We start from the raw sequence: 72089 nt of genomic DNA, 5'->3' as shown, positions 1-72089 counted from the left end.
TTCAGGCAACAGCCAGGCCCAAAGCAGGTTTAATATAGAAAATCTTTGGATCTTTTTAATATGGATCTTTGGATGGCAAGTACTATGACTTAATATTACCACTCTTAGTATCTTTAGCCTCAATGAACTAGTCTTGGAATAGAACACTGATTGCTATTTTTATGATGAAAACCAAAGGTATAGCTACAGCGAATGTATTTGCATACTGCAAATTTCCAGATAAATTTGTCCTCAAGCTAAGTATTTTCAACACTTCCTCCAGAAGCATGTTGAAAATGTCAGGAAGAGAAGCAGACTTTCTTGTTACAAGGCAAGGAACTGTTAATTTTTTTTTTCTCATTCAAGATTCCAGCAATATCACTAAATGATAAAAGCAATATAGTGGCAATGTTATATACATTGCTATGTGTAAGTGACTGTGTGGGAGGATAACTTGTCTGTTAAAGACAGAAGTATCCCATACAAATTCTGTAAATGTATTTATGAAAAAACCCTCCTATTTGCTTTATGGTAGTTAAATAAAACTACAGTATTATTGTATGAAGTTTCTAAAAAAGCATCCATTGTCATGTAACTGAACATGATCAATTTTAATTAATGCAAAATGACTACACAACTTTTCTTTGCCCTACTGAAGTAGGTTAGCATGCCCAAAATTCAACATTAATATTATTTTATTTTAAATGTGATGATGATGATACATCATTTCAGTCTTCTGCTGCTTTTCCAGACAATAGCAAATACTTTTTTTTTTAACTAAAGAGATATTTTCAATTTCAAATCTATTCAAAAAAGAGCTTAAAGAAATTAAAGTGGACAATAAATAATATGGAGATTGCTTTTACTTATATTGTATTTGGTGAGTTGCAAGTAACTGGTGTATAAAGAGACATTACTGAAAAAAATAGCACCAAGGCATCTCAAATATTCTTAGTTAATCTCCCCTTTCCTTTAGATGCAACCTTCTCCCTTACACAAGCAATGTGGAGGAAAGATGGTAGTAGAATTATTTCTTTGCTGCAGAACAACCTCACATTTACAAAACCTTCCTGATGAGACAGCTAGATCTCCTTCACAGGAAGATGTAAGATGGTGAAGTAAAGTAGCATGGCTCTGTCTCTCTATGCCAAGAGCACTGTCTATGGATGAGTGAAAGCAAAGATTTATAAAGAGACCTACAGGGACAAAAGGCTCCCAGTCTGTGAATTATGAAATCATTTGCCAAAGTAGACCCAAACGGGAAAAGCTGTGGTCTTTAAGTCACTGCCAAAGTCTCTGAATTTGTGAGAAAAAATAATGTCTCTTCTGAAAACGTCAAGAATTTGATACCGGGATACAGTGCAACCTATACATTCACATACATACAGTTCTGTATGTATAGTGACATTTCTCCCTCTACTTGTCCAGAAGTTGTTGAAATGGCCATGGGTGCTCATTACTCATTGAAAATACAACTAATTAGGTCAAATGTCAATAGTTAAAGTATTTTTCACTAGGTATTTCATCATACCCTCTACCAGAGGTACATTATAGGAGAAATTTATTTTTACATTTTATGTAAAAATGTATTTTTACATAACAGGAAAAATGTATTTTAACTGTCAACTAAGCCCCACACCGCCACTCACTCACTCCCCCCCCCCAGTGGGATGGGGGAGAGAATCGGAAGAGTAAAAGTGAGAAAACTCGTGGGTTGAGATAAAGACAGTTTAATAGGTAATGCAAAAGCCGTGCACGCAAGCAAAGCAAAGCAAAGCAGATAATTCATTCACTACTACCCATCGGCAAGCAGGTGTTTGGCCATCTCCAGGAAAGCAGGGCTCCATCACGCGTAACAGTTACTTGGGAAGACAAATGCCATCACTCTGAACGTCCCCCCATTCCTTCTTCTTCCCCAGCTTTATATACTAAGCATGATGTCATATGGTGTGGAATAGCCCCTTGGTCAGTTGGAGCTGGCTATCCTGGCTGTGTCCCCTCCCAACTTCTTGTGCACCTGGCAGAGCATGGGAAGCTGAAAAGTCCTTGACTAGTATAAACACTACTTAGCAACAACTAAAACATCAGTGTGTTATCAACATTATTCTCATACTAAATTCAAAACACAGCACTGTATTAGCTACTAACACAGCACTGTATTAGCTACTAGGAAGAAAATTAACTCTGTCTCAGCTGAAACCAGGACAAAGTTACGAAGCAAACTTTTCTCAACTTCTTGGAACAGCTTTATAAGCATCATATCAAGACAGTTTTTCCCCTTTCCTGTGCCACAAATTCTTAAGGAAGGAGGGCTCAGTGAAGACCAGAACTGCAGCAGAATTTCTGGTGAGTTAATCTTGTTTTCAGCCCACAAGACACCAGTGTTTTCAGTCCTGAGGTGGGGATTTGAGAAGGGCAGAATGACTGACAGAACTTAAGCCTAAAGAAAATACTCAGATATCAGCTTTAATTTTATTTCTGGTGTCTTTTGCAACAGTATTGTTTGTCACTACATACCATTTATTTGCATTAAAAAGATGGTATACAGGCTTTATGGGCTGTGGGTTCGGCTCTGGGAGTTCATTTATGTTTAGGCAAGCCTACCCAGTAAAATTCCACTTTCTACTTGACACAGTATCAGGGCTTCCTCAGTTTAATAATCCTCAGCATATTCAATCACCAGTTCTGCTTTTGCGGAGTTGTAAATTATAGTAATGGATGTCCAAACAAGGCACACTTACACATATTCCACTATTAAGATGCACAAAACAACATATGCCATCACAGTGGAGTTTGCTCTTTTGAAAATTGGGCAGTCAATATGTCATCTTTTGACAAGCAAAAACAGTTTTGCAATAGGATAACAATCACGAGCATCACTGGAATTCAGTGCTGTTTTGCTTTTCATTTTGTGATAGCATACTGAGAGGCTGAATGACAACAGATTGTCATGAGAGGGAGTTAATTGCATATTATTGAAAAGTAGATCGCTGATATGAAGAAGAAATGTGTCAAAGAACCCTTGTGACTTATTAGTGATCCAGACTAGGTGGATCCAAGGGAAAAATTGTTTTGTACTGAATAAAATGAGTTCAAACATCGAGTAGAAACACTAAAATAAAAGTAGTTTAGTCCAATTTATTTGCGCTATGAAGAGATTCTGAGCAACATACTGTAGCAGAGTTACAAAAAATAAGAATATTTATACAATATAAAATATCATCAAATGTACAATATTTAAAAAAAAAAAAAAACCAGCATATGTGGTTTCAGCTATGTCAGTGAGCTGCATGTATATACCCTGTAGTTTTCTCCAGGTATCAGCCACCTCACACAAATTTCTCCCTGCACATGCAAGCACGTGCGTCTACTTCACAATAGTTATATCTATACTAATTCTAAAAGCTTCTCAGTGGAGCACATCATTCAATAGCCACAATACCATACCATTGTTCTATGAACTTCTTGTATAATGGTCATCCTCTAATTTATGCAATGAAAAAAGACTGGAACCTAAATAAGTTGACTTAAGTAACTGTGTTATCCAAGTTACTCAAAAAAATCAGAGATGTCCAATGTCCTGAGCTGGGGTATGCCCCTGTCTGCCCCTACATCTTGTGTTGCTCCTTGGCTGGGGGAAGACAGGCCTGGACCACCACTCCAGCAAAATCCCATCCCACCACCTCAAGTGGGACTTTCTGGACTAGAAATTGATCATGGGCTACTAAAAGCAAAAGTTCTTAAACTGCAGCACAGCAGAAAAACATACTAGAGGAAAAAGGTTGCTCATCTTATTCTTCTGGTCTTAAGCATATGCTTCTCCCTACCCCTGGAGAAGTGTATTGGTCTGGAGGGGTCTTTGCTCTAGCACTACATGGACAATCTTACACTCTTAAACACCTCAAGAGCTAAATACAACTCTCTAGACTGCCAGTGTGTCTGGAAACCCAACCTATCAGTTCCAGTAGATATGGAAATCACCCTGTGTGGGAAGATAGTAGTATTCGGCCCTCTTCTCTGAGTTAACACTGTGTTCAGGTATATCGACATTTACCATAGGGTTTGCTGCAAAACTTTAGAATGCAATGCTGGTGTATAAAGGTACTCTGATCCTGGCTAATAAAGTCACTTAATTTCTTTTAACTAAAGTCCTATGCTTGAGGATGGTTTAAAAAGCAAATCAAACAACAACAATCATAAATAATATTTTTAAAATTATTAAATATATTGCTTATTTGTAGATGAATTCTGTTTATGGACAGAAGATAACTCAATATGCTTATCTACACATCAGAGAGGAAAAATTAAAGTAGTTATGCAAGCAGTAAAACAGGGAAATCAAAGAAATGTCTGAAGTTCAACTTTGCAAACAGTAAATCCCTGAAGTAGGCATGAATGAAGGAAGCAAGTGACAAATTCCCTTTCTGCAAAGCTAAGTTCCTTGGGTCAGGGAACTAATTTTATAAATGTCTGTCAAGCACCAGTCATGTCTAAAGTAACACTAAATAAATCCTTTAACCTTAGAGGAGAGAGTAGTATGAATAAGACAATTCCCTTAGCTTTGTCCAAGATCAAACTTCACATTGACAACTGTGCAACAGGAGCACTTCCAATGGGCTGCTGTATTACCTGCAATATTATTTTGCATGAATTGAAAACAAATGCTCTCAGTGAATAAAAAAATAAAAAGATTACATCACCATTAAAAAAAAGTTACACAGTGTAGTAGGGTACCACTAAGTTTGATCATAACAGAAAAAGAAGGGCTTTTAGAAGTTATTTTTCAACATTTTTGGGTAATTTCACAGAAAAGAATTAATAAGATTCAGAGCTCTGTGACTGCTATCATTATATATAAATAGTTTCATTGTAACTCTTTCAGCCATCTCCTAACAACCTCATTCATATTCACAAATTTAGGATATATGAAGTAGAGTAATTTTTTCAGAAATTCCTAAGTGACATTGGATCTCAAATCTCATTTTCAAAAGTTACTTTGTACTTATAAACCTCTTTCTCACTCAAAATCTCCTTGTAGTTGGATGCTAAGTAATCACATCTGTTTCTTCAGCTGGAAGAGATTTTCAGTCGTCCACCATATCCTGCCAGCTCTGACTCGACAAAAACTGAAGTTTTGCCTGTATGCATCTTCTGTCCAGATATGGTCCGAATAATACCTTAGGCAAACCATTTTGAAGCCACTAAGCTTGAATATTGAAGAGGTTACATTGAAGTCCATTTGTTGTTAACTGTGTTATTTATTGTGAATCATTGTAAACCTGTTTCTTTAGGGAGAGAGGAGGTACAAAAAAAGTTTCATGTTTTAAGAGAAGCATCAGAAAACAAAATAAATTGGAAGTATTCAAAAATCAACTAGACAATGCCCTAGCTTGATTCACTGTTGAAGTAAGGTCAGTGTTGAGCAGATGGGTGAGACTGGATGACCTGCTGAGGTCCCTTCCAACCCTAATTATTTTGTGTTTCTGAGACTCAGTTAAAAAAAAAAATACAAGGCTGGCTTGAAGGAAGCAAATACAAAGCAGAATGCTCTGTCTGTATCATTTCACTTGCATGATTTCAGAGAAAGGTCGACTAAAAATAGACCTTTTGAATTCATACTACTTTTTAATTTTGTTACAGTTACAGCTTATTCAAATATTTTTCATGAAGGCTGAAGAACAAGTTTAATTGTTCAATAAAAGCATTTCAGTTGGCCGAGGGTGAAGCATAGGTACTCAGGTACCATAATTTTCTAATAAATTATAATTAACATGAATTCTATATTGGACACATTACAGAGATAGAAAATTAGTAACCAATTATTATCATACTATACAATTTACCTTCAAGAACATTTCTTCTACTACTTTTCTGAACAACCTGCTATTTTGAAGAAGTCATATACAGGTTTTCCAAGCAAAGTGGAGTTCTTAGTATCTATTCTGATATACATGCTTATTTTCTAAAGCAACACATAAATCCCAGACTGTTGAACTACTTGTGAATAGATTCAGGCTGGTCCAATGTAAAGTAGAATAAAATTGGTACTAAAAATGGGGGAAAAAAATATCAGATAAGCAAGTATGTGTTTTAAAAGTTTCCCTTCAAGAACCTCACTGAAATTGATTTATCCAATTAAAAGCAGATAAATCAGCAAAAGACAAAAATTATATTATAACACTATTTCAGTAATGTTCTGAATGCCTTTTTACAGAATGTTTAGTAAACAATGGGCTAACTCTGGAACATACAACCTGTACTATAGAAAGGTACTAAAACAAGTCCTATATTTTGGAGGAATTACATGGCTGAGACAAGGCATTTTTTATTTTGTTTTTTCAATTCTTTCTCCCATTTGAGACTACCAATGGTAGTAAAAGTTTCTGAAAACTCATCTCCTAACAGTAATTAATTCATTCATGCATACCAAAGTATGCTCCCGACACCACTGTTGCACCAACGAACCTGATGGGACCTTTGTCTATGGTCTTGTCATGCACTGTTTCTGGAAAAGTGCTGAAAGTAGGAAAAGTGTAGCAGCTGGCCTCTAGAATGATATAATTCCTTCATTCAGATTAATCCATTTCTAATATATAAGATTATGATCCAAGTGGCAGTTTCCACAAGTACTTTAGAATCAGTGACCATAATATTCTCTTACGGTTTTCACCTCAATATGACAGCAAGTTTTTTAAAAAAAATAATCTGCTGAGGTGTCCTGGTTTCAGCTGGGATAGAGTTAATTTTCTTCCTAGTAGCTGGTATAGTGCTGTGTTTTGGATTTTAGTATGAGAATAATATTGATAACACATTGATGCTTTAGTTGTTGCTAAGTGGCATTTACGCTGGTCAAGAACTTTTCAGCTTCCCCTGCTCTGCCAGGTGCACAAGAAGCTGGGAGGGGACACAGCCAGGACAGCTGACCCAAACTGGCCAAAGGGCTATTCCATACCATATGGCATTATGCTCAGTATAGAAACTGGGGGGAGTTGGCCGGGGGGCAGCGATCGCTGCTTGGGGACTGGCTGGGCATCAGTCGGCGGGTGGCGAGCAGTTGTATCACTTTTTTTTTTTTCCCTTTTGTTTTGTTCCTCTCTCACTCTTTTGTTGTTTTTCTTCTCATTAGAATTTTTTTTGTTGTTCCAATTATTAAACTGTACTTATCTCAACCCACGAGTTTTCTTACTTTTGATCATCCGATTCTCTCCCCCATCCCACGGGGGGTGAGGGTGAGCGAGCAGATGTGTGGTGCTTAATTGCCGACTGGGGCTAAACCAGTCCTTTTTGGCACCCAATGTGGGGCATGAAGGGTTTGAGATAATAACAGATTAACCAGAGCGTATTAAGGAATTTAGATCTGTTAGTAGTTGCAGGTGACGATATTGATTCATCTGTTCTCGATATTGGTTTATCTGATCTGCACCATGCTCATTTTTTTGCTGTATATGTTAAAGATCAGTGTTGGTTTTTGCAGTTTACTGTGCTCCACTTTAAAAGGTAATGTTTTGCCTGTGAGATTTGTTATTAAAACAGTGACCTTGGGTTTATTTTGGTATCTAAGTGCCGTACTGAAACCGTTACTGTATGTTGGGTACAACCTCATGGAGACAATTTGCAATTACACCTCTTCCTCTGAGAGGTTTTTTATGGAGGAAATAGAGAATGGCACCTTCACTACTTTCTTCTACAATGTTTCGTCCTTTGTTACAATAACTTTTCAGTATCATGAACATCCTTGGCTAGTTAAGATACATCTATTGGTATTGCTTGGGAATACTGTTTCTATTTTGTCCAAGATTAGTAAACAATTTAAGAATATCATCTAGAGATCTGCCCCCATAGTTATGAGTGGCAGGGTGTGTGGAATGGCATGGGCAAATGCCTAGGATGGTGGGCACCTCCAGTGTTTTGGAACTTTACCCCTGAAAAAGTGCAGAATCCTGAAAAATTAGTAGAATACTTGGAAAAAGTATGTTGTCACCCTGACAATTCTAAGGAGATACAAATCACTGCAATGTGCTGGGGCCTGGCCCATGCCTACCGAGCCCTGTTCAACACTATTCAGAACCGTCAAGGATCTGGTGACAAAATGGCAGACACCGCTGCTACTCTGGCCCCCCCTGTGAAGGGCACTGCGGCTCTTCCGGACCACTCTGTGACAGGCACTGTGGTCACTCCAGCCCCCCTGCGACAGATAATGTGGTTCAACTAGGGAACCAACCCGTGTCAGTATCAGTCGCCCCTATACACAAGAAGAAATACTGGAAGCGAAAGTCAGCTCGTTTAGAAAGGGAAGATGAAAGAGCAGAGCCCTCACAGGAAGAGGAAGAGGAAGAGGAAGAGGAAGAGGAAGAGGAAGAACTTATGGATGAGACGGAAACTATCTCTATCCCTATCCCTATCCCTATCCCTGAGTGAGCTGCAAGATATGTGAAAAGATTTCAGCCATCATCCAGGCGAGCACATTGTCACCTGGCTGCTCCAATGCTGGGATAATGAGGCCAGTAGCTTGGAATTTGAGGGTAAGGAAGCCAAACAGCTGGGATCCCTTTCTAGGCAAGGGAGCATTGACAAAGTGATTGGAAAAGGGGCACCAGCCCTCAGCCTCTGCAGGCGACTACTGTCAGGTATGAAGGAAAGGTATCTCTTCAAGGAAGATGTTATATATTGCCCCGGGAAATAGACCACCATGGTGTCATGGTTTAGCCCCAGCTGGCAACTAAGCACCACGCAGCCACTCGCTCACTCCCCCCCGGTGGGATGGGGGAGAGAATCAGAAGAGCAAAAGTAAGAAAACTCGTGGGTTGAGATAAGAACAGTTTAATAATTGGAACAAAATAATAATAATAATAATAATAATTAATTATAATGAGAAGGAATACAATGAGAGAGAGAGAGAGAAACAAAACCCAAGGGAGGGGAAGGGAAAAAAAAAAAAAATTTAAAAAAAATTATACAACCGCTCACCACCCACCGACTGATGCCCAGCCAGTTCCCGAGCAGCGATCACTACCCCCCGGCCAACTCCCCCAGTTTATATACTGGGCATGACATCATATGGCATGGAATAGCCCTTTGGTCAGTTTGGATCAACTATCCTGGCTGTGTCCCCTCCCAGCTTCTTGGGCACCTGGCAGAGCATGGGGAGCTGAGGAAAAAAAAAGTCCTTGACCAATGTAAATACCGCTTAGCGACAGCCAAAACATCAACGTGTTAGCAATATTATTCTCATACTAAAATCCAAAGCACCGCACTATACCAGCTACTAGGAAGAAAATTAACTCTATCCCAGCCGAAACCAGGACACATGGAGAAAGGTATCCACTACCTGAGGGAATTAGCCATGCTGGAGGTGATTTATGGTGACCTGAATGACAAGCAGTTACCCAAAGATCCAGATGAAGTCCAGTGCACATGACCCATGTGGCGGAATTTGGTGCGGAACACACCATCATCATGTGCCAACTCATTCGCAATACTGAATGGGAAAGATGGAAAGGGTCCAACAGTGGATGAAGCGGCTAGTCAGCTCTGGGAATATGAAGAAAGTATCTCTTTCTCCCTTGTCTCGGCTGTGGAGAAACTGTCCTGGAAGGTCCAGCGACTAGAAGAAGATAGGTCCTACTTTCCACCTGTATGGACCAGTATCTCAGCTATTAGGAGTCAGTGTTCCTCTGCTCAAGAGAGAGGATATGGAGGGTACTGACCACGGGGCACCCTAGGGTTTTACCTGCATGACCACAGAGAGGTCATGAGGAAGTGGGATGGAAAACCTGCCTCGACCCTAGAGGTGCGGGTATGGGAGTTGCAAGGAAAAACAATCACCAAAGGAAATTTGCTGCTCCTGTTTCCAGTGGACAGTTGCCCAGACAGAGTAAAAGGGCTGATCTTACTCCTGATTTGAATGAAGGAGCTCCTGACTCGTATATACAAGAAATGGGTAATGAATATTATGACCAGGACTAGGGGAGCCCTGCCTCCAGCCAGGTGGAGGAAAGGGACAACTGATTTTACTGGACTGTGTGGATTCGATGGCCTGGCACATCAGACCCACAGGAGTATAAGGTTCTAGTAGACACCAGTGCACAATATACCCTAAAGCCATCAAGCTATATAGGGGCAGAACCCATCTGTATTTGTGGAGTGACAGGGAGATCCCAACAGCTGACTGTATTGGAGACCAAAGTGAGCCTAACTGGGAATAAATGGCAAAAGACCCCATTGTGGCTGGCCCAGAGGCTCCATTTATCCTTGGCATAAACTAGGTCAGGAGAGGTACCCAAAAGGGTACCGGTGGGCTTTTGGTATAGCTGCCTTGGAGACGGAGGAAATTAAACAGCTGTCCACCTTGCCTGGTGTCTCAGAAGATCCTTCTGTTGTGGGGTTGCTGAAGGTTGAAGAACAACAGGTGCCAATTGATACCACAAAGGTGCACCGGTGGCAATATCGTACCAACCAAGACTCCCTGATTCCCATCCATAATCCAGTCAATTCTTTGACTGGAAAGCCAAGGAGTGATCAGTAAGACTCGTTCACCTTTTAACAGTCCTATATGGCCAGTGCAATGTGCTGGTTTTGGCTGGGATAGAGTTAATTTTCTTTATAGTAGCTAGTATGGGGCTATGTTTTGGATTTGTGCTGAAAACAGTGTTGACAGTACAGGGATGTTTTAGTTGTTGCTAAGTAATATTTGCACTAGCCAAGGACTTTTCAGCTTCCCATGCTCTGACAGGTGCACAAGAAATTGGGAGGGGACACAGCCAGGACAGCTGACCCCAGCTGACCAAAGGGTTATTCCATACCATATGATGTCATGCTCAGTATATAAAGCTGGGGAAGAAGGAAGGGGGGGACGTTCAGAGTGATGGTGTTTGTCTTCCCAAGTAACAGTTAGGCGTGATGGAGCCCTGCTTTCCTGGAGATGGCTGAACACCTGCCTGCCCATGGGAAGGAGTGAATGAATTCCTTGTTTTGCTTTGCTTGCGTGCACGGCTTTTGCTTTCCCTATTAAACTGTCTTTATCTCAACCCATGAGTTTTCTCACTTTTACTCTTCTGATTATCTCCCCCATCCCACTGGGTGGGGAGTGAGCGATCGGCTGTGTGGTGCTTAGTTGTCGGCTGGGGTTAAACCATGACATGCAAAAGTCTAATGGAGAGTGGAGACTGACAGTAGACTATCGTGACCTGAATGAAGTCACGACACCACTGAGTGCTGCCGTGCCAGACATGCTGGAACTTCAGTACGAACTGGAGTCAAAAGCAGCCAAATGGTATGCCACAATTGATATCGCTAATGTGTTCTTCTCAATCCCTTTGGCAGCACTCACTCAGACAGGTGTTCAGTACACTTGGAACCGATTGCCCCAGGGGTGGAAACACAGCCCTACCATTTGCCATGGACTGATCCAGACTGCACTGGAACAGGATGAGGCTCCAGAACATCTGCAATACATTGATGACATTATCATGTGGGGCAATACAGCAGAGGAAGTTTTTCAGAAAGGGAAGAAAATAGTCCAAATCCTCCTGCAAGCTGGTTTTGTCATAAAACAAAGTCAGGTCAAGGGACCTGCACAAGAGATCCTGTTTTTAGGAGTAAAATGGCAAGATGGATGTCATCAGATCCCAATGGATGTGATCAACAAAATAACAGCCATGTCTCCACCAACTAGCAATAAGGAAACACAGGCTTTCTTAGGCATTGTGAGATTGGTTTTGGATTTTGCATTTACGCTGGACTTTTCAGCTTCCTGTGCTCTGCCAGGTGTACAAGAAACTGGGAGGGGGCATAGCCAGGATAGTTGATCCAAACTAACCAACTATTCCGTACCATATGACATCATGCTCAGTATATGAACTGGGGGGGAGTTGGCTGGAGGGGAGCGGTCGCTGCTTGGGGACTGGCTGGGCATCGGTCGGTGGGTGGTGAGCATTTGTATCACTGTGGGTTTTTTTTCCCTTGTGTTTTGTTCCTCTCTCGCTCTCTTGCTGTTTTCCTTCTCATTACTATTTATTATTATTATTATTATTGTTGTTGTTGTGGTTGTTGTTGTTATTTTGTTCCAATTATTAAACTGTTCTTATCTCAACCCACAAGTTTTTTTACTTCTGCTCTTCCGATTCTCTCCCCTATCCCACCGGGGGGGAGGGTGAGCGAGCAGCTGTGTGGTACTTAGTTGCTGACTGGGGCTAAACCACAACATGGAGATATAGACACATTAAGAGTAAGTGTTTTTCAGGGTCTACAGGGAGGCAAGGCCTCCTAATTCCCAGGCTTTTACCCTAAGCAGAAGTTCACACATCAGCCCAGCACTTTTTGTCTGCTTGGAATATTCCTCATCCAAATTTCTCTACCACCTAACCTGATTGGTACTGTGTGTAACTAACCCTTACAAAGGATGAAAATATGACATTTTCTTGTTAGAAAACAAGTCACAGAAATGTCCAGTCATCAAATTGTGCCCTCCAAAATTCTTAGATTGTTAATCGTACCAGAGTTGTGTAAAGGTGCTTGGTTATTGATATCCCATATATACCCTGTTTTTAGGATATTTTTCCAATAATAATGATTAAAAAAGACATGAAAAAGTGTACCCAAATCATCTTCATTCAAGAATTATTAAGAATTAAATGATTTATATCAACTTTGAAGAACTTTTTTTTCTGCTTGCGTGTCTCATTCTCTCTGTGACAAACCAAATGGCAGAAGTGTCAGAAAAATTACTGCAATCATTCTGATTTGCTTAATACCCATGTACCTTGAAATGATAAAGGCTGCAACTAATCACAAAATAAATTTTTCTAATGTTAAATATTATAACTTTTCAGAAAAAAAGTCATATTCCTTCTTCCAACAATATTATTTGATTCTTCCATATATAATGCAGAAACTGATTCCAAAACCATGTGATAAATTTTAGCTTTACCTGGGCAAATTATTCTCCATGAATAATTCTACTAATAAGGCACTACCTGAATAATGAACTTCAAAAAAGAAAAAAACCCACAGGCATCTCTTGATTTAAATACTCAAAACAAGCTTGGGGTGTTTATTAGAAGGGTCTCTTGGAACCTTTTGCAAATTTGCAGTGCCAAGTTTGGCCAGCAGCCCCCAGAAAGCTTTCATTAGTTATCAGAACACCAGTGCTGAGCTTGCTCAAGCCACCTCTCATCCCTTTATTGGCAGATTTATTTTTTTAACCACAGGTGAAAAAGAAAGGGACAATGGCATCATACGTATTATTTTTTAACACAGCCCAAAGACATTTATTTGCCAAATTGGTACTCCATTTCGGCCATCTGAGTCCACAGTTCCAATCAGATCGGACCTCTGCATTCTGCATACCTCCATGAATACTACCACAGGGTATAATATTTAGCACCTTTTCAGCTTTGTGTACACAGTTCTTCTGTAAGGGCTCATCTAAATGCTGTCTTTGTATCATACTTAAGCCAGAAGCTTTTAGATTTATTGTTCCTTACATCATTTAAATAATGCATTTAGCTAACCTGTCTCTTTTCTAAGAATTTGATGACTGACCTGAAAATAGTTTGCCTAAAATAACGTGAAAGGCACAATACTCATTTATGGATACAATGTACAGTAATTTCCTCAATAAACTCTGTTGTTTACTCACTAAAGTTAATAGCAGGCATCTGACAGGTCTGATTTACAGACAGCAAGAGTAACTGCAGGTCATATTATATTATTATGAGCTGCCACAGCAGCTGCATAAAGAATCACCACAACCAACAAGGGATTAAAAATCTAGATTCCCCTTTCTGAGCCTCAGTAAAGTTCAGTCTAGAGACAGCAGATCTAGGAGGTCTGTGGAAGTGCAAGATGGGTTTTGTGCGTAGATAAACTGTCATGTGGTACAGTTTACAAGTGAAGGACAAAGGCCATAGGGGCCTCTGAGAAACAAATTCTACAATATTTGTTAGGTTAGGGAGGAGTAACCACACTGATTAGTGATCATCCCTCAACAGACACTTTCTACATCATATCCGTTGCTTCTTATTGTCCCTATATTTAGTTAAGAGAAATGAGGTATTTTAACTTTCTTCTTAGTTCACAGCTTCTTACAAGTTTCCTTGTGCAATTTAATTAGATATGATTTACAGTAATTTCTTAAAAGTCTATTTATATTTATGCAAATCCAATCTATAATGTAACTTTAGTCTTTGCTCTGCTATTTAGTAGTGTGCAATATCACTAAAGAGTGCTATATTTCGCATGTGTTGCAAACAAGAGCAGGGACATTTTACTTCATTCTTCCAGTAGTCTTCTTCCTTGAGTTGCCTTTGACTTTCTAGGACTTTAGAACTTTAAATGATAATTATTAAGGGCATGAGTTACACACAGAAACTTCCAGCAACTTCTGGCAATTACATAGTGGCATTGCAGATGATCTTTTATATGTGTGATATTTAGCATTAAGACGCTCATGTATTAGATGCTGCCCAGAACTGAGTTTGCACTGCACATGAATGTTGAATCAGGACACAGAATGGATTTCAACTCTTGCAATGCTGTTACCAAGTAATATGTCAAAAGTATTTCTTTTTTTTCTTTTTGTTTCTGTGGGAATCATGCACAATCCCACCAGAGTCAGGCCTGAATGGGGGAAAAAGGCTGGCTATTTGCTCTGAAGGGATATGCAGTCTGGTGAGTCAGGGAGCAGCAAGAAAGTCAGTGAATGCAAAGAGCTTCCTACATTTTAACAGTAGTACCTCATGAAATCTCTTCTGACCATATCCAAAATTAATTTAGTTTTAGCTGTGCACTAATTGCCACTTAATGGTCTTAATCATCACCAAGGTTAGATTACTGGAAACTGATGTTGCTCAGCATAGCCTTAATTTTATTTTAATTAACATGTGGTAAGACACTACCCAGAAGGAATTTCATAGATTAAATTGCATTTTGTGTTGTAATCTAAGTCTCACCTTTTAACAATCATTAGAAAATTATTTTAAAATTAAAGATATTTACTTAAATTAGAATAGTTAAGAATAAGGACTAATGGTCTAGGTAAATTTAAAGACAATAGGCTACGTTTGTTTTCATGTGGTGAATATTTTGGTAAGAAATTATGCTGAAATCTACAAGAAAAATAAGCAATATTTGGTGTTTTCATAAATTCTAATGAGTCATGTTTGATGTGATTAAAATTAAAACACTACCTTTTAGTTCAAGCTGGGATTTTTCCATTTTTAACAGAGAAGTAGAGTTCTATTATGTATGAGATGTACAAGGAACAATTCAATAGTTTTTCTGTAAGTTCCTGATTCTGCAGTGATTTGCAACTTTAGTCAACTACAAATTGCCAAAGTGACTGAAAAATATACCCAAGAATATTAGTAGGTGACAACCAGCTCTGTGTTCAAAGTAAAACTATCTCCTTTCTGGGAAGAAAAAAGCTTATTACATCTCAAAATAGAAGTTTACATTTGTTAGCACTTAGAAACATGCTTCAATTACTTATACAAATGTAAGCATCTACTTTTCCTATTTAGATCCTTACATGTACTATATTAAAATAATTTATTCTGTGACTTTCTTTATATAACAACGATCTAACACATCAGCAACATGTAACTGAGTTGCGAAATCAGTAATTGCGCTAGCTGTTAACAACCACAGTAGGTACAGTACAGGAACTAACAAGAACTCATTTCTCCATCTCTGTCTCCATGTTTCCTGTAATTTTGTTGTTGTTGTTGCTGTTATGTAGTTACATAAATAGTTTGCAAAAGAGGTAAAATGAGAACATTTTAAATACTTCTGAGCTATGTCTCATTAACCTGTCCATTAAGGAACAATGAGAAGAGAGAAAACAAGCATTTTAAAAGTTACCAGTTTAACCCCGATATTCACATCTTTTGCACTTCAAGCCATAATAGAGGAGTAACACCTTAAGGACAACTATTCTTAAACTCTTGTCCAGGAAATCCTGAATCAAGCAAAAGGAAAGACAAGACTTTGGAGCTCTAGCAGCCCAAGCTCTTAGTAACACCACTGTCATTGATGTGTGAGAAAAAAGTGACTCACTGATGCTTAGCTCCTTTGACAGGATTTACAGCTTTTGACATTTATTGTGACTAACAACACTCATCCACACATATTCTTAATTCTGCTAGACAAAAATGTTAAAAGATACACCTTTTTCATGTTAAAGCAAATTGGAAAAAATGCAGCTAAATATTTTCTATACTTTTCATACTACTAAATGCTGTGTGGTGAAAAAGATCCTCAGAAACAAATGAAAAGCCTTGTGTGCATTCGGGACATTTGCTTATATGTTGTTAAGAGAACACATCAGAAAGAAAACCAAATAATTTACATGTGTAGCAAAACTGAATGTCCTATATTGTTATGTTCTTTTTTTCTCAGGCTGTATAGTAGATTTTTTAAAAAGTTCAACAGCTAGAATTTTTTAACTAATGTTCATTGTTCTCACAGAGAAGAATGTAGAGTTCACAAGAATGTGTTAATTTTTGAAATACATCCTCTCTTGTTCACTTTTGTATAACTTTTACATATTAACATTTATGAAGTTTTCCCAGCTTGCTCTTCTTTTTTCAAAGATCTTCATGTAATCACTTTGATGCCGTAATCTATACTGCCCTATATGCCAGCTCAGATATGTACAGCTCTTACTTGTCCACAATTATGATCCCCTTCAAGCCTGTCCTCCTTACCGTGAATTTAGAATTAATTCATTTGCTTAAGCTGTAAATTTTGTATTCCTGATTTCCTTTCTCAAGCCTGTATTTTTCTTAGAATTTAAAATCACTCAACTTGAGTGTTTTAGGAACGTAAAGAATGGACTTCCACACTAAACAAATAACAAAAGCCTTATAATTTTATTAAGTAAGATAAACTAGTCAAGCCTACTGGAAAATCTAAACTCTGTGTCTTGATTGTATAATGTATGGAACAGTTTAAAAACATCACCACATAACTCCACTTCCTTATTATGTGCTCAGTTTGTGGCAGGTAGTGCCATTCATTTATAGCTGTTTTGTTTTGTTCATTGTGTGGTAAAACTTTTTATTAACTCATTTATCTTAAATTAAAAACTTGCACAGCTCCTGCAAGCCAGCTGTGAGTTAATGTGTGAGCAGCTGAATGCAGCATTCTGAAGCGGGAAGTGAATAATAATGCTGCAAAATATTGCTGCATCCAATTGCTAATTGTTTCCTGATGACTTTGACAGCTGCAAGATATAAGATAATAGAGCCTACACAGCTGGTTATTTTCTAGATTTATTACTCATTCCATTTGATCAATGAGCTTTTAGTCTTTCTGAGAGTTGCCTTTTTCTCTATGAAAATTGTTGCTCTGAATTCTATTGTTCCAATTATTATATTAAATATATATGGAAATAAACACAACTTATTTATGTTCCTGCCTACATTGGAGAAATTTGCATACTAGTTACTGAGATATTTCTGTAAATGGAACTAAAAACACATTCCTGAAAATGCACAGAAGTATTTACCAGGAAAAGATTACTGTTCAACTGCAATGTGCTGGATCCAGTTTTTTATATTTTGGTTTTGTGAAGACGATTACCCTGCATACCCAATGGAGTAAGAGAGCAAATGGCATCCATGTAAGTAGTTGGATTTGATTTTCTCAGCTGCCCTGCTGCAAGTTCTCTAATGTAAAAAGGACCTTCCCTGAATGTTGCAGAGTTTTTTGTTTGGTTCTATTGGAGTACAGTTCTTACTAATTCTTACTTACTGATACTAATGTCCAATTCAATATTTAACTAAGTTCTGTTATTGCTTGCAGTACTCCACAGAACAATTACTAATGGAAGTTTCCAAAATTAACACTACAAAAGCACATATAAAGGGACATTTTCACAAACTATTGTGTGGAAGATTCATTGCTTATTTACCGTGACTCACCAAGCTGCTGAAGACAATATAGGATATGTTAATAGCATTTATCGTTCAAGTGAAGTGTAGATAAACTATAGTCAGGGAAAGCAATGCAGTGAGCAGTACGTGGCAAAAATCTGGGTGGCAATGATTCAACATTTACCTGTTCTGCACCTCTATTCTGTCTATGAGCACATCCAAGAATCCTTCTTTCAGATGCTTCTGAAGTTACTCAACTTTCTCAAATTCTCCTGTTGTAATAGAACAGAAGGGAATAGTTACAGATCTCACTAAGATCATCTGTTTTGCCAGTATGACAGTTCTTGCTCAAAGTTTATACTAGGACAGAGCAATGTTGTTCTCATTTATTAACTTTGACTGTTTCAGTATTTAATGCTCATCTACAAATACAACAGTGTAAAGGTGCCTATTTAGGTGCATAAGTATTGGCGAATTCAGAAACTGTAAACTTTCCTTGGCCTACAATATTATTAAAGCAGCTGTCTAGCCCCAAATAAACTGAATTTCAAGTACTGGCCTTCTTGTTCTTCTTAAAGCAGATAAACTGAGTACATTAAGCCAACTTTCTTTATTTGCAAATGGTTTTGTACACAAAGACTACTTATCCCTCTGGCAGATAGATGATAGTTAGTCCTCCATTTGGAATTTAATTTTAGTACACTAAACATTCAAATTAGCATTTAGCCTCTTTCTCATTTTGCAAGTTTTACTTAGCATTGAATATTTTGCATAAATTATTTTTAACCTAGTAATAATTGGAAACTCCAAGGATACTTGTGTTATGAACCACTCTCTGCAACATTTTCTTAGTTTCTTGGTATGGACATCTGTCTGCATTTCACAATGTGTTTTTTATTCTCAACCAAATGAAGAGATTTAAATGACATTTTAAAATAAACCCTGAGGAAAAGTAATTTTGTAATTTCAGGCTAATAGTCTTGCACAGCTCTCATTCACAAAAAAAATCATGATGTCAGCATATTATAGACTTGGAGAAAATGCTTCTGTATTCATTACAGGCAATTTATTGATTTTAAGCTTGCTTTTATAAGTAATTCATGAGCTCTGATTTCACTTTATTTTTTGTATGAGTAATTCATGAAGCCAAATTTCTTATTTCTTCTGACATAACTTTAAGGCTGAATCCATTACAGTCAGTTTTTAAAAGGCTTTTGTGAAATAAAACTAAAAGAAAATGAAAGTTCAAATAACTTTTCTTGCATGTTATCACCCACAAAGAATGGGTAATGAAGTCTTAGAAGAAAAAGTGGTACTCTACGAAATCATACCAGCTCTTTTAAGAGGCAGCTAATAACAGATCTCTCATACTGCTTTATAATGTCATGTTCATAATGATCAGATAATTTTTAGAAATTATCAACAAATTTTTTTTAAATCCTAAACAATTTTGCTATGCCATGACAATGCATATAGGCATTTTAAGAGGCAGCTAATAATGGATCTCTCATATTGCTTTATAATGTCATGTTCATGATGATCAGATCATTTTTAGAAATTATCAACAATTTTTTTTTTTTTAATCCTAAACTATTTTGCTATGTTATGACAATGTAGTTACCTATCATAACACATGAAACTGCCCAAGTTTGCATGAAGGATGATACCATGGTACATGAGACAGAAACTAAGATGTTATCAGAAATCCATTCTTTCAGAAAGAAAGTAGTCCGACAACCATATGCTCTACAGAAAGAAACTAACAGCAGGTCTGTATGGCAGTTTGCTCTGGAGATGAACAAGGGGAACTGGCATGTATTCTCACACTGTCCCCTGGGGACCATAGGCATACATCATATTTTACGGACTGTGTTCAGCATACTTAGTGTAGAATTTTGTTGGTTTTCCTTATGTTTTGCCTTTTCCCCAGCTGTTTGTTTAGAAACAAAGAAAGACAAATGAAATTATCCTATTCGGCTCTTCTTAAAGTTCAAAAAGTTTAAGTTTTGGCCCACCTCCGCTTCTGAGCCCTCCAATGACAGACCCACTCTTCTTTCCACTGTCTCCTTGTGATTCAATTGATTGACTGAGGTTCCAAAGGCACAAGTTAAGTTTAACTGTGCAGAAGATTTCTTAGATTGGAATTTAACATCATTCTTCACTGGATTTTTTGAGACCTCTGACAGTTTCAGTAAGCAGAAATCTGTTGACACATTTATGTCCTTACATAACATTAATTATTCTATGCTTTAGTCCACTTACTGTCTCTCTACAGGAGTTCCTGAACAGGCAAGAACAAAACCGAGGAAACAGAACATGAATATACTTTCTAGGAAAAAAAAAAGTAGTCTCTCATAATACTCAAATAAGATTATTTTCTGTACAGTTAATTTTGAATTTTCCTTCCATAACTCTTCAGGAAAACAAACAATTTTATAATTTCACCATTGGTTCATCTTGGGAAATTAATAGATGGTTTGACCTTCCTTAGGATCTCAGCACTTGAGGGAAAATCATTGGAAAATAGTGTATAAATACCAGAAGCAATCCTCTGCTTCTGGTATCACTGGCAGATGGACCATTCCATTCTTTCACTATTGAAGCTTTGGGAGTTAATAAAAACATATTTTATTTGAATAATGAATTATGTCCTGAAGTTTTTAATAGGGCAGTTAATAGGGCAGTAATATGGTGAAAGCTGGAAAACGAGAAACAAGGATGGGATGCTCAGAAACATTTTTAGAAACAAAAACAAGGCTCTCAAAACTTTGGGGGGAGGCGGGCAGATAAAGGAACTCTTTTCACTGGCCTTGCTCTTCTGAAGAACTTACCTCAACCACTTCCAAAGATTTACCCTTCTTTAAGAAAAGATTGTAGAAATGGCACAATGCATATAGCCCAGGGATGATTACTCTCAACTAATTTGATTCTACAGATTGTGTTTTAACATCCAACTTTAAAAATAATTGATAACTTTTTTGTTTCACTTTTTAGTTTCATTCTGGTGCACTAGCATATCTCTTGCAGAGTTACTTTTCTGCTGATGATTCAAAAAGATTACTTTAGCAAATCTAGCCCTTAAATATCTGATTAGAGAGTTTTAGTAAATATTTATTTTTTTCACTAGTCACTTCTTCAATATGGATAATGATAGCTATCACACAGTTCTCAGTTTCCAGCCTCCACTTTCTTGAAAGTTTCTCTTTGCTTTGTATAGAAACACTGACAAAAACTGTTTTCAGTATCAGCCGTAAAGCTCCGTTTTTTCACCTGCTCATACTCAGCCCATTATTAGCTGCTGATTTTTAAATTTAACTTAATATTGTTATGAAAAAAACCCTATGGTTTTACTTTATCTACAATGCAGTCAGTCATGAAAACAACTTTCACATCTCTTTTGAGACCATATAACCATACTCACATTGGTGGCAACTTTCTGCCTTGAAGCTCTGGACATTCCTTTATTGATTTCCAAAAATCTGATGCTCAGAAGTCTGGAATTCCAAACATGTGGAGATTAAATTAATTATCTGGTCTTGCCCTGTATTTTTTCTAAGTCATCATTTGAGATAAATACATTCATCATGACAGCAGTTTAAGAAGGCTGTGATGAGTAGTATGCTACTATTGCTGAAGGCTACATCACCAAGTTTTACAACTCCCCAATACCTGTAGAACTTTCCAATAACACAGGATGAGAGGAAAAATTTAAATTCAGAAAATGGAAAATCTCTACAGCTTACCAACATCTCAGATAAACCAGACTGATGAAGCATTAAAATGTAATAAACTGAAGCAGGACTAAATAAACCTTAAACATTTGAGAAAGCCAAAGCTGGTGCTTAAATGCAAAATACCCCACTATCTTTTAATATACACAGAATATATTGAGCTGGAAGATGAAAAAAAGTATGTGTAGTGTAATAGAACTGCTTGAAGTCAGAAGGTAAAATGGAAAAATCTCCAAAGCCTATCAAACACTTCATCACCTTCAAATGCACATGCACAAGCCCAATATAATTGACATCAAATGAAAAAAAAGGAAGATGAAAATTAAAGGTTTTGGTTCCTAGAGGTTAAAAAAAAAGAAAACTCTGAAGCATCCATAATACTTTTACTGTCTCACACATATATTAAACCCATCCCTGTACTCTAAGACATTTTGTTATTTTCCACTGTGGAAATATTAAGCTTTTTTATAATGTTCTGTCAAGACAGTTTGTAAGTTTGTCATAGCTGCATAAATCTTGCAATACATTAATTGACCTTTACAGTTATTGCACAAAATGGAAGGACAACTATTAAATGGGATTAAAAAAGCCTCACATAAGAAAAGCCTTTATTTTCACCTTCTGATAGGTAGAGCTCTTCAGTTTGTCAAGCCTGTTTCATCCCTTTACACTCGTCAAGGGGTGTTGAATCTCCATAATAGAAAGAAGACACCTTTTCACTGATTTTAAATTTTCACTGATTTTGAAATAATATATTTCCTTGGCTTGTTCATTCCTCATCCACACAAACCAATATTCCCCTTATTAATACAGTGTCCATCATTAATGTTAACAAAATGCATTATTTTTTCTTTGTGTCTCTATCAGTAAGGATTTTGTATCATAAATATGGTAAGAAACTAGACTGCCTTCCATGCACTGACCAGTAATATGTCTTCTCTTGTTAGATTAAAACGATAGGTATAAAAAAACACCCAAAGGAAATTCATGCATGTGGTAGATTTATCATTCAATTTGTTTTCAACACTAAGTGGTGATACAATTTGAAAATTCTCCTTGATCTATAAAAAAAAAAAACCCAGAACTACCACATCTCTGATCTGATAGTTTTATTGTCTACTTTAGGCAAAGGTACTCAGCCTTTGGCACTGAGTGAACTCATAGCAAAAACCACTAATCCGTCAAGTTCCAGGCATGATTATCTTGTATTGCATTGGGAAATACTTCTTTTTGGTTTCTATTAGCTTTATTTTGCAATTTCAGAATTCTGGAAGTTGAACATTAAATTAATCTTCAATGATCATAAACAAGCAATCATGAACTGAAATCCATGGATGTCTGCAGAGGCTGAAATGACAGAATATTTTGATATGATGACATCTCCATTATATGTATAGTAAAACAGAGGGAATAGAAACTACAATCAGATTATGCAAAACATTTTTAATATTAGTGGCAAAATAAGAGAATTTGTGTGATGATATTAATTAAAAATTTCCATAAATTACCTTCTATTTTCTTTTCTACATATATAAGTTACAGCTGATTCTTAAGCCTGCTTAACACACAGAGTATGAACATATGAGAACTCAGCAGGATTGAAAAGGAGCCCATGTGCTAAAACAGAATTTAAATGCTAATTTTAGGTACAGAAGAAATCCTAACAAACTATGAGAAAAATTGGCTACATGGTCTTTGTGTTTGTGACTCATTCAGGACAGATAAGCACTTGGAGCTTGAGTGACAGAAGTGACAACGTTGGGTATCTGCTACTTTGCTGGCAAATTAGAGTTGGCAGCAATACTCACTACTGGGGATCTTCAGGACTCCCACAATGCCTAAATGGATATTCCTGAAGGTTGTGGGTACATTATTGTTTCTGAAATTATCTGGAAGCACCTTGAAAGTAGAACAGCTTTCTACTACATCAGTAGGTAAAGCCCAAACTTCACAAACTGCACAATTTTTAATCTTTCATATTACATATTTTTATTTAACATTCTATTTCCTGTCTGTGTAGAGTAGACGCCATTCCTATACTCATTAAGTGATGCTGGTTTCCTAAGGATGGGGAAAGATTTGTATTACATCAGTTGTCATAAAAGGAATTCTCTTGATACTGCAACTAAATTCTTTCCTTGGCGCAACACGTGCCTTCTTTGCCCATACAGTCTGGACATGGAAAATGGTTTGCCTTGGTAAGCTTCCTGCCCATCTCCCATGCAGTTCAATATGATATTTTCAGTGACACTTCTTATCTACAGCAAATCCTGACTTCGCTATGTATTTGCCCTTAATTAGTGCTCCTCTCCCTGTTCTTTCCCCATGACTGGGTGTTTTTTGGTGTCTGACTTATGAAATAAGTTGTCACATGCCAAGTGGGACAACCCTGACAGACAAAGCATGTATTTGGAAAGAGGTTGGTGGATACCTACAGCTATTCCCTCTATTTCATAAAGAAAAAAAAAGTAATAAAGAAAAATTATTGTCATTTGGTATGCCATGATTTGGTGTTGTTTGAACTACATATTATGATCAAGAGCAAATATTCTAACAAGTTGAAAAGCCCATTAAGTCCACTGAAGGAAAAGCATTGAAACATTATTTCTTCAGCTTTCGTGACAGTAAAAATCAAGTCAAAATAACCCATAAGCTGATGAAGGAAAGCAAAACCACTGGAAAGAGCATAATCAGCATTTTTTAACCCACCCTACTGTGGAGACATGCAATGAAAAATGAGGGAACAGCTGCTGGTATCCACAAGCCTCCTGTTTCAAAATAACAACTCTACACTTTTTTTTTTTTTTTAAGTGGTAAGCTTTTCCTGCTTTACTACAAACACATTCATGATTGAACCACGTCCTTTTTTCTTATTATGACAAATACCCTGCTTAACTGGAGAGCATTTTGTCGCTGACATTTGTTGTGAAATTCCTCTAATAGTCAGTCCACTTTTTGTGATTAGGCCTACATTTGTTAAACTTTTCATTCTTTGACTCAATAAGCCTTCTACTGATATACAGCAGTCACAGTTGTAATGAAAGATTTTGTGATGTAGACTAATTTAATCATCTATCTTTTGACACTGCAATCACTTACTATACATTTGTTTAAAAATATACTGTGCTTATATATATTTTAAGGGCTAACCATTTGCCATTCAGGTTTTCTACTAATATGATCATTTGTTGGAGTTTAGTTTGCAGTTCTTGTATTTAATCTAAAACTCTACTCCTGCAGCAGTGAGGTAGAGTTATCAGGTATCCCTGTCTCAAGAACCATTCTTTATTTCATCCACTGGTTGCATAACTAACGGGAAGGAGGAATCACTATTTATACAGCTACATTAAGCAAAGTCAACTGAAAGCAAGTTCCAATTACAAATTCACCCTTCAGTAACCTTTTCTTCTAAGAAAAACTAGTCAAAAGGAAAGGTAAATGTTTTCATATTGTGTTGCCATTGACCTCTTCACCTGAAATAAAAGTTTGAGAGTATACTCAAAATATTAACCCTCACTCGTGGGGATTAGTCTGCTGTATTTAAGATGTTCAGATAATATTGTATGCAGGGAGAGCTTAGGATAGATGGCAAGCAAACTCTGGCATGGCCTTTAAATTTCCACATAAAGCCTCAGCAGAATTCACAAGTCCATAGGCTGAGAGGAGCTCCAGCACCAGGAGAGCTTTATTGCAGAGATCTGCTACTGTGTTCAGAGCTGCCGGGTGTATTACAGAAGGACAACTTCATGAGCATGTAGTGGAACTAGAAATACACACAGAAATTCTCAGAAATGCAAATGAAGACAGGAAAAAATCGCAGAGGAGAACAGAAGTTAAATATGGTCTTAGATCTTTCACTGAGGCCATGATTTGATTACTGAAGAACTTGGCCATGAAAAGCCAAAGAGTAGAAATCGACTACATAGATTGCCAATCATGACATTAGACACTGTCCACAGTTTTTGCACTCCATGAAGTGAACTGAGAAGCATGGATCAAAACAGAAAATAATTGTTAATGTACAGTTTATTACAGCTCACAAATAAGGAATTTATTAATTTCTCAGTGCAGACTATCAAATATAACAGCAAGAAGTGGGGCCAAAGAAGATAATTCCAGTATGGCATCTATGAACAAGAAATACTGACTGTCATAGAAGCTATATAAGCACAGAACAATAGTAGGTATAAGAATGATAACAGGATTGATGTAATAACATTATAGTAATTAATGTAACATAGCTATAATAGTAATGAGGTGGTTTACTGGACTGTGTCAGCAAATTAAATATCACTGTTTTCCAGGTTTCCATATTTAAGCTAAAATGAAACACTGAAAGTACAATAAAAGCTTTGCATTTTCCTATTAATGTACCAGTGTCACTTTCAATTGAGAAAACAATTAGAGATTTGTTTGAAAAGAGCATGGCCCTGAGGCTTCACAAACATGAAGACATTGAAATAATTCCAATAGGTCTTCTTCATAAGACTGAAAGGGCAATTATTCACCACTGATTAATTACTTCCAAGGCAGTAATGAGATTGTATACAGAAATAAATAAAAAGGGTAAAAGAATATAAATTAAATAAAACATTTTACACTTTGCTTTAACATAACAAAACATCATCATATCACTACCTTTTCGAAACACTATTCCATCCACAAGTTATCAACAGACAAGATGAATATTTTCTAATGGATATTTGCATGTTTCATATATTACATGATGAAGAAAAATATACTATAAGTGATCAGGTTCTATTTTATTTTCATTATACAGGCTCCAAAATCAAGATCTTAACATTTAAAATTTTCAGAATTATAGAGGCACATTCCTCTTTATCAACTTCAAATACTCAATGTTGAGGCATGATCTGGAACCATGATGACTATTGGGAAAATAAAGGCAGAGTGTAAGACACACAGGCATAGAGAAGAGGGAACAAAAACTGGAACGGATAAGCACTGAAGCTGAACATAAAAAATTCACTAACAAAATCCATGTCTGCAGATCCTCCGAAGGCCCACATAAAACCAGAAGCACAGCAACCTTTCCTTCACTGTGATATCACCTATAAGATCTTGGCAGACAGTCCACTCAGAGGGACCACTTGGTCTCAATGCAGGCATATTTTGGCTGAGAACCTTTAACACTGAACTGTGTCCTACTTCTAGATAGGTGTACTGAATGAAAGAAAGAAGAAAACACTCAATGAGGAGCAACTCTACAGTACTTAACACCTACATTCAACAGAGGCCACAACTAACAGAAGGTAGGCACGCCTCTCACCCGTGGACATTTTGGTAAGGAGAAATCAGAGGCAAAACTTTGCTCCTATGTAATCGCCCACCCACCAAGTTCTCAGCAGGATTATTCTTTCCAAGTGACTTCCTACTGCCTCAATGAGAAGCAATTATGTAAAAGAATAGCATCATCCCAAATGTGTTCAGGCTGGGCAGATGCACTTATCAGAATTTAAATAAGTACTTCTAAGTTTTCAGACTGAAATGATGTAAAACATATCAAACTCAGTTCTCAACTCTTGTTGATACAGTTTCGTTTTTCTTGTCATCATTGGCCGACACCAAGGTGAGCAGACTTGATACTGTATAACCTTCCAGAGATGTGTGCTTTAAGATTTACAATGTTGCTAAGTATTTCTCTGTGGAGAAGTAATTATTTTAAGCCTACTAGGTTCATCTTTTTAACAGTCAATTAAAAAAATGACATTTTTAAAGCACATCAAAATTCTACATATCATAGAGCAACCAAATGGTTTAGGAGATAATCACATCAGGGAAGTGCTGTCACCTTGCCATGGTAATGTTTTATTTCTGTTAGGACCTAATCAATAACTCAGTGAATGAGTGATAATGCAGAGAATCAGAAGCCAGTGGTTTTACTTTATGAAGAAAGAAAGCATTCACAAATGTGTATTCCTGAAAGCAGGAGTCTTGTAATGTTCAAACGTGCCAAATAGTATCACTCCATGGAGCACGGAGAAGTAAGCCTACAAAAACTACTTTTCCCTAGCAATTACATCAGACTACAGAAAAAGTCCTATAGAAGTTCATCAATATATCTTCAGGGACAAATCAAGACATTATTTTATTTCCAGAAATAGGATATGGACAGGGCAATAAATGCTTTTAGATTACTACAGTGGAATACCAGTTATGTAGAGAACACACATATGGAGATGAAACATAAATTAGGCAAATACAGAATAAAGGCACATATGCAATTCCACTGACACAAGAACCCAGTAAAAAACACTATAAATACATTAACCCTCCACATTTCAGTATACTTTACACTTTGGATCTATTTGAGCATACATTTTTGCAACAGAAACTATGACCTAAGACTCTGTTCGCTGTTAGTCAATTAAAACCAATTGAGAAAAAATCAAGCCACTTCTTGTTTGTTCAAAATATGTTTTATACCAGCACACTTATTTGAATTATAGTGGGGAACAGGAAAAGCAACAGCTGTTAACTGATGTTTTAGTGCTCTTATTGGAAGTTTTACACACAGGGTTAAGAGGGAATTTTGTGAAATGATACTGCCCTGTAAAAGCTGTCCATACTCTTCCAAAGGGTAGAAAAGTCAAAAAGAATCTATGTTCCTGTCTCAAGAAAAAAAGGAAAAAAAAAAAAAAAAACAAACAGACAAGCAAAACCGATTATTTTTGGCTAGTGAAGACAGCGTGCTTATTTCCCCATGAATATCTTGTAATATATTTTTAATCTGCATCCTCATGAAAAATAGGCTTATGCAATCAGTGTCTTTCTGTGTGCCTATATAGATAAATGTCACCTTTGGGTGCCCTGGTAAATTAACCAAATTAGGCACTGTAGGAAAGCTCAACATATAATTACATTCCTACAAGACTCCTGAAAAATTTATAGGTGCATAGACAGAAATCCAGTTAATTGGCTGATGTAGTTGCTAAGCCACTCTCAATCATATTTCAAAAGTCACGGCACTCAGGTGAAGTTCCAAGTGACTGGAAAAAGGGAAACATCATGCCCCTTTTTAAAAAGTGTTAAAAAAGAGGATCCTGAGAACTACTAACTCATCTGCCTCACCTCTGTGCCTGGTATGATCATGGAGCAGATCCTCCTGGAAGTTAAGTTGAAGCATATGGAAGACAGGGAGGAAATTAGAGACTGCCAACAAGTCTTCAACAAGGGCAAATTGTGCCTAACCTATTGGCCTTCTGCAATGGAGTGACTGTATCAGTGGAGAAGGGAAGAGTTACAGATGTCATCTACTTCAACTTATGTAAGGCCCTTGATACGGTCCTCCACAAAATTGTCGCTAAATTGGAGACATATAGGTTTGACAGATGGACTGTTAGATGGATAAGAAACTGGCTGGATGACCATGTCCAGAGCGCTATAGTCAATGGCTCAATGTCCAAGTGGAAACCAGTAATGAGTGGCGTCCTTCAAGGTCCTTACTGGGACCAGTACTATTTAATATAGTCATCAATGACATAGTGGGATTGACTGCATCCTAAGCAAGTTTGCGGATGACGTCAAGCTGATGGGTGCAGTTGATTCGCTTGAGGGAAGGGATGCCATCCAGAGGGACCCTGACAGGTTTGAGGAGTAAGCTCATATAAACCTCATGAAGTTCAACAAGGACAAGTGCAGATCCTGCACCTGGATCAGGGCAGTCCCCAATATCAATACAAACTGGGGGATGAAGGGACTGAGTGCAGCCCTGCAGAGAAGGACTGGGAGATACTGGTGGATGAAGAATTGGACAGGAGCCAGCAATGTGTGTTTGCAGCCCAGAAAGCCAACCATATCCTGGGTTGCATAAACAGAAGTATGGCCAGCAGGTCGAGGGAGATGATTCTGCTCCTCCACTCTGCTCTTGTGAGACCCTACCTGGAGTACTGCATCCAGCTCTGGGGCACCCAGCACAAGAAAGGCATGGACCTGTTGGAGAGGGTCCAGACGAAGGCCACAAAAATCATCAGAAGGATGGAACACCTCTCCTATGGAGAAAGGCTGAGAGTGTTGGGGTTGTTCAGCCTGGAGAAAAGAAGGCTCCAAGGAGACCTTATTGTAGTTTTTCAATATTTAAAGGGGCTTATAAGAAAGATGGAGAGAGACTTTTTACTAGGGCCTGTAGAAACACAAAAAAGGATAATGGTTTTACACTGGAACAGGGTAGATTTAGATTGAGCATAACCACAGTTCTCTGAAAAAAATGTATATTTTCTTAAATGTGCAATATTGCAGCATAAAGAACTTTAAGTTACTTTAAGTAAAAATCTTGTCTATACAGTTATAACTTAAAGGGAAGCAATATGACAGATTTTATATTAAATTGAAATTACTTTTATATTATTTATACTGTTTTATATATTGTTAGATATTATTTTGGATTAAGTAACATCAGCCTGATTGCTAAAAAGGTCATGTTTGTATCAAGGCACCTATCACTTCAAATCCTTTTAGGAGTGGAGCGGAAGTTTCCGTAAAAGTAGAAGGTAAAGTCTTTTTTTTGACAGTTTACTCTGGATGAAGATTCAAGTAATTCTTGAAGATAAAATTATGGTTCAGGCTATCTTTCTGTACAGTCAAAATTCACCAATGATCAGCTTCCTAACAATAACCCTATGCACAACCAATTCCTTTGCATCATGATGCTGCAGCTGAAAGACTGCTCTAAATTCTCAGTCATCATGCTGAACTTTAGACATCTCTTTAGATTAACACAGGAAATATATCCTAAAACTAAGATGAATCCAAAAGCTGCCTTAGATTTATCCTGAAGGCAGCGGGTCTGTGTACTGCTGGAAGCTAGAAGTTTGTCAAGTAAGAAAGGTTCTTTGTACAGCAAGCATTTTTTTTCAGGTTTTTCCTTCTCCCTAATTGTTGCGGCCCTTAGCCATTGATCCAAGATGTGCTCTGTCTTTTGTGGTTCATATCCGAGACCTCTGCCAGAGCCACCTCTGTGTTCAGAAGTTTTTTACAGGATCTGTCAGTACCAATACACAGATCTATACATCTTGTGACAAAAAGCAAGCCTTGATATCCATCAGCCATTGAGTGGTACACCACTCAACAAACTCAATTCATTTCTATTATACTACCATACTCCTCACTTACCAGGTTTCATCTTTAAAGGACTTGTGTGATTGTCCATAAAGACACTGGGTCAACCAGCCAGTCAGCACTTACGTTAAAATTTTCAAAAAGTTGAAGGTGAAGATCAACATCCTGTTAAACGCTACTGTGATGCACAGAAATTGGTTGGTCAAAGTATCTGTGTCAGTATCATTCTGCTAACTGCAATACAGAGTAATTCAAAAGTACATGCTAAGATGTTCTACTATGTCAGAAGTACATGTTCTAATTAGTACATGTTCTAATTTGTAATTGTTGTTACATTTACATAAAACATTGGGATTCTGTTCTCTCATTTAATGTTTAAATTATCCATCATGTCTTTTTTTTTTTTTTTTGTAAGTTCTAGCTAAAAAAGTTAAACTATGGTTGAAGTAAAAGATTTTACCTTTCACTTCCATCTTCCATTTTTTTCTATTTGTTTTGAGAAATATTACCTACATCCACAAAATCAAGAACATTGAACACACAGATTAAATATTGATTCTAACATCTTTGGGGGAAAATAAAAGTGAAAATATGAAGGAAGATAATTTACCTACAGGCATTATAAAAACCTGAATTCATCCAGTAGATACAATGTAATTTGTGTGTGCATTTAAATACACATTTCTGCTCCAGTACTTATGATTTTATTAAAGGAAGTAGTCTTTTGAGTCAGAGACTGCTAATGGTATTGAAATGCCTAGCTTTCATTGATATCAGCAGTCATTAAGCTTCTAAATATCTTTGGGAATCTGTGCTGCAAGTCAGTGACAGAGATACGCTTCCATTGCTTGGAAATATCCAGCCTAAATTAAAAGCAGGTTGCCAAGCCGTTAGAGTCATGAGGTCTTCTACAAGTTCTGCTGAAAAGATAATCAGAAGGGTAAGTAACAACTTCAAACCTATTTTTTGTGCCTTTGAAAATATCTTATATCCACAAAATTATTTTCTTCATTTGAGTACAGATCCTTTTTAAGGAAGAACAGTCAGGAGAGAATAAGTGGTGGATTTTCTTCTTCATGCATCTTTGCACAGCTTAAACACAGTAGAAGTCTGGAAATAGTGCTTTACAGTAATGTCTCTTAATTGGGCACAAGACCTACATGGAGATTGACCTAACTATGCAATCTTCTAATTCTAAATCCGTAGACATTTCTGTCAGTAGAATCTGGTCATTTAAATATCATTTAAGCTTACTTTATTTTGTTCTCTTGACCGTGGCTAAGCTTGTTTTTCTTTTCAGGTAGAAGATCTAATCTCAATGGTTCTAGAACTATTTGAGCTGCTAAGGGTGGCATCTGGCTCCCTCTACAGGATCCTTTTCCCAAGACCTGTTTTTGAAGCCAACATATGGTGGAGAGTGATCGTCAATAAAGATTTCAACATGATTTGTTATTAAACCTACGAAGTATTTCTCATTCTAAGAAACTATTTTCAGTTGCTTATTACTAGGCCAAGTTAGTACTCTAGCCCCTATGGTGAAGTTTTTCACAGAAATTATCTCTCTCGGGTGAATTTCAGAGAAAGTTTTAGTCAAAATTATTTAACTATTCAGAATTATGTAAAAGGCTGTATCATCATGTCAGCATGCAAGATGAGAAAACTGGAGTTTCATGCATAAGCTGCCTTGTTTTGCCTAAATTTCAAGTGGCAGAATTTCCATCCTTCTAAAGCAGTTTTGCGCAACTACATAGAAGCCATCATCGTATTTATCATTACTTTTTGCCAAATATGCAGCAAAGTTATTTTAGTTTCAGAATCCTTGAAGGACTGATAACTATTTTTACTAATGAATTCATGATAATCACAGTAATTGCTTGGGAAAAAAATGATGCCTTTTCACAGGATAACAGAAGCTCTTGCAAATTAAGTTTCCTTCAGGAAATCTTTGAGATGACAAAAGGTTTAAGTGAACTCCCACTGCCTCAGAAGTGATTTAAATATCTAAATCTTTTATCAAAGAATTGGGAGAATTAAATATTGTAACAATTTTTAATAATGTGTGAATGGTAGCATAAGCTTTGACTAATGAAACTTAAAATAGATTGGGTGCTGTTCTCAGAAGCACCCTGCCTGCTACTCCTGGGTTGCATACAGAAGTGACATAGCCCTAGCACTAGGGCATTAGGGCATACTGTGTAATGGAACAAAGTCACCGAAAGCTTATGCAAGTTCAAATCAAACTTCCATGCAGGGCACATGCATTATCAGTAAGAAGAAACTAATGGTGGAAAAGTCAACCAACTGGCTTATGTTTACAGCTCTCTAAATCAACTGAGTTCCAAATTTTCAAAAGCCTGTAGTTAATAAATGGAATTTCACATTTAATACTTTTGAGGTCTATCTGTATCTGTCTTTCAAAAAGCCAAATTCCCTGGTTACACACAGTATTAGTACCTCTTCCAAGTTTCCATATCTGTTTGTCCAAAACTGCTATGGTATTAAAGAAATTTGTTGGTGACCCTTTGAGATAAGAGGGGGAAAAAAACCCAAACCAGAAAATGTTTTTAGGTAAAGAACATAAGTAGAATGATAAAGAATGGCATTAGTGGCATAGTGGGAGGAACAAAGAAGGAAGAAAGATAGAGAAACAGAAGTAGGGGAACTGGACAGAGTCTGGAGTCATGTAGCCAGGATACACAACAAACAATGCTGCACATTTAAATATTGCAGTTAGTAAATATCCAGGTTTATTCATATGCAGAAAACAGCACCAAGCAAGCTGCCCTGCGTGTTTCTTTTGCTCAGTTCATGTGCTGTTACAGTATTAAATCACAATTGATTCTCAGGTCAGTGTGAAGCTTGATCCCTCCAAACTTTCTGTGTCTGATCCCTCAAATACTACTGCCTTCAGCTAATACTATGAAGAACTTCAGAATTAAAAGAGCATGGCCATTAAATTTACTACTTGGTGCTGGCCAGTGAGGCAGCTGTCATGTCGACATGCCTGTAAGAACAGCTCTGATTTCAAATTATTTAGACCTACCAGCACATATAAAATAAAACTATGTTTGCAAAATTACTTGTTTGAAGGAAAGAAAGGAGCACTCCTCTCCCCCAAGCCCCTTGAACTAGTTCCACTTCACTAAGAGTGAAATTATATTAAAATATTCTTTCCACGGTACTGAGCATCAGGGAAGAAATCCACATGCTCCAACTTGTGGTCTTTAGGGATGACACACACATTCCCCATTTCACATTTCTGATTAACAAACTCTGAAGAACACTATACTTCCACAACATTAGCTATATGAATTTATGAACATGTTTTAAAAGCCATAAATTTTAATAATGTTGCAAGGAACCCACAACAATAACACTGACATTCATTTGATTTTGCTTTGTGACTTAGGGATTGTTTTAATAGAAGTTGGGAAGAACTAACCTGTTTAGATTATTAATCTTCAACAGAAACACATGAAAAAATAGATTGTTAAGACCTGACATATTAAAAGCAGTGAATAATTCAGCTTTATCCTTTTGTAAAATATTAAATTACAGATATCATATGACATAAGAGGCACTTTTTACACATTATCAATGAATAATGGAAATGTTAAATGAATACCCTTCTTTTTATGATTTTGGCCTTTGCAAAACTGTTCCACAGGAATAATTTCTTCTTTAACCAAAGGCAGTTAATCATTTCCTAGGTAAGGAGGTGAACAGATAATGTTGTTTCTTGTGCAGTGGAGTGTGCTGTCATCTCTCTCTAATGGATTGCTTGCTTGTGATTTTATTTTACTAAGACTGCATATATTTACTTAGAAATACCTTAAAGTGTTATAGGTACAACTAAAACTTTGAATAAGTAGGCTTCATATTTTCTCACAAAAAGAAACAACTGTGTTTATTTAGTCTCACAACACTGATTAGTCTAATTTCTACACTCACATCATGGTTCCTATATCCCCATGATACAGAACAAGAAATACTTAACAACAAGATTCAATAATAACAATCAAAACAAAATGGAAAAATAAATAAAATAAAGCAAAGCAAAGCAAAAGAAACCAAAACAAAGTCAAACCAAACCAAACCAACTAAACATCAAATAAAATAAAATAGAATAAAATAGAATAAAATAGCATAAAATAAATAAAATTAAATTAAATAGAATTAAATAAAATTAAATAAAATAATAAAATAAAATAAATGTTAGTGATTTATCATTTTGTAGTGTCTCTGTAACAGAACGCATAATATATAAACTCACATACACATGTAGTTATTTGGTTAGTATTAAAAGAAGGAGAAGTTATAGAGAAAGGTATTAGCCACTTCAAAAGTGAGGATTCCTTGGTCTTTGGTGAAAGTTATTTCATCTACCAATACAAGTGTCTACTTTGTATGGACAGTCACAGTTGCTGTAAATAGATAAAAAACACTTTAACTGTTTATGTGAAAATCAGCTGTCTCAGCCTTTACAGTAGCATGGCAGCCTGAACTGTATCCAAGAAAGTTAAATGTTAAAATAAATACTGACTTATTTTATGAAGTTCCATTCAACCATTGTCACTCCAACATTGAAGTATGACTTCTCCAAGCCATACTTTACAGAAACTGAGTGCAGTGTTTTCACAGATTTTGAAGTGTCAACGCATCCTCTCAAAAAAATCTTGAAAAATAATTCCTTGAAGAAAAAAGATATGAATATGAAATAGCCCATGAAAAATTTATAGAAGGAGAACGGATCAATTCCACACTCTAGTAGAACTATAAACGTATGATATATGATGACCTTGCTCTTACCTTAACCGCTGATACTGAGGAATTGCTGAAAGCCAAGCATTTGATAGAGGTCTAACAGTATTTGAGTAGTAATCTAAAAAAATAGTAAGTGTTTTTGCCCATTAAAAATAGTATTGCCATTGATAGCCACAGGCCTTAGGCTAACTTTGCCATCTGCTAAATTTGCTGTCCCCAGTCCTGGCTTGTTAAGCTTGTTATCAACTTTTTATGAGAACTTTTGCAAACTGAAGCTTGTTACCAGGTACATCTTCCTATGATGTGGAGTTCAAGCACAGGATAATAGCAAAGGCCTTGAAAATACAAACGAGGTTGAAAACAGAGGCCCAAGGACAACTTGCTGATAGCCATTGCTACTTGTGGTAGAAGTACATCCTTACAAGCAAGGAAAATTACTTCATTAAACAGAATAAAGAAAAACAGCAGAAGCTCAAGGCAGAAACCCCAGGCAGGTTACTGGGACTTTGAGCATGCTGCATGCTTCGAGGACCCTAGGACCCAAAAGCCCTCTCTCTCTCTTCCTTTACCTGCTCCAAGAACTTTGATTCTCCCTTTTTCCACATGCAAGCTGCAAGAACACTTAAATTTGCTCAAAATTCACAGCTCTGCTGCAACCTACAACTGTTCATTGAAAACAACGTTATTGGACAGGGTAACACCTCCATGGTTGCAGCTACTGGTCCAGGGTGCTTCTGGCTTAACTGTTTTTGTTTTAATTTAGGCCATAGCAACCCAAATTTAAATAATACACACCTCTACATTTATCCAGCTTCTATGACATGGAAGTTTGTTTTCAAACAATTTCATCCACATCACTTTTTGCTTCAGCTTATTTTCAAGTACTGTTCAAGTACTGTTCAAGTACTGATACCTACAGTATCAGGCACTGTTCAGCCTGCAGAACTAGCTTTCCAAACCAGAGAAAACTGGCATGAAGTTAACAACCTGACCCGGCAAATTCTAATTTCTCTGTCCAGTTTTAATTCCAGACTATCAGAAAACACAAGGTCTTTTCCCAGACCCTCAACTGCATCCACTTTGACCAGGCCAGAATTATCTCCTCCACAACTCACTATCAATTGTCTTATTATTTGCATTCAGTATATATTACCCAATCTATGTTTTTTGCCTACTGTTTCTTTAAGAAACCAGTTCACAGTGAGAAATACATAAGATGTGCAGAGTTAATGTATTCTGTCTGGGTTAACTAGTAAAAAAGATTTTAAGAACAGGCTACCTGCTTACTGTCTCTCTTACTGGTATTGATTGCTGTCACATAAACAGAGATGTCGAATTTAAGCCTTCTCATTTTGTTCTCCATATTTCTAGACAGTTTGAACCATATGGAACTTTTAATTGCTTTTTTATTCAGGATATTTCCAGAATACATTTTACACCTGATACTATGTATTATAAAAAAACAGAGACTAGGCATTTTGATAGATTATGGTGTTACAAGGTCCCTTCAGAGAATCTCATCATAAAATTGGGACATGATTAAAAGAGTTTAATTCATCGATCTTCACTGGATTCTGAATCATCTATTTATTTTTACAAATTTGAAAATTCAACATATTTGTCAAATCAATCATCTTTTCATTTGTTTAAACAGCTTTGTTTTCATGTAACCAATCATACTGAGAATGCTTACAATTCAGTTTTATCAGTAATCTATCAGTAAGTTTGGCAGATAACCAATCCACCCCACATTTCACTTCCTGCATTTAGAGAGTGACATTTATTTTATTTATCTGTGGAAAAAAAGATCCAACAACAACAAAGGTCTTTTTTAGTCATTATTGATGAGTGTTACAGACTTATACCCACAGGTGCTACTTATGAAACAAGGTAAGAATCTGAATGCCTGAACATTTACTTTTAAATAAAGTAATTAATCAATATGGTGTCCATTTGGTGTTTTGTGAAATAATCTGTAAAAATATTATATTACCTCAGCGGGTCTGCATAACTGCACCTAGTCAAATGAATTTGTCATCAGAGCACTTTAGGAGTAAGTGCTGTAGTAAAAACATCTCTAAATTCTATTCTTTTTCTGAATGTATCGTCAAGACAAGAGCATATATTGTGTACACAGTATAAAGACATAGTTTTAAGTTATTTTGTGACCATGTTACACCATCTACAAAAAATTATTTTATGTAGAGTATAAATAAAATAATGCATCTTGTCCTTTGTGGCTCCTGGAAACACAACTGATTCTCCAGTTACAAAACAGTCTTCTCTTTATTTGTTGACTCGAGAACAATAATACAGACTTTCTTTACAAACATAATTTATGAAATAAACCTGCATCTGAGATTAATCAGATAAGTTTCAGAATGATTGGCCAGTAGTTACTCTGTGTCGTGGTTTAGCCCCAGCCAGCAACTAAGCACTACACAGCCGCTCGCTCACTCCCCCCTGGTGGGATGGGGGAGAGAATCGGAAGAGCAAAAGTAAGAAAACTCGAGGGTTGAGATAAAGACAGTTTAATAGGGAAAGCAAAAGCCGCGCACGCAAGCAAAGCAAAGCAAGGAATTCCTTCACTCCTTCCCATGGGCAGGCAGGTGTTCAGCCATCTCCAGGAAAGCAGGGCTCCATCACGCGTAATGGTTACTTGGGAAGACAAACGCCATCACTCCAAATGTCCCCCCTTCCTTCTTCTTCCCCAGCTTTATATACTGAGCATGACATCATGTGGTATGGAATAGCCCTTTGGTCAGTTTGGATCAACTATTCTGGCTGTGTCCCCTCCCAGCTTCTTCTGCACCTGGCAGAGCATGGGAAGCTGAAAAGTCCTTGACTAGTGCAGCAACAACTAAAACATCTCTGTATTATCAACACTGTTTTCAGCACAAATCCAAAACATAGCCCCACACCAGCCACTATAAAGAAAATTAACTCAATCTCAGCTGAAACCAGGACACTCTGGCAATAAAAACACCAGTAGTGGAAAACAGATCTGACTCTTCAGAGAGATGGCTCAAGCTCATTTCAGGGATTTAGATCCGGCAAAGTTTATACCTATATTGAGCAGACTGAGTTTCTCTTTTCCTGTGGCACTCAGGAGAATTCTGTCCTGTTTCTTGCCCACAGAACAGCTATTAGATGAGGCACTGAAAAATTAAATAGTTATCTCCTTCCCTCTGGTATTTTCTTAGCATTTTCAGCACCACCAGGTGGTATATTGGTACGCAGCAGCCACAGGATGACAGCATCTAGAGAGTTCACACAAAGACTTTTATTTAAATTCCATGTCAGCACCAAGTTACTTTTCCAATATAGGCTATTTATTCAACTTAATCGCTGCTACACTCTGCATACAAACTCTAAAAGGTACCATTAGGTGTACTATCAGCCCAGAGAATCTGGACCAAGCCAAAAGCAAACCGACCACCCACTTTGTAGAACACAGAACAAAATCAGTAAAATCATTAATATAATTACATCAAAGAGCAAATAACACTAGTAAGCACAACTCACTACTAGCAAGAGTGAAAATTAGTTTCATTTCCATACATTGGCAGATAAGTATTCATTGCATCTTACAGGGTGAAAAATAAACTAAATCTTGCCACTTTCTGTACAAAATCATATGCCTAATAAATAGTCTAGGCTGTCAGTGGTTATGTAACAGCAGATAGGTGAATACACACATGGAGTGATAGACACAGTGGAAACTGTATCTATAACTAGTTGAGCAAAATATTTTGGGCTCAGTAGGTTAAGCACAGACAGATCCCCCTGCTTCCTATTGTACACTTTTAGAAAAGATGTCACCTCAAAATAATAGCTCCAGTCAGATCTATGACTAGGGCTTTGCTTAATGAAGTGCCAGTAATAAGACGCATGAATTTCTATGATAACCCACAAATGAATGCAGAATATAAGCATAGTGCCATGTGGGGTTTTCTGAGACATTAAATAAATAACCAAAGAGGAGAGGGATATGGAGAATTTAATGCTTGTTCAGGTAAAAAGATATCAATTACCAAGTCAAATGCAGAAAATGACACTCAGATGTTAGAAAAGGGCTTATGTGCCCATAAGCTTGCCTGATTTTTCCAGCTATATCACATGCCTATTAAAAAGAAATTACTTTTACTTACAAACCTTGCTTCATCTAGCAACAAGTTTTTTAAATATACAGAGAAGTGAAATGATGCTTATTTTCAATTAAGAAGAAAGGTAGAATACCATTACAATAAGGAGGAAATATATAGGTTTTAGGGGAGAAATATTGATTCCTTCAGTACATCCAGATACATATAATGGGGAAATGGGTACTCAAGCTTCTCAAAGTGTACTTGCCAGGGGATACTACCTGAAGCATAAGTTATGCAGGAAGACAGAATTTCTATCAGGACAGTCTATGCAAGCTAATTAGTTTTACAGAAGATGGGCAAGCAGATCTGCAACACTGCAAAGTGGAACTCTTGCTCTTCTCCTCTCTGTCTGCACAGGGGCAGCTCCCTCTGTGCTGCTGGTTCAGCTGCTTACTGAGCTGACTTAACTCACAAACCCAGGAGAAAAACATCCAGTTTTGCTGCTGTCCTTCTTGCCTTTCTCTATTTTATACATACTGATAAATATGTTGTCTCTTGCGGATAACGTGAAGTGTTTTTAATTTGTACTTTGTTTTAGTCTTATCTGACTTAGGTGTATTTTTAACATAAGCAAAAAGCAACTGGACCCTCCTCAGCAGATGATTTAGTAAATCTTTCTGCAGAGGACCTTGGCTATCTTGATTACACTGTCTCCTGAAGGTATTCTCTAGAATATACCACAGCAGAAGTGCCTTCCAGTGAACAGCAGTGTATAAAAACATTGGGGAACATACTTGCCTGACCAGAGAGCTTCAGGGAAATTTGTCATGCTTCTCCTTTGGGATCACTGCAGGCAATAGCTTTTGTCCTAGAGCATGGTTATTTTCTACAGGAAAAGCTGAGGTGTGGTCTTACAGTGCATTGTCCACTCTGCAACCTACAAAGAGACTGGCCACCGCGTAGGCTGTATGAACTTCTCTTCAGAATTATCTAATTTATGCAGTGCATCTCAGTGAATTCTAGAAGACTTCATTTAAATATCATCATGTCACAATTTCCTTCTGTTCCAGGAAAAAAAAGAAAAGAAAAAACCAAAAATTATCAGTCAAGGTTAAGCATGACAAGCTGAGCAAGAGCCCAACATTTCCCCTGGCAAGATGCAAAATAAACCAACATGTTTGAACAGACCCTCTGCTCCTATTAGATATTTCTTTACTGTTCTGCACACCTTGACCAATTCCATTGTGTTACTAACTGCCACTGTTGCTACCAAAATGATTCCCATAATCCCCATGATTTGTTCTTGCTGCATTTTTCAAGTTATGTCCTAGGGAGAGGGAAGTTGATTTCTTTGCAGCTGCAAGGACAGCATGCATTCTTCAGCTCAAAACTGTGACATGAGAGAGTCCACACCACCTCACAGAGTATTCCAGTGGGTGTTGGTCTTGCTTCTTTTCCATAGTAGACTAGAGTGAAAGGTATGATTAAGAAGTTAATAAATGATTTATTACAACTCAGGGATGTTTTTGGTAGTGAAAGAAATTGGATAGAAAGAAATAAACTATGAAACAAGTAGCTTCATAACTTCTGTTAGTGTCTTTTTTAATAGCCTGTATGGTTTTCTTCAAACAAAAGACCACACTCTTACAACTTCTGACATATAATTACAGAGTCTTGTTTTCTTTGCATATATGTTGACTTGAAGGGTCTTGACTTGATGGGGCATCCACAACTTCTCAGGGCAATCTGTGGAGACTCACAAGAGTGGAGTAGAGGGGCAGAATCACCTCCCTCGACCTGCTGGCCACCCTTCTTTTTATGCAGCCGAGGATACGATTGCCTTTCTGGGCTGCAAGCACACATTGCTGGCTCATGTCCAATTCTTCATCCAGCAGTATCCCCAAGTCCTTCTCTGCAGGTCTGCTCTAAATCCATTCATCCCCCAGTCTGTGTTGATACTGGGGATTGCCCCAACCCAGGTGCAGGACCTTGCACTTGGCCTTGTTGAACTTCATGAGGTCCACATGGGCTTACTTCTCAAGCCTGTCAAGGTCCCTCTGGGTGGATTCCCTTCCCTCAAGTGAATCATCTGTACCTGTCAGCTTGGCATCATCTGCAAATCTGCTGAGGATGCACTCGGTCCCACTATTTGTGTTGCTGATGAAGAAATTAAATAGTATTGGTTCCAGTACGGACTCTTGAGGGACACCAGTCATTACTGGTTTCCACTTGGACATTGAGCACTTGACTATAACTCTTTGGACACGACCATCCAGACAATTCCTTATCCAACAGTCCATCCATCAAGCCCATATCTCTCCAATTTAGGAACAAGAATTCTCTCAGCTTCACCATTGTCACACTGACTGTGTGACACTCTCAGATCATTAAACAGATGTAAACTAACTTGGATATCTTTAGCACTGCAGCTATATCACTAATCTTAGAACAATTTGTTTCCTTCCCTAAATCTTTTCCCTGAATATTCCTAAATGTCCCTGAATATTTTGCTATTACAATTAGCAGTGGGTTGTTGTGGGTACACTGAAAGTAATAGGTAAGTACTGAAAGCTAGCTCAGATAAGTCAAGTTGCTGTAGAGGTATTGACATGAAGTTTGACTATCAGACCAACTTTCTGAGACTGAAATCCATTAACACAACTTTCTCTTGGAAAGATAATTTTTTTTAAAAAACTTATTCTAGCATTCCTAGAATCTCTAGATTTTTCATTCATCATGCTATGTATGAGGCATAATTCAATAAATAATGTGAATTTTAAGTTTTTCCAATTATTCCACTCCCTTTTTCATCCTATAGTTTTGAGGAATTATGTCGCTGTTTCTCCAGATCAGTTCTGAGGTCTGCCCCATAATTTTTGCAGCCACAGGCCCACAGCTGCCCAGATGTGCTCTAAAAGAATCTTCCAAGGCAGCCTGGCCATGCACAGTTTATATATTATTATCACATAACTACAGCATTCACAGTGTCAGGGGAACTCAATTAGCTTAAATGCAGGAGGTCACTCACATAAAGAGAGAGACAGAAGGATAAAAGGCAACAGCTATTTTCAGTGAAGAGCAGAACAGATTTTCATTTCCATTCCTGAGCTTCCAGCCACTGTCAATAAGATAGGGGTACTATAGATTTTTACTTAATTTTTCAATTAGTAGTTTTCCTTCTTGCAGGTTCAGTTGATTTTTACCAAATAATTTTTCAAACTGTTTTGTACTGCATGATTTACAGACATGTAATGAACCATGGATACAAAAATCAGTCTTTTGAGCCAGCAATTACTGACTGAAATACAATCTCCACAATAATGACAGCCACCAAAATGGAAGCCACATTCTGGGAAAGGGAAGTCATTAAAGCTATAATGTCTAGAAAACAGAGGTATATTAGACAGTATTATTATAATGTTTACTTTCTCAGTAATTGAAGTGATGTGGAAGAAAGAATATGGAAACTGGAAAATAATCAGTTCTACACAGAGCTTAGTGTATTGTCAAAATGATAAAGACTAGCATGGAGAAGAAAGCTTCTGTTATATCAGCAGTGAAGTTTTGCATCTAATCATTCAGGTCACTTGTTTTCAGCACAGTGAGTATTACCTACATCCTGGAAACCACCACAGGACTTAGACATGACAGTCATTTAAGTTTTACAGTGTTTATATGTAAATACTACTGTGCATATATAATCACTCACAGATATATAAACATACAAAACCTAAGGTAGGAATCATTGTGGCACTTTACTTGCATTTTTGTTATACAGCATTCAGCCAGAAAAAACTTATGGACAGATGTGCTCCCACATCACAAGAGTAACACCACAAACCAGTCTTTGTTATATCTATAATGTTGTAACATGAGCAACATTTGGTTTGTGCCAAAATTCACTAACACTGTGACTCTGTAAATATTTTCTGCATACCAATGTTGAGCAGATTTAATTCTGTTGCATTCATCTTCTGTACTGATCCTTTTATACTTATTTACCACTAGGCCCACAGACATTTAAATTGCTGTCAGAGTCAACTCAAGCAGCCACAAGTCGAATACTTTCCTGTGCAATTTTGGTAGTATAAAAGTAGTGGGACCCAGATCAGAGCCCTAGAAAACTACACATTGATCAGTGGTGCAGGAAGAGTCAGTCACTATTACCAAATATTTACAAAGTAAATTTACAGCTACCCCAATTCCCTATGTAGCCTCTTAAAGATAGATGGAAATCCAAAGTTCAAGTGCTTTCGCTGCAAGACACTATTTATTTTTGCTATTTTCATTTATTTTTAATCCTTGAAAAGAAAGCTTCCTCTTAAGAAAATTATGAAGTCCAAGGCAATGCTTTCAAAATTTGGAGGTATTGAAATCTAAGTAGAGATTTTTTTTTTTCATTTTCCTTCAGAGAAACTAATAAGCCAATCAGATGGAAATAGCTAAATAGGGTCCTGTATCTAAAAACATACCATTGAATGGATTCCTGGAAACACCAGAAAAAAAGAACTACTCTCATCTTAAACTATGACAAAACATTAATGATGACATAAATTTCATGAAATAAATCACCTATAAATATATGGCATAAGAATAAGTGCTTAAGGAATTCTTTAGAGTTGATTAAAATTTCTATGCACAGCGTTTTAAAATTCCAAAACTAAACTTGAAAAATCCACAATATATTAATTCTCTGCTTCACATTAAAAAAATTAATAAAATAAAATTAATAAATAAAATCAAGAAAAGACTTGAGTCTTAGACCTAATGTAGTCTAGAATTTTCAAAAAAGCTTTTATCTCCACATTTTCTTTATTTTGCATTGGGTCTGGCTGGGATGTAGTTAACTTTCCCCATAGCAACCCTCATAGTGCTTTATATTTGTGGCTAGAACAGTGTTGATAACACACCACTGTTTGAGCTACTCCTGAGCAGTGCTCACACAGCATCAGGGCTGTCTTTTTACCCCCCACTCCCCAACCCCCCAAAGGCTAGTGGGCTGGGGATGAGCAAGAGGATGGGAGAGGACATAGCCAGGACAGCTGACCCAAACTGACCAAAGACACATGCCATACCATATAATGTCTGCTCAGCCATAAAAAACTAAGAGAAGGGGGCAGTGGGGAACTTGTTAAGGCATTTGTTTTCTGAAGCAACCGCTATGTGTGCTGGGGCCCTGCTTCCCAAGAAATGGCTAGACCACCTGCTTATGGGAAGTAGAGAATAAATCTTTTTGTTTTGCTTTGCTTCCACGCGCAGCCTTTGCTTTTCTTCTTACAACTGCCTTTATCTTGACCTATAAGCTTTTAATCTTATTTCTCCTCCTGTCCTGCTGAGGAGGGTGAGTGACAGAGCAGCTTGGTGGGCTCCTGGCGGCCAGCCAAGGTCAACCCACCACATTTGTAACATATCTGTAATAGGACAGACTGTTTCCTAAATCAGTTTTGACTAAACTTCAAGTGAACTGTCAGAAAGAATCAATATTTAGATAATAACCCAACATGAGTTTTTCTTCTCAGTCATAATGTAAGTACATGATTGCATAATTGATTTCCTATGTTATTACACTTTTACTAATTTGTGTTGTTTCTGTACCCATCTAGTTATCATATGTGTTTAGATAATTTATCAAGAACTTTTGTTGAAGTTTTTCTGTACATTCAGGATAACTATACAAACACTGGGCTTCAAAGCAATTAATTCATCTTTTAAATAATAAATACTTACAGTGCTGCTTTGCCTCAGAAAAGCAATGCTATCACACACATAGGTAAGTGAGGCAAGCAATTTGTGTAAAGGAAGAATTTTTATGAGTGCAGTTTTATGAGTATTCCTCATGCATCTGTGGCTAAATGGCTCGATCATATCAACATTTATGTTTGTATTCTGAGGTATATTCATATTATCAAGATGTTTTGGACTGCAATGCTTTACTGTAATCAAATGAGTTTTTTATGTGTTAAATACTAAGTATATTAAGAACAGTAGCTGAATCTAAAAGGGCTTTAAATGGAAAGTATTCACATTCCTCTAAAGTCTCCCAAATGTTGTTAAAAAGCAAGCCAAATGGTGTATTTATTTTGAAATAAGACAAATTTTCATGTCTTGGCCTTTCTTCTTGCATACTTTGGTGAGCTTGTTTATAACAAGTCAGAAATATAACCTGTTGACATACAAGTTGATATCCATTTAAGTTAAAAATGTTTAACACTTCAGAATATGGTTTCTTAAAAAATATTTTGCCAAAAAAAGAATCTGATTTTGCATTAACACTTTTCTAAAAGTGTCACTTCTTACTGAGAAATATTCCATCACAAGAAAGCATTTGGTTTTGCGACAGTCAGTAAGAATATGCTGACATATCACCCTATGGGAGCTGTAGCCTGGGTGATTCATGGAGGGGTGCATTTGTATAAGCTTCATTTTCCCATGTGAAAATGATGCACGATGACACCCTAACAATACACAATTTTCCAAAATATGGAATATCTTCAGAGATTTATTTAAATAAAGGTTCTTAACTAAAGTTCACATTAAATATTAAGACACATAATTTTCATACTAGGCTATTGCAAGCCTTTATCCAAGTTGTCCATATTTGTCATAAAAAAATAATTTTGACAACACCACCTTGGAGCAAGTATTCAGCCTCCATAAAAATTCAAATGGGCAGTAATTACATAATTACACTTATTTTCAAGGTTTTCTTCATAGGCTTAACAGCTAAATGCATTAAAAAATAAACTGGAATAGACTCTGGAGAACAACTGAGAGCCTTGTTCTTCTAGTTCAACTGACACCTTTAGTGAGCTTCTTGTTCCTTAAGCCCCAATTTCATATTCCGTACTTTGAATAACAGTACCCAGAGGTCTTCTTTCAAGAGGTTTTACCTTTTAATTCCTATGATAGAATGCTCAAATAGGTTTTTAAAGTAGATTTCATTAGACAATGTGTATCACAAAGAAGGCTGAAAGGGAACAGTAACCACTCTTTTAGAGTTTAATGGTGTTACAATTAACGAATACGCTGCTAGTACCGTCTATGTACAGCTCAGAGTTTGAATATTAGTACTTAGCATTATAGAGTATTGATTGACATAGGCAATTCATACAGGGCCCAGAATGTTTTATACATTTTAAGAAGAAAACCAATATGAACTCTCTGGGACAAGATAGAATTTAAATAAAACAGGCAGAGTATAACAAAAAGTGCAAGAAATAGTGACTCTAAAGTCAGCCAGCAAAAAAAATGTCACTTCTGGATACAAGCAGGTCACAGCACGCTACATTTATATAAAAAGGATCTTTAAATCTTATTTTATCCAAATAAAATCAAGTAGGACTTCAGCTTCAAGTTATATAATATCAGAACATGGAGACTTTGAAAGCAAGGGGAAATGTGAAGTGCCATCATGTGCTTGGTGACAAACTACTACAAAGATTTCACAAAAAGGTTAATGAACATACGGGAAACTTGTGGGATAGAGATGACAGTAGGGAGATATCAAAAAAGTTCTCTTCATGGTACATTCTCTTATATACTACAGAGGAGTTGCCCACACTGCATAATATGTTAGAAATTATCTGAATTCACAGATGCTGAGTACCAAGTAATGTAATGGCTAACAACAGGCAACATTTTCAATTAGCTGCTATTCATAACAATTAGAGTTAGTATCTATGTATCAGCAACAGCAAACGCCACAAGCATTTTGAAAACATTATTACTTTGGGACAACTCTTCCCAAATACGGGTCTTAATGATGATCATGTACGTGTTGCTAAGCAATAGCAATGGTTTAAAATATTAGGTAAAACTTTATCTATACCCTTCAGCTTGTAGTAGTTTAACTTCTGTGTACTACAATCTTTAAGTCAATAAAGACTTCTATGAACATTTACTCCAGGATAAACAGATCCTTTTCAGCTTAACTTATGATAACCGACAGGAAATTCTGCTTAGACTAAAGGGCCACTTTTATACTAGAGGAGTGTCCTGATGGCATAGTGGGATATTATATCAGTGCAGTTATGTTTCTGTAGTTAGAACAATTATAAGTGTATTGGCCAAATTCTTTGTCAAGTTCCAGCATATGGTAGAAGTCAGCAATAGGGGCTGTGTCAAGCTAATTATAACTGAGATATAATTATATCTGATACACGTTATATCTGATAGAACTGATTCATATTATGGATTTTGACTACCCCATTATAACTGATGTAGGCTGTGGAACGGACTTTATTGCCTGCTCAAAAGACAAAATTTTCTTGGTACAAAAAGTGAAAACTCTTTTCCTTTTTCTTTTTTCTTTTTTTATTTGATAGTTAAGATGACATTCAAAATATTGCTGTGCATGGGATTCTGAAACAGTCTTGATGAAGAACCTAGATTCCATAATAATCAAAGTACCGTGCATCAAGAGGAGAGTACAGAAAAACACTATATATTAAACTTTGCATTAATCTAGAGTAGCATGTTTATCTGAACACTTTTAGGAGTATATAGGATGAGGGGTTACTGTTCAAATTAAAGAAACAGATGCTGGGCACATATTTATGCTATTTTACAGGCAGACGAAAGCTCACCCATTTGACTTCTGAGCAGAAAGGAAGCCACATGAAAGCAAATGCTTTAGAATAAAACCAGAGCTTGCAGCAATGTAGATATCTATACTTATATGTCTAAACAGGGCTTACTGCCATGTACAAAATTAATGTGGTGTCAAATGCATATGAATCTTACACACCTCAAATTAAGCAGAGCAAGCTGTGTCTGCTGGCAAAATAATGTGAAGAGATCTACATTCCTAAAAGGGTGATATTTGACAGAGAAGAGCTGGTTGATTCTCAGCTTACATAAGTGTGACTTTTTGGAGGAAGAATCGGAGCAAAGAAATGGATTCTAGAGGGGACTATGCTAATATATTCATTTGGGGGCATATATCTGCCACCTTTTGTGTAAATTCACATTGCTGGATACTCATTCTATAGGCAACAATACTTTTTAAAGCTTATGCTGGGTCTAAGACCTTTCTGACATGACCATTTATGCTTTTGCCACTCCGCTGTTGAACTCTGCTTCCTCCCCTCACCATCCCCAGTCTGAAGTCTCTCTTCATAAATTAATGAAGCCAAAGGCAGTACAGAAGTCATTGGCAGCGACTCAGCAATTAAGCAGTGTTTCACAGAGGAAGCCCATCATTTCCCAGAGTTCTACAGCCCACACTGACCCAGAGTTAATTTGAGAATGTTGGTTCCAACCTGCAAAATGCTAACTAGTCCTAAGACTTTGTGGCAGATTATGAATTAATGTTCTTATCAAAATTTGAGGAGGATTCTGAAAAGATACTTTAAAAAAAAATACATAAATAATGAAATCTGCCACTTGCACTTGAAATGCATTTCACTTGCCCCACCAGTGATCAAATATAATGGTCTTCAGAGTATATTCCAATATTTATAAACTTAGGCAGATTTTCAGATACCATCTAACTTTAATATGGTTATGAGATTTTCTAAGTGTTAAACAAGTTACACATATAACTTCCTATAAGGTTTGGGGGCTGTAGTATAACTTGAAAGGGAAATATTTGTCCATTTGTCCAAAGGTAAAATTTCATTTTAACACATGATCACTTGCACTTGGTATTTAGTTGAAAATTAGTTTCGGTATTGATAGGGCAGTGAGAGCCCACCATTTAATTCTCACTGAGAAGGTAACTCATCAGCTAGCTTGAAATGGCCTCCTATGTTAACAGAGGACTGACTACTGAGTAGCATTTGCAACAGCAAAGGGAGAAACATTTTCAGCCAGTTCTCTCACAGTTTCAGTGAAGTTGTCTGTATGAAAATTATACCTGCCCCAGGATTCAGCAGCAGCATGCACAGGCATGCTTCAGGAATTTCAGTCTATAGGTCCCTATAAATCGAATCAATATACACAATCTGTGAATGAGGGAAGGAGGAAAGAGATTGAGAATGGCATATTCTTTAATGTTTAACACACCCTCTTCCTACAGATATTTTCAAGGTTTTCAAAGCTCAATATATGGTCACAACTATTAAATGGAATTGACACAGCTGCACTTGCAGCTGTGGTCACAGCTATAACATGTTCTTTCCTTAAGGGCAAAGATAAAAAAGAGTCAGTGATGCTGTGTTTTCTATTGCAGTTTCTTAAGCAGCCTACACAAGAAAACTTTTCTGACCAAAAAAACCCCCAAACAAATAAAAACCCCACATGCTAGCTTATTTGAGTCCTGTCTCACTTTTTATGCTGAGTAGAGTTGGAAATATCTGTGAAGAACAGAAAAAGGACAAAGTGGCAATGGTAACCCATCTGAACCAAACTGCAAAAAGATAAGAGAGTACAAATATATAGATCTTCATTATACAAGAATTATCATTCCTTGAACAAGAAAGTTATGACTCAAAGCTAGTTATTTCTGTGGTCTTTAAAAGGTCTATCACATGCCTTGCAATGTGTTTATAAAGTAATCTCTTGTTCTAACAAACTTACTTTATCATCTCTTTCCTCACAGAAAAAGCATTGTTTTTTACAGAAATAAATTAATCTGAAATAGAGATGTTATTTCTGCTGGTTTTCCCCTGATTAGTAAACCTGTAATATTACTAAATAGGTAAATTTATCAAATCTGATTTCTTCAGAAAGAAAGAATTCTTTGATGACTGATACACAACTGAACATTGCTTCTCAAATAGCAGATAGAAGTAATAAAATCACAGGACCCTTGAATGTTCAGTACTCCATTAATATTAGTTTAGATGATTATGTGCATAAATGCAGATTTAGACAACAATATCAGGCAGGCACTCTTACAAAAAAAATAGACTTCTTACACCATGCAAATGTATATATTAATTATATATTTTCATAGATAAAAAATGGTTCTGATTGGTTCTGAATGGTTCTTCAGTTCTGATTATTACGTGTTTTAGGAAAAAGTGTAATAGGTCTGAAAATCCTCATGACATATTCAACACAGTGCTACATATACTCACTCACTCAATTTTAACTGACATTTCTTGTTGGTTATTTAACTTCACAGCTTTCCAGTGAACTGAAAAAAGTTCAATATTTGCTTTTTTCATGCACATTTCTCTCTCTCTGTGTACCTATGTAACAAGACTTCTACAGGTAATCAAAATATGTTACTGAACATCATTTTACCTAACCAACACCTTAACAGTGCAGTCACCTTCTTTTGTAAAAGCTTAGGTTTCTTTCATTATCAGCTTAGTCGCAAACTTGCCTTGGATTACTAGAGTCTCTAAAAGGCACTACATATTGCTGGATGATGGGGAATGATTTTGCCACATGAACTATTTCTCCAAAAGGAATGAAATTTTAGATCAGTTAATCAATTTCATTGCCTAGCATTAGAAAGGAAATACCTATTTAATTAAATCCTTCCTGTATGTTTCAGTATATTTACAAGGAAAACTAACTTTTTCCTTGTATGTACTGTATCTGTTAAGGAATAAATGATTGTTACAAAATACTTTAGGGCTGCATCGTGTTTGACAGGCATTTGATTGTCATAGAGATGAACAGACTAAAGCACAAGAACACTACCTACAAAATCTGTAGAGCAAAGAATAAATGGTAAACCCCAAAATTTACCATGCAGCTTGATTCCTAATATCTCCATCTTCATTCAGGCTTTGTTATAAAACTCTTAACTGCTTCACTGTGAAATCTGTGTGAATTATCTGCATACATAATACTGTATATATTGAAGGCTTACTGATCTGTGGCAATTTGAGGTGCTTAAACAAGATAGATTTTTAAACTACTGCAGAATTTGATGCAAAGGTACAGTGCTACTTGCAAATAAAAAGAAACACATCAGTCTATTTAAAAAAAGAAGAAAAAACCCCACAAAAAACAGAATTCACTAAAAGGCAATGATATCTGGCAAGAAGAAACAAAGACACCCAGAGAAAACACTCTCTCCCTGAAATTGCAGAGGTTCTTATGACATATAATTTCCTTACCATCATAAGTAATGGGAGCTTACCCCCCCAACCATGTTTTAAATACAAGTACTTGAATTATCAATGCACTGTTCATTACTATAACTTTTCCAAAAGCATTGGTGTACAGTAAAAGTTGAGAAATTTACAATTAGATATTTTGTGTATCATTGAAAAAAAAGATCCCAAGTCCAAAACAAGCTACAAAAGTGCCACCCATCTCATTTTTGGGGGGGGAGGAGTAGGGAGGGGGATAATAAATAAATTTTTAAAACTTATTTCTGTATGACCACTCAAGATTCTCACTAAGTAAACTTTGTCATGTAAAGGAAAGCAAAAACAAATAGTACCATGAGAAAAAAATTAAAGAAATATCCATTAATCTAGTCCCTCAAATTAGATTATCATGCATGAGGAGCTACTACCTTTGTACCACGAAACTGAGTTTTCTGGTTCTAAGTATACAGCTCAGGTGTACAGTATACAGCTAAGTATACAGCTAAGTATACAACTCAATACTAATTGAGTTTTCAGTTTTAAGCTTGATTGTCTTTTGAAAATCTTTTTGTTTTATTAAAAGCAAAATTATGATGGTAAAAGCAAATTGTTCCACAGTAAGTCATTCTACCAGTTAGGATCAAGCCATAAGCGTTTATTCACTTCACAACGCTGTATAATACAGGCCCTGTAGCACTGCTTTCATGTAGATTAATATTCTCCTATTAAAGACAGAGCAGACAAACTGGGTTTACCTATTTTTAAAGAAAGATGCTGCTGGAAGATAGCTGACATAGGCATACTAAGACCAATGTTCCAGTTAGGACGGGTCCTGATCCCTTGCTAGGTCTTCTACCAAAACCTCCAAAGAGCTGTCTAACTCACAGCCTTCTAACAAGTGATACCTACTATTTTGCATTTAGACAACTGATGAGACTTCTTTCTCCAAAACAACATAAGACATGCCCATCTTCACAACTGGTGTTTCATGTCCTGCTTTTCTGGATTTGCTGTTGTAACTTCTTGTTGTTGTTTTTTAAACTTTACAGGCCACCACCGTGTTTAGAGTTTTGCCACATAGTGTGGCAAAACAAAAAAAGGTTAAGCACTTCAGAATACTTTTGCTGTAAAATGTAGACAGAACATGGCATAAGGCCGTTACCCAATATTGAGATGAGACATACGAAAGACAAACGCAAATGTCTTTGTGCCTTCATTTAATCTATTTCCATAATGGACATTAACTAAGTATATTTTGATTTGCTGACATCAAGGACTTTAAATAACATTTGTAAACAGAAAAATTACCTATTTGTTTATATTAATAGACTTCTTCCGTATTTGGTGCAAATGCTGCAATTACTCTGATGTTAATTAGAACACTCTGTACTTTTCCTTTTTCAAAGGGTTGTTTCCAAGAAATAAATACCTGTTGTTGGACTTATCCAGTTTCTAAGATCAGTCGGGTTTAAAACAGAGGATATTTCTGCTGTGCTAAAAAAGTAGTGTTGACTGGTTATATGTTTCCTAACAAAAGCTTGAAGAAATTTCCAAGTCACTTGGGTCTCCAGCAGCATACACTTTCTGGACAGACCTTAAAAATAAAAGCAAAAACACCTTCATTGTTTTCAATTCAAATTTTATACAGGGTGAGCAGGCAGTATGGGACAAACTGAGCAATCATGATCTTTATTTTTAGGAGTTAGCATTTTTGAAACCTATCTGGTGTGGTATTTTATTTTGTATCTCCTGTTTAAAAGCACGTTGTGGCGTGGGTAAAGAGCACGTTACCCAAGGAAATTCTTAAATCATTTAATAAATACACAGCTAAACAGAAATTGAGTAGAGCCATGGTAACTTTGCACTCAGGCTTACAGTCTTGCCCCTCTATAGTTCATATAACATTCAACCTTGCTCCTACAATTCTTGGATGATATTTGTGTCTTATTTTTAGGTAGTGTCTCCTTCCCTGGAAGCCAGTGGAATAATATGCAATGTATGTATCCTGCTGTGTAGAGGCAAAGTCTTGTCTACACAAATATTGGGAATGGACAGTGACTAACTGAAGAAAATTAAAAAACAACTCTAATTTCAAGTGGACCGGCCACCAGAAAACAAATTGTCCCTGTGCCTGCAAACCGCTTTTCCTCAGAGTACATACCGAAATAATTTAGTTGTCTACTGAATGCTGTGCTAGCAGCTCTAGAACTGCTTTACATGTCGTCTGTTATTTTCTTTCCTTGTTCATTTAGTATCTGTGAATCCTTAAGTTTCTCAAGCATTTAGTACTTTAGGTTCTAGCAAAGTTAGCAAAGTGAACTATATTTCTCTTCGTGTGGGAAAGTTTGAGTCAGAAACATTCATTTGTGCAGATCCTTATGTAGATACAGTTCCCACAAGCATTCCTCAAAATTTAGCCTTTCTATTGAAATTTGCATTTCTAATAGTTCAAGAACACTGAAAAAAACAAATTTCATCTCCCTTACAGACATCCCACAAAAATTTACTGAATAATAAAATTAAGTGACAGCTGACTCTACATAAGGCACACAGCATGTTCTTCTATTTATTGCTCTATGGAAAATGTGTTTAATTTTACTCAGATTAAAATGTTCTTCTGTTTATGATTGAGCTTTTGTATGAATATTATGTCCTTTTACAGTGAGATGAACAGAATATATGTAGAACAGGAAGAAATTGAATTCCTTAAATGAATTGTCTGAAGACCCTGACCAAAGTCTGATTAGGTTTGTTTAGTGTTTTGTTTGTATGGTTGTTTGGTTTGGTTTGTTGTTGTGCATAGGTTATTTTGTAGTATTATAAGTGAATTAAGAAGCAGAGACAGAAAGCCTTTTTGTTTAAGCTTAATTCAGTGAGTTAGTTATGAGTTACAACTGACCTGTCTGTTAAAGAAATAGGCTTGGCCTCACTTGGCAAAAAATAGTTGCAAGTTCCATAAAACCTGAATCGAAATTCAGTAATAAGGTCAGCTGTCTGTGAGAGAGTACAAGACAGCCACAATGGGACCAGTGGTGTACCAAAATAAAAACATGCATACATACATTTTACCCTCTTTTCATATCTCATGAACAGCCGAGTTAAGCAGTTTCCCCTTACCATTCCGTTACTGGATGTAGTTACTCATTTAGCTGCTGAACACATTTCTGCACCAGTTGTGTTGGTGTTCCCCAGAATCCCATACAGATTTGTACCGTGACTGGCAGCATCACATTACAAAGCTGCAGCAAGAGTAAAGTGAAAAACTACTTTAGAAGTGAGCTGCTCCTTAAGCAGGGTACAGCCAAGGTACCAGAGTAAAAACACATGAAAACAGCCATGAAACTTCAGCACAACCCAAATCCCCTGGCTCAGTTACTTGATATGGCCAGACTGCCATAAGTTGAGGAAAAGAGTAGAAAAATGGCTCAAGAAGTAAGTGACTTCTTGAGGTCCTTCCTCTCCTTTCCATTCTCACTGTAACATGACAAAACCATGGATGAACTAAAGAAAAATGCAGTAATTATTTGGAGCCAATTCCAAAAGAGAAAGAGATATGGAGCATCCTAACAACCACTCTGACCTCAGGCTTATCTTTACACCAGAAAGCTACAATCGCATCTGTTTTAAAATGCTGGAAACAAAGAAAGGCACAAATGACCTAAACTGTCTTTGAGAGCTACCACCAAGCAGCTAGGGCAACCAGTACCAGTATCTGCCTTTAGAGGTTGAAAGTAAAAGGAGAATGGCATTATCACCATTTGGCAAGGCAGAAGAGGACTTCTACCAGCAGATTCTCCACATTTTATAGCAATGAGGACTATAAGCCTATATTTGATGGTCAGACACAGCACAGTCTTTTCCCCCTTTGAGTATCTTCTCCCAAGTCACAGCAAGTACAGTAGGTTCACAAATCCTGTAAAGATTAAAAAAAATTCCCAAGAACTGAAGAGTATATTGCTACCAGAAGATTTACAATACATTATCTCCCTCATGCCACCCTAACTCATCAGTATCCAGGCACAGGAAACGGTCATGGTCTTTGAAGAAATTTATAGTATTTGTGCTAGAGTAGGCTATTCCAGCCCACACATCTCCCCAGGGCTTAGAAAGGACAATTTACAAAATGCAGTTATAGTCAGGTGTACAAGCTTGCATGTGGCAGTTCAGAGGAACATGCCCAAACCACTACCATCCATTCGGACTATTACACTTCAAGTCTGAAAGCCATTTGTCCTGACTGGAAGAAACAAACAGCTACCACCATTGAGTAAATAGTTCCCATTTATGTTACACTAGCAGACAAAAGAACTGATCTGAGTAAGATTGCCAGTAGCTTGTACCATAAGGGCCACAGCACTCCAGTAAAAATTTAAGATTGTACACAGCTGCTACATGCAGACATTTAAAGATTTTGGGCACCACACAGAAAATTATTTGACTAAGGTTTAATTTTTTCAGCCATCTACCCTCTCAGAAGTTTTTGTATTAAAAGACTCAAATAAACCCTTGTTGCTAGGATCCCCCCCCTCATCCCCACACCCTGTAAGGAAGCTATAGGTGTTTTTCCAGGAACTCTTATTGTACATGCTAAAGGCTCTGCTCGGTGCTGGGCATTAAACCCATATTTAACAGACGTAGGCTCAATTCCACCACTTGTGTCATTAAATAAGAGTAATGCCACAGTTCTGACACTAGATAGACCATTGTACTGCCCAACTCAATATGAGTCACCGTTTGTCACATTCCAGTGTAGCTTGTCAGCACTTCACCAAAATCTTTCTGAAATGTATTGTTGTTTACTTTGTATTCTCTCCCTTTTCCTTTAGGGAGTCAAACTATCCTTTCAAAGTTATTTTTCTCCTTCTTTAACCAAAATGACAAAACAAACAAACAAACAAAAAAAACCAACAACCACCCACAACCATTATCTGAGTTTGTCTTACCCCAATAGGAAAATCAGGATGAGTGCCAAGATTTCCCTGGGAGCCAGCTCCAGATTTGCAGAATTAAAAGAAATTTTGTCCAATTACCCTCCTCATCTAGCACCTTCCATTAATAACTCCCCATTTCATTACTACTGGAAGCAGCTTTGTTGTAGTTAAGGCTGAATTATTCAACAACCAAATAATTTGAAAGCCATCTAATAACACAGACTTTTATAGTTACTGAATAAAACAAACAAAAACCCAATTGTTAAACACTTGATTTCCCCACTTGTTTCATGCAACGGGAAAAGTGATAAGGGGAACAAAGAAATTAATAAATTATTAATTTATCTGAACAGCCTTTGAATACTTTGAGGTAAAAAAGCAATACAGGAATTATAGACATTCTCTTTCAAAAGAAAATTGAACCATTGCATGCAAACCTGACCTGCACTGTAAGACTAGACCTATTTAAAAGCCAGTTCAGTTAACATGATGTAACAAGGGCCAATGAAATTTTATTTACACTCACTGAAATTGCAAAAATCCCAAAAATTATTAGTTGGCTGGACATGCTCAGCTGATCAGCCTAGTAGTTTCATACAAGAAGTCAAGCTATGGTTTGAGCAATAGAAATTTGTTGGCACTAAATGCTTCATATTTTTAAATCTAAATGTCTCATTTCCAATAAAAGTTAAGTTCATTGACCTGGGTTAAGCTATGATAATTAACATCTTATTGACCAACCAGAGAAGAATTTGCAGTCTTACTGAATTGTCATCTCTCTGCTGCTGAATTCATTTATTTTCTGTGGGCAGAAATGCCTACTTCAGAAAGCAACTGCCTGCACTGCTTGCCTGCTTGCATGTGATACAGGGGATGTATGCTGCTAATCTAATCTGAAACATTTCATTTACTGGCAGTTGGTTTTCATGTCATTGTCACTACTGAATGTAGAATATTTTAGGAAGACAAACAAATGGGAAAGAGAGGGAAAGAGAAATTGCTAGCCCTACAAAATACTGAAGAGCTTTCATGCCAGCTGTTTTGTATAATTCCTCTAACAAAAGAGATGCTTTTCCTTTACTACCTCACAAGCTGCAGTGTCTTGGAGATCCTTAAGCTATACGTACTTTGGCGAAGAACAGGCATAATTTCCAGCAGTAAAGGGCTAGCTTAGATAAGTTTTCCCAGAGAACTATTCAGTTAATGGCGTTTGGCAAAAATCTTTTTCCCACACATATCATGAATGCGATGCCTTTCACAGGCAATATATTTTGCCATAACTTGAAATGAAAGTAAGCATGCTTCAGTAAAAGCTGAAGCAGTGCCAGGAGTCTAGACTTCCACTGTTCACTGTTCATTCCCCACTTATTGCTAACCACATTCACAAGCAGAGGATGTTGAAATGCCATGATGCAAACATAAATTGAAGGTACTTGTTGTTGGGCTGCTGCTGCATCCACAAAAAGGAAGGTTACTGAAAAACTCAGTCGATAATTTTCTGTCTGAACCTCTGCTGGTAAATGAGTTTGCTTGCCAAGAATCAGTGCTCCATGCAAGAAAATTGAATCAGCTAGAGAATTTAATGAGAAATAAAATATTTAGTCTCAGGTGCTGTAAATTAAAGGTGGTTGTTATCCTGTTTCAAGAGAAGTTATTTTGGGTGAACACTGGGTAACAAGCTGTCTATCTGAAATGCTTAATAACCCCCTGTTTTCTTGAGGTGAAGCTTTGCTGTTAGATTTCATAACATTTTATGTGATGCAACTCAACCAAGTGGTATGGTACATTACAAGGCAGCTACCTGGCCTCATGCATCACTGCAAATAGGTTCCCAAGAAGCCCGCACTATCAAGAATGTTTATCATCAAATGCAGTTTTCCATTGAGATGCAAACTTTAAAATGGAATATGCCAGTATTTCAAACAATTTTTACCAATATTCTATTTAGTTTTAATCCTTTTATCCTGATCCAGAATGCAAATATACTTACACATCAGAGTTTAGCTCTGCCTCAAAGTAATTTAATCTGGCAGAACTAAACCAAGTACATCTACAGTTTTTAAGTAAGTCTTAGGATGTTAGAACAGTTAGCTACAATACAGTAGCAAAACACCAAAAGTCTCATGCTAATGTTAAATAAAAGCAAGAATTTAAGTGTATAAACATTCACCACAGGTGACCTTTGTGGAATTTTCTTTAATAAACTGTAGACAGTTGTATTGAGAACTTAACTACAGTATGTTCATACATTAAAGGCTAAATTTCATGCTGTCTGAACTTCCTGGGAAGACTGCTTCAAAGCTGTTACACATTTGCCACAACTTAAATGACTACATATTAGAGGCTCTCCTATTATATCTATCTGTCACGTTGTCTTTTCAGAAAAGATTGAACATGTAACTTGTACTATAGCTCTATAAAATAATTATCCCTTCACTAAACTAGCTGTCAAACTGGCTTGTTGCCAAACTTCAGAGAGGAATTTCAAAAGTCAGATCAGTTTGAGAATAATTGGATCAGTAATTTGAAAAAAAAAGGAAAAGAAAAATCACTGCTTTATCTTTAAAATTTAAATAGACTTTATTTTTACTGCTCACTAGAAAAATCCAGGATTTTGCAAGCCTTTCCTGATGTTACTACCCAAAACAATTAGTTGTTTTGTCTACAGCATCAAGAAATAGAAGAGGTGAAAAGTGGTATATCTTGTAAGTGCCTTTTACTATGGAGTAGAAAACTCAAGTGATAACTAATAGACAGAGGAACTAAGTAGGAATGGACTGTAAATTTAGTCAAGAGCTAAAACAATGGAACACAAGACAAGACTGATCTCTGAGTCTACATTGCTTTGCTTATGGCCAGACTGGCACAAGCATAGGTTCACAGTGAAAAAACTACCAACACTACACTACTGTGTAGTCTAGAAACCACTGAAATAGAATGAAAGAAAAGGTGGGAAGGGTCTTTAGTGTGGGATTTTGGTGGGAGGCAGGGAATAGTAGGGAAAGAAAAGAGAAAAAGGCAGACTACTTTCCAAGTGGATGCTGATTGTTATTTGGTGATTAGGTTCATTCACTCATGTTCAGAAGTATAGGACTGTTACAATAAAACCTCAGGAAGAATTTGTTTTTAAGTCCTGAACATGTTTGATTCAACTCTTCAGTCAAGTAAGTATTCTAAATTCATCTGTCTAGCCTGATATGCTTGATATCCCCTATTTTCTTGAGGTGAGGCTTTGCTATTATGTTTTGTAACTTTTGATGTGATGCCACTCAGCCAAGTGGTATGGTACATAATACAAGTCTGGCCTCACGCATCACTGCAAATATGTTTCCAAGAAGCCTGCACCATCAAGAAAAACGAACATGAGTTTGGCTCAACTCTTTGGTAAAATAAATATTCTACATTCATCTGATCTCTTTGCCTGGAGATTATAGACAACCTTGAATACTGATTTATCTGAGAACATCATGATAAGACAAAAAGCAGAATACCAGTCAATCAGTAATAATATCACTACATAATGTGGAGCTTCACAAAATCAGGAGACACTCTTAATTCGTCTATGATTTCCAAGCCCTTGGAAGTAATTTGTTTTGCTTTGTACTAAGCTCAATAATTTAAACAATGCTGTCCTAGATATTTTGTATCAATAGTAAACAATTTCCACTATTAAATACACAAAATCCACACTTAAATCAGAGTTTTACCTGGCTTCAGCTTCCATGAATTGACAATATTTGTTCCTCTAAGGAGGCCTACTGTATTCTCTCTCGCCTAAAAAAAAACAGATTATGTAGGTTGAAGATTAATAACAGGTGAATAACAGACCAAAAATCAGATATTATTATAGCTCAGAAGTATTGAATTTTCCTCAGAGTTAAAATTTTCAGACCCTCTACACATACATGCATGAACAAAAGTGAAAGTGTTAACATTTTTCTTGTTTCAGGCATCATTCCAGTTGTCTACAGATGGTACCTTTACTCTCACAAGTATATTCTAGTGGAATTTTCTTTGTGGTTTTGTTTTTTCTTTTTCTAGTTCATTGGTGTTTGCAATTCTCTTGGTCTTCACTGTATTCAACACCTGCAGATTTAAACATGAAATAGAACTCAAGAGTTAGATGTTTTCCCAAAAGCTCCTAGAGAATAATAAGTAACCCTGTATTTATTGATTAGGATTGCCTAACGTGTATTCCTGCTGTTTCCTGGTTCTCCAGTTACGACAATCTCCTATAGCAGCCATGTAGATTTGTTGCTTTCGTGTGAGTCAATACTAGAATAAACCTGATCTTATTAAAAGAAACACATGCTACTTCGTAATGGCAAAACCTAATTTTCTTTTGAACAAGCTGATGCCTAGAGCAGTTCATATGATTAAACAGGAACAGCAATTTGGGGCATTAGATAGTAGTACATAATGTATTGGCAATGGTAGATAAATGTGTGTGGCAAGTTTCAAGGGGCACGTGCATACTTACACACTATATTAGCACAGTAGGGCCTCATGGGAGTAGAAATGTGGGATAGCAGTAGAAGCCTTCCCACTGAGAGCCTCAAGGACACAAAAAGAAGTCACAACCTCCAAATAACAATCACTGGGAGAATGCAAACTTGAGAACTGTGTAGAACCAAATTTACAACATAACAAAGAGAAGAAAGAACATGTTCCCAAAATATGTAAAACAAGCTCTAGAAAAACACAAATAAAGGAAGACTAGAAAAAGTAGAGTTTGATCCAGCACTCTCTTCACCTTTAAGGACTGTGTGCACGATCAATGCCACTACTCATCTACAGCAATTCCTTCCTACCTTCCATAGAAAGATGACATTGCTTTTTATTTACCATAAACCACATGTTGGTACTGCAACTCAGGAATCGGAAGAATATAATTATTTTTTTTAGAATATATTTGAGTTAAATAAATTTGAATTTTAAACAGTAGCGTGCATGTACATGTGTGTGTTTTCAGCTACAGTGTTACCACATGACAAAGTGATTAATACTGAGTCAAGCTAACCTTCGATGCAACATAATACACACTAAGTGTTTCAACTTCACGACACTCACATGGTAAGATGGGTTTTGGTTTGTGGCAGATTATATGATCTCCCTCTATAGAGCTGTGGTAGGATGAGAAAACAGAGTAAATAAAGGATACAAATACCTACATGCATTCAGAGATATGAGAAAACCACCATTTATTGAGGAACTGTGAGAGGAGGCAGCTTCTGCTCTCTAGCAAAATCTTTCAGAAATAGTCACTAACTGCCAATGAAAGTTTTCAAAAAAAGTCCTGAGAAAAGGCTTAAAAAACATTTTCACTTAACATGCTCCCTAGGATACCTTTTGATACAGAAAAGGTACAAATAACAATGATGTAAGAATATCTGATTTTTCTAGGTAACACTCATATTTCTTAACTAGTAAAGAGCTAGTATGCTGTAAGACCTCTAAAATAGGAATAAAATCTGATAAAGTTGGAACTGAATTATTTATGTTCAATAGTTTGTATAACAATGATTTCTAGCAATATCTGCAATAATCTTCCCATTTTTTACTATGAAAACTCCAGTTCAAACACATACATCACATTATTCAATGTCTTGGTACAAGGAAATAATCAAGGAAAGCATTCCAGTCAAGAATGAATTTTTAATGAGTTTAATTTGCTGATCTGTTCTGATGATTACCTGTTAGAGACTGTTGTAACAGTGAAGTAGCATAACCATTCCTGAAGTCAAGTCTTCCTAACCACAACCACATTGCCTGTACCTGCCATTGTTTCCCAAGTAAAGTGGAATCTAAGTAATCAAAGATTTTTGTGTGCACAGTAACATCATCCATGGAGATAATAGCTGGGCAATTTCGTTGTGTACTTTTCATCTCTGTAGAAATCCTGAGACATTTGAATTCCCACACTCTGTTTTACTGTAATGATAGCTTTCTGCATTCTTCATATCCATTTCCTTGTGATACCATCTTAAAGCTAAGACCAAAACATCTTAGAAATTAAAACATCTGTATGCCACCTTGGTATGACAAAGTAGCCTTCAGGTTACTGAGGAAAGACTTTGGTACAGGGTTACTAATGTCATGGATACATACAGTACCCAGGAAAAAAAAAGAGTTGACCAAATTTTTATCTCAGCTACCTCCTAAAAATATGCAGCCCAGGAGAATAACTTTTCTTCTGCAGTATCTCACAATCAAGAATCAGATTATAACCCAGTAGCTTTAGTATCAGCAAGATAATTCTGGTGCTTGCACTTCAATCACAGAATGTCAAGAAAAACTGTTCATTTTTCCACCCTCCTACATGTGTTTGTTTCCTGTCATTTTTAGGCTCAACAGTTGGACTTGATTCTTATGGGTTCCTTCCAACCTGAGATATTCTATGATTTTATGATTCTATGACGTGTATAAAAACACTATCCATTAGAGCGCCTTTGCGAAAGTGCTTTAGTATAGGATAGAGATTGAGCTTGGTAGCCCTGAAATGGAAACACTTCTTTATCTTGCCAAGAAGTCAACTCAGAATAGTTGATCTTGCTTCTTGAGCTGTCACTGCAGGTTGGTAGAAACAACACACATTTTTTTGAAATCTTATACAGTTAAATACCCAAATTATTAGAATCATAGAATCATAGAATGTTTTGGGTTGGAAAGGACCTGAAAAGATCATCTAGTCCAAACCCCTGCCGTGGCAGGGACATCCTTCACTAGATCAGGTTGCTCAAAGCCCCATCCAACCAGATCTTGAACATTTCCAGTGATGGGGCATCCACAACTTCTCTGGGCAACCTCTTCCATTGTCTCACCACCCTCATCCTAAAAGATTTCTTTCTTATAGCCAAACTAAACCTACCCTCTTTCAGTTTAATCCACTGCCCCTTGCCTATTACTGCAGGCCTTGGTAAAAAGTCTTTCTCTGTCTTTCTTATAAGCCCCGTTTAAGTATTGGAAGGCCACAATAATATCTCCCCAGACCCTTCTCTTCTGCAAGCTGAGCAATCCCAATACTCTTAGCCTTTCTTCATAGGAGAGGTGTTCCAGCCCTCTGATCATTTTCGTGGCCCTCCTCTGGACCCGCTCTAACAGGTCCATGGCTTTATTGTGCTGGGTGCCTGTTGTGGTTTAGCCCCAGTCGGCAATTAAGTACCCCACAGCCGCTCGCTCACCCTCACACCCCACCCCCGGTGGGATGGGGGAGAGAACTGGAAGAGCAAAAGTAAGAAAACTCGTGGGTTGAGATAAGAACAATTTAATAATTGGAACAAAAAAAAAAATTGTAATGAGAAGGAAAACAACAAGAGAGCAAGAGAGGAACAAAACCCAATGGAAAAAACACAGTGATAAAACTGCTCACCACCCGCCAACCGACACCAAGCCAGTCCCCGAGCAGCAATCGCTGCCCCCCGGCGAACTCCCCCCAGTATCTATACTGAGCATGATGCCATATGGTATGGAATAGCCCTCTGGTCAGTTTGGATCAACTGTCCTGACTGTGCCCCCTCCCAGTTTCTTGTGCACCTGGCAGAGCAGGGGAAGCTGAAAAGTCCTTGACCAGTATAAACACCAGTTAGCAACAGCCAAAACATCAGCATGTTATCAATATTATTCTCATACTAAAATCCAAAACACAGCACTATACTAGCTACTAGGAAGAAAATTAACTCTATCCCAGCCGAAACCAGGACAGTGCCCCAGAGCTGGATGCAGTACTCCAGATGGGGTCTCATGAGAATGGAGCAGAGGGAGAGAATCACCTCCCTTGACCTGCTGGCCATGCTTCTTTTGATGCAGACGAGGGTACCACTGGCTTTCTGGGCTGCAAGCACACATTGGCAGCTCGTATCCAATATGTTCCCACCCACATATTTAAATGCACATGCTACCCACAGACCTAGGCTCATACACTTTCACCTGACGCTGTTAATATTTCCCACTTCCCATTTTAAACATGCATTGTAAACATGACATCATCTGAAACATCTCTTCCCCAGTCTGCCACACCACTGTCCTAAAAAAAGTAATCAATTGCAATTCATAGGCTGATATCTCACACTTTAAACTGGGCAGATTTCTTTGCACTCTCGATTACACCAGCTCTAACTGCTTGGCATGTAAGATTCACCACTTTAATTCTCTTTTGGCCTTCTATTGCTTTTCACTATGCTATATATTGCATCAGGAATATTATTCTGGCATCATACAAGTATGTCATGCCTACTGTTCTCATACGGTACTATGAACAATGGAAAACATACAAACCCATCATTTTCAAGGTGTTCCAGAAGCAAGGACTTACAGAAGCAAGGACAGAAGCAAGGACAGAATCAGAAGGACAGAAGCAAGGACAGAAGAAGAAGAGGCAGTGAAAACCACTATCCCCAAACATTTCCCTTTACAAAGAAAAATAAAAATTAACAGGAGTTAGAATCAAAGCACCAACTTGGCTTCAATATTTACATAGTGTTTTGGTACTTAAGAACCAGTACACCATTGCATATCAAGAAAAAGGAAAAGCTTCTAAATTGCACATTTAAAGGTGTTCTGAATTTGCATTCCTCTTTGTTCTCATGGACTTAAATCCTTTTATTAAGGATTTTAATGTATTTTCAATTAGTAGTCTCTCTGCACTTCATCCCTATCCCTCAGAAACTGATAGAATTTGAATATAGACAGCTCTTTTATCAGAGAAACATATTGAGGTTTTATTGTAAGAGGCATATCAAAAAATGCAGTAGGAGAAAGAAAAAAAAAAGGAAAAAAAACCCCTTACCCAGCAGTCAGGAGACACCTGTCTGCTTTAAGAAATTCAAAGTCAATTGTCTGTTTTCTGAGAGATTTCTCACAATTATGAATCTGTCCCTGACTGCTATGCTCACAAACAGCTGATGTACAACATCCTCAGGATTTCATTATTGCCTAGTTACAGACAGCTGCACACTGAGCAGACCTTTGTTCCAAAGCTCCCAACTCTTGTGTATGCAACCTCTTTTTTACTCATTATAATGGCCAGTCACTTTGATATTAGCTCTCCCCTTTAAAATCCAGGCTCTGAAATCTTCTGAATTGTGCATACAAACATATTGCAAGAAGCACAGATAATATGCAATCAATCTGAGATCTCATTTGCTTAACTGAAACCAATTAAACAAATGAGAGCTCAGGTTTGATAGCTGTACCACCTAATTTTTATGTAGCACTTCTTCCTCCCACTGTCCTCTGCCCATTGATCTTTATTAAAAAGTGAGGCAAAAATTTTTACTCCTATTATTCATAAAGGAAAACCAAAAAAACACCTCAGATGATAGGTCTTTAATGTGGAACTTGAGAAGACCTCTCACCATCAAGTCTTGGAAAACTCACAAAGCCTAAATGTGACTTATTCTTAACCTATTCCCCCTACCAATGAAATCCAGACGTGCTAGAAAAAGAAACTGGTGCAATGTTGCAGGTGTTGGATAAGGGAAATTCTCAGAAACTCAGAAGCATGGAGTAATCTAGAGAACATACCTGGCCATGATATAGCCAAGAACTGAGCTCTCCCATTGCTATCAGGAAAAAATTCCAAGACATGTAACATGGACTATTTGTACATTTGCCTCAGTAATCATCCATCTTTTTGAGCTGGGTGGCCAAATAATGCATTCGCATTTTATTTTTCTGATTAAAGTCTTCATTAGTATAAAGTAGTTGTCAGCAGTAATGAATTTAACTAAGAAGATATTACTAATTAAAAGTAAATTAGTGATCTCACACAGTTCTTATCCCAAGGTTAATTATATCTGTTTCCTGAGGTGCTCTTTTAAGATTCAGAAAACATAGAAGAGCTACAGTTAAATACTACTACAGCTAAACTGCAGAACTGTGCAGCTTTACATTAAATGCACAAAGAGAAAATCTTGCACTCATAACAATCCATGTTGCAATTCATTAAGTTACTTTGGTGATCACACTTTTTATGTCTATCACATGTAGATCGGTAGTAAACACAAAATCCAAGGAACACAGCAGTTTCAAGTGCTCAAGCAGTATTTCATATCGAATTTGCTGTTTATTAGAGCACAACGCATCCAGTTTAATTCCAACAGAAACAATCCTGACAATCTACTGGGTGTAACTGCTGATGCTCCCTGGTTCCACCCAAAGGATGATCCTCACTTGCTTTTCAGTGTGCACAAGATCAAGCTTCTGGTGCAAGACTTCATAGGCACAGTTGGTGCAAGATTTCATAGATGCAGGTAGATACAGTGTGCGCTGCAGGTATATGGGCTGTGTCTTAACCTGGCTCTGTGCAGGGCTGAATTCCGTTCAATTCTGAGCTAGTTGGGCCTTTACAGCATTGCATAATATAAGAACAAACACTGCAGATTTAAGATCAAGTGTTAAAACAGAAAGCTATTTAAGCATGTTCATTTATATAGGACATGACCCATGGTAGATTCAATAGAATATAATTGTCAAGCTCCTTATTTCTTTCTGGGATATTACAATTCAGAAGTATTGCTTAGAATGCCTTGCAGGTTTAATTTAATTACTGTAGCACTGACCTTTTTATACTATTAACAAATAATCCTTTGTCCCTCTAGACTAGATTGTTTATTACATTTTCTGCCCACAGCTTAAAGCACATTGATTCCCAATTACTGGTTTATAAAACTGCCAAGTCATCTTTGTCGCATGACTTTTCTGCCCCCCTCCCCACCGCCCGAAGCAGTTTTAAAAGTATACAGGTCAAAAGAGGTAACAACAACATTAATTAAAAGTTACAGGAGAAAACAAACAGATCCAAACAAAAATAAAAACATTTTCAATTATTTCAACGAGGTCTCTGTGTGTCTTACACACTCGTATTACCTAAAGATGGTTTCTTACCATAAAAGCTTTATTTTTATACTGAGATGTTATTTGTCAGAAATGAGATAATGTAAGAGAATGACAATAAAAATCACATTAGACTGGGATCATGCCAGAGATACAATGTTTAAAAGGATATTGAAATAAATATTTTTGCTGTCCCAAAATATAATATCTTAATATTGCAGTGTAATATAAATGTACAGTTATGATTCCTAAGCAAATGTTCTCTCCCCAAGTGCTGTCAATCCACCTGGAGGAGGAAGGCAGGTAAATCTTGGTTATGAGCCAAAAGGTCGTACCTGAGGTCACATGTCCTAAATCCCTTCATAGGATTTCTATGGGTATCTCTAAAATCATCCAATCAGTAGGGCAAGGTTAAGGTTGCCAAATGGCATCTTTTTTATTTTTACTATAGGTTTTGGGGTTTTTAGTACAATACATGTTTACCAGACCATAATATATTCCACAACTTACAGACTACACTGTATAGTACTTTGCAGTCTTTACTGCCACTGCCCACTTCTTCCACTGCAGTTTGATGGTTTGGTATAACAGCAACTATGCTCTGAAGCTGGCAAAGACTCTTTGATGGCTTTCTCTTTATATTCATTGGCCTAGTATTGAACTACAACTACCTAAAAAGGCAAGAATGTTTTCTAGGTCAGGGTTTGGTGGGTTTTTTTGGTTTGTGTATATCCATCACCCACTGACTTTTTCGTGAGAGGTTCCCTAGTGCTTCTTGAACATTGACAGGCATTTCCTACCTATATAATTATGACCTCTTCTTCCATAGTCTTTCCAAACTAGCACATTTGATCTCAAAGACTAAACACCACTACCAACTATTTCAATATTTTTGCCTCAGAGCTACGTGCAAAATTAATATCCCATCTTTATTTGCTGTTTACAGGAAGTCATGCACCCAGTTATCGTCTACATTACTAGAGAATCCACAATCATATTACTCTAATAAATAAATTTATTTTAACAAAAAGAAGTAGGAAATTAATTTTGAGCATAAAGGTAGCAACGGTTTCAATAGGAGAATCCTCTTAAGCAGCTTTATTCAAAGAACAGGTGGATGATATGCGCTGGTGAACAGAGCACATATGAGCAAGTTAACTTGCAGGTCATACTTCCCACTCAGCAGAGAACGCAGTGCTGACAAAGCTCAGGACTTATTGGATATTTGTTGAAAAAGATCACGAATAGTCATGCCTAAGTTACATAAACACACTCTTATATTTAGAGTCACTATGTCCTCTCTCTCTTCCCAAGACTTCTGTTTTCATCCACCCTCCCATTCGTCAACCCCTACTACTGAAGCATTTAGAGATACATTTATTTACTCTGCTGAGATCCAACTTTTCATTTTCTCAGGCAGAAAGTGTTTCATTAACATCTGTGGATCAAGCTCTAAGAAAGTAAATATGGATTGTTTTCATGGTACTTAGTACAATCAGGGTCTATCCTTTGCTCTTTAATAATTTTTAAGAGCCTATAAGATACAGAGGTCAAACGGCATGTGCAGAGCATTGTCTCTCAAGCCAGCTATACTGTAGTGAGGGGAGGACTTGTTCAATAGTCAGGCCATGACTGTGCAGTGGGACTTAAAGCACCCACAAGTACGAGACAGTGCTAACAGCTGGACACTCCCTTTTTGTCTGCCACTCACTTCTTCTGTAAGGCTGCATTTACCCTCTTAGAGACAGCTAACATGGCTTCATCAAGGGTAAATCATGCCTGACTAATCTAGTGGCGTGACTAATCTAGCGGCCTCCTGCAATGGAGTGACTGCATCAGTGGACAAGAGAAGAGCTATGGATGCCACCTACCTTGACTTCTGTAAGGCCTTTGATACAGTCCCCTGCAACATTCTTACCTCTAAACTGATGACATACAGGATTGGTGGATGGACTGTTAGATGGATAAGGAATTGGCCGGATGGCCACGTTCAAGGAGTTATAGTCAAAAGCTCAATGTCCAAGTGGAAACCAGTAGTGAGTGATGACCCTCAAGGTCCGTACTGGGACCAATACTATTTAATATCTTAATCAACAACATAGTGGGATTGAGCGCACCCTCAGAAAGTTTGCAGAGGAGTGCAGTTGATTCGCCTGAGGGAAGGGATGTCATCCCACGGTCCCAGATGGACTTGGACAGGCTTGAGGAGTAGGCCCATGTGGACCTCATGAAATTCAACAAGGACAAGTGCAAGATCCTGCACCTTAGTTGAGGCAATCCCCAATATCAACACAGACTGGGGGATGAATGGATTTAGAGCAGACCTTCAGAGAAGGACTTGGGGATACTGCTGGATGAAGAATTGGACATGAGCCAGCAATGTGTGCTTGCTGCCCAGAAAAGCAATTGTATCCTGGGCTGCATAAAAAGAAGGGTGGCCAGCAGGTCGAGGGAGGTGATTCTCCCCCTCTACTCTGCTCTCGTGAGTCTCCACAAGTTGCCCTGAGAAGTTGTGGATCCCCCATCATTGAAAGTGTTCAAAGTCAGGTTGGATGGGGCTTTGAGCAACCTGATCTAGTGAAGAATGTCCCTGCCTATGGCAGGAGTTTGGACTAGATGATCTGTAAAGGTCCCTTCCAATCCAAACCTTTCTATGATTCTATGGTGCTATGATTCTTTCATTTGGCACATGCAACCCATGTTCACAGAGGAGGCCTACATTATCTTTGCAGGAACAGCTCACAGATTTTGTACAAGCCTTTTTAGCATAAAACATTTCTCTCATTTGAGTCATGATAACCTCAACTTGTGCTGCCCTGTATGCAATCATCTAGCTAATTTTTTTCTAGAGCATTGTACTGGGTTTCTGTGGCAAGGTTTTTGTAGTGGAGGGGCTGTAGGAGTGGCTTCTGTGAGAAGACGTCAGAAGCTTCCCTGTGTCAGACAGAGCCAGTTCAGCCAGCTCAAGGATGGACCTGCTGCTGGCTAAAGCTGGGCTCATCAGCTATGGCAGTAGTTGGTCTGTGATAACATATTTAAGAAAGTGTTAAAAAATGCTGTTCAGCAGCTGTGAGAGAGCAGTGAGAAAATGTGATAGAAACAACTATGCAGACACCAAAGTCACTGAAGAAGGAGAAGGAGGAGGAGGAGGTGCTCCAGTCACTGGAGCAGAGATTCCCCTGCAGCCCCTGGAAAAGACCATGGTGATGCAGGTTGTCCCCCTGCAGCCCATGGAGGTCCACAATGAAGCAGAAGTCCATACTGCAGCCCATGAAGGACCCTGCTGGAGGAGGTGGATGTGTCCTGAAGGAGTCTGTGACCCCATGGAGAGCACATGCAGGAGCAGGTTTTCTGGCAGGAACTGTGAACACATGGGGGACCCATGCTGGAGTAGTCTGTTCCTGAAGGACTGTACCCTGTGGAGAGGACCCATACTGGAACAGTTCATGAAGAACTGCAGCCTGTGGGAAGGACCAATGTTGGAGAAGTTCATGAAGGACCATCTCCCGTGGGAAGGGCTCCACACTGGAGCAGGGGAAAAGCGTGAGGAGGAAGTAGTGGCAGAGAGGAAGCCTTATGAGCTGACTGCAACCCCCATTCTCCATCCTCCTGTGCTGCTTGGAGGAGGAGGTAGAAAAGTCAGGAATGAAGTTGAACCTGAGAACGAGGAAGGGGTGGGGAGAAGGTGTTTTTAGTTTCACTCTTATTTCTCATGATCCTACTCTGTTACAATTAATTGTCAATAAATTAAATTAATATCCCCAAGCCAAGTCTCTTTTGACCGTCATGGTAATTAGTGAGTGATTACCTTGTACTTACCTTGACCTATGAGCTTTTTGATTGTATTTTCTCCCCCTGCCCTGTTGATGGAGGGGGAGTGATAAAGCAGCTTAGCGGGCACCTGGCAGCCAGGCAAGGTCAACCCACCACAAGCATGATCCTATACCTACATATATAGGAAAGAGCCTAGTATGCTCTCCTAACTAGCCAAGAATACCAATGGATGTCAATTTTATGCCTGATTTGCAGTCATATGCACTGAGGGCAAAAAGGTTTCCCTGTCTTCCAGGAATTTTAGAACTGAGCCTTTAGTTCTGCATAGTTTCATTCCAAATACTTTTTTGGTATGCATATTGCTACAGCACCGAGGTCCAACACATTAATCTGGCAGTACTGATACTGTCAGATCTGGTCAAGTGTTACTAGAACTGTGATGCAATATTTAACTCATACAGCTTACTGGCTTAACAAGCTGTATGTTGTATACCTCTTAAAAGTAGTAGATCAGCATGATACATACCAGCAACATGCAAAGATAGCTATCACCCCAAAATTGTTACATAATTCATCAACACAGATGATCAAATGTAGGCTTGACCATTCACTGGAAAGGCACAAGTCAAGGAAAATACATGATGGTGTTGATGAAATAGTTATTTATGACAGTCTACCTAACTGCCTATAAACTTGAAAGCTTATAGCAAAACTGCAATAGAAGCTCAGTCAGCACCTTTTTAATGTAGCACGTCTACATCTCCACCTTAACATGGCAGCACTCTATTGTCCTTAGCCATTGCAATTCCAGCAGTAATCTTTGAAAGGATTAATAAATACCAACTATGTAAAGTCACATATTTTTGTTGAACAAAGTACATAAGCCACATAACCTATGCGAATATCCAACCTGATTACCAAATCCATCTCTTGGTAGTTCTGCTGAACATAATGTATTTCCTCCCTTTTAGCTCTAAATGTTTGTTTGTTATTACTTAAACCAGAGCAACTACTGTGCAGTCTTAAATTGCTAGGCAAGTTC

This window comes from Ciconia boyciana, chromosome 4 (assembly GCF_034638445.1).
Source record: "Ciconia boyciana chromosome 4, ASM3463844v1, whole genome shotgun sequence".
Taxonomy (NCBI): domain Eukaryota; kingdom Metazoa; phylum Chordata; class Aves; order Ciconiiformes; family Ciconiidae; genus Ciconia; species Ciconia boyciana.
The sequence above is the reverse complement of the archived record's forward strand: the minus strand, read 5'-3'. Positions refer to the sequence as shown.